This window comes from Jaculus jaculus, unplaced genomic scaffold, assembly GCF_020740685.1.
Source record: "Jaculus jaculus isolate mJacJac1 unplaced genomic scaffold, mJacJac1.mat.Y.cur mat_scaffold_42_1_1262500_arrow_ctg1, whole genome shotgun sequence".
Lineage (NCBI taxonomy): Eukaryota > Metazoa > Chordata > Mammalia > Rodentia > Dipodidae > Jaculus > Jaculus jaculus.
This window is the reverse complement of record NW_025423496.1, coordinates 492,188-564,276: the sequence shown is the minus strand read 5'-3', so window position 1 is coordinate 564,276 and position 72,089 is coordinate 492,188. Positions and strand designations below refer to the sequence as shown.

Genomic DNA, 72,089 nt, shown 5'->3' with positions numbered 1-72,089 from the left:
ATTTCTGCATAAATTTAGCAGAAATATTCTCATCCAATTTCTCCTGCAGGTTTCCCTTCAACCACCATTATAGCCATTTCTTTAGAGAGAAGAGGATACTATTTTGAGGTTGACTATATTCCTCATTGTCCTTCATAACAACATTATATAATTAATAAGTTACTGATCTCCAAAGGGGATAGTAAATAAAGCAGGGGCAAATGAGCTGTCAGTCAGGACTGAGCTCACAGTTGTGAAAAGGAAGACTTTGGGACTGGAGAAATCACAAAAAGCAAAATAAAAAAATGGATATCACTATATCAAACTCTCATAGGGCTACAAGTCACTCATACTACATTTTGAGATATTTTCACGGGGGGAGGGGATGTATCTTTTAGGTGTTTTTTCTTTGTTTTGGTTTTTGGTTTCTAAAAATAGGGTCTTGCTCTAGCCCAGGCTGACCTGAAATTCACTGTGTAGTCCTAGGCAGGCCTCAAACTCATGGTGATCCTCCTACCTCTGCCTCCCGAGTGCTGGGACTAAAAGCATGCACCCCACATTTTTTAGTTTTTGGTTTTGTTTTGTGGTTTCTTTTCTTTTCTATTTGTAGTAGGATCTCACTCTAGAAACTCACAATGATCCTCCCACCTCCTGATTCACTGAGACTGGCTATAAAAAGGAAGATTGTATATGGTGTAAATAATTGTGTTTACTTCTGAGTTTAAAAGGAAGGCTTGGGCTGGAGAGATGGCTTAGTGGTTAAGGTGCTTGCCTGTGAAGCCTCAGGACTCATGTTCAGTCCCTCTCCAGATCCCACATAAGCCAAACACACAAAGGTGATGCTATTTACTTATTTTCAAGGACAGTGAGAGAAAGAATGGGTATATGTGGTCCAACCATGCATTCACCACTTTGTGTGTTTGGCTTTGTGGGTCTTTGGGAATCAAACCTTGGTCCTTAACTTTTGTGGAAAAGTACCTTAAGCACTGAGCCATCTCTCCAGCCCCAAGTTCAAGTAGTTTAGAATAAGTACTATTTTACCCCAGTCTGGAAGAAGTGTTTATAAACACAGCACAGAGATTCAAACCACCATGACCTGATGGCTTGTGCACTGCACTTTGATGTCACACAATGGCACTCATTGACACACTGTGCCAACTTTCAAACTGTAGAGGCAGGTTGAGGTTTTCAATCCAAACATGGACAGAGAGCATGACAACCACAAAACAAAAATGTGCACTCACTTATCCTTGGAAGAAAATGTTTATTGGGGCTCAATCATTGGGGCTCAGCAGTTAAGGCACTTGACTGCAAAACCTAACAACCCAGGTTCAATTTCCCAGGACCCACGTAGAGCCAGATGCACAGGTGGCACATGTATCTGGCGTTTGTGTGCAGTGTCTGGAGGCCTTGACATGCCCACTCTCCCCCATCTCTCTCCCTGTCTCAAATAAATAAAGAAAAGTTATAAAAATTTTAAATTCTCCCTTTTCTGCCATCTCCCTCTTTCTGCCTTTCTCCTTCTCCCCTCCTCAGTATAATATAATGTAGACCTCACTTAAGCAAACCTCAAATGCTTATTCATCACACATAAAATCACTCTTTTCTTCCCTTTGAAACATACATAAAACCCTCAAAAACCCATTAAAGAATGCATTGATCATGAGATGAACTGATGGTTCAGCACTTAAGGCACTTGCATGCAAAGCCAAAGGACCCATGTTTGATTCCCCAGGACCCACATAAAGCCAAAAGCATGAGTTGGCGCATGCATCTGATGTTTGTTTGCAATGGCTGAAGGCCCTGGTACACTTATTCTTTATTTCTAAATAAATAAATAAAAATAATTTGGGGATCTGGAGAGATGACTTAGCAGTTAAGGCACTTGCTCATGAAGCCTAAGGACCCAGGGTCAACTTCCCAGAACCCACATATGTCAGATACATAAGGTCTGGAATTTCATTGCAGTGGCTAGCATATGTATGACATTTGTTTTGTTATGTGTATGTATGACATTTGTTTTTGGGCAGGGATTTTGTAAAATTTGTACCTTGTCTTTTAGAAAAGCAACTTTAGTTCATGAAAAGACATATGCAGTTATACCTGGGGCAATCCATTGTAAAGGCAGTCTTAGAAGCATGCCTAGAGATGCCTATGGATTTGCATCTCAGCCTGATTTATGAGAGGAAAATGGTACATAAATAAAATATGCAACAGCTAAGTTGCTACATTCTCATTCAATGAAATATTACACATTTTAATTTGATTTATTTGGCAGAAGGGCATTATGAAAATATTACTGGGAATATTGGGGGCTATTTCTTGTGAACAGAGAATGTGAAGGAGAACACATGCCAGCCTGCTTTGAGGGTTTGTTTCTTTACTATTTTCAGCATGTTAGCTGGAGAGATGGCTTGCCTGCAAAGCCAAAGGACCCAGGCTCAATTTACCAGGACATATGTAAGTCAGATGAACAAGGTGCCACATGCATCTGGAGTTCATTGACAGAGGCTGGACTGGAGGTCCTGGTGCACCCATTCCCTTTCTTACCTGCCTCTCTCTCCCTCTTTCTCTCTTTCAAATAAATAATTAATTAGTTTAAAAATTGTACTACACTGCATTGAGTATCTCTGTCATTGTTTTATTTTTATGTTTCTCCTTTGAAAGGGAAAGTATTGGGGTACCTTATATTGACACTTAACACAGGAGTCTACCTCAATCACATAACCACAAAATCATGGAGTATTGCAAGCCCAACACAAGGAGCCTTCTTCCCCCTTAGCACCTGTGGCGGTTTGGATGAATGTCCACCCAATAGACTCAGGAGTTTATTAACACTTGTCATTTATGGCTGGAGAGATGGGTAAGAGATCAAAGTGCTTGCATTCGAAGCTTAAGGACCCAGATTTGACTCCCCAGATCCTAAGTAAGCCATTGTGGCACATGCATCTGGAGTTTGTTTGCAGTGTGTAGAGGCTTTGGTGTACCCATAATCAATCAATCTCTCTCTTTCTTATCAGTCTGCTCAGGTAAATAAATAAATATTTACTTATTTATTTATTTAAAAAAGCTTGTAATTTAGCCAGGCATGGTGGTACATGCCTTTAATCCCAGCACTAGGGAGGCAGAGGTAGGAGGATCACCGTGAGTTTGAGGCCATCTTGAGACTACATAGAGAATTCCAGGTCATCCTGAGCTAAAGTGCGACCCTACCTTGAACACCCCCCGCAAAGCTTATAATTTAAATTTTCAGGTGCCATGCTGGTGGAGATGTTAGTGTAGGTAGATCCTGGGGTCTAGCTCTAAGGTATTAGTGGAGGAAGATCTGATTTACACCTTAAAGATATGCATAGTGCTTGAGTTCTGCCTGGGGTTCCCCATGTGTGCTTGCTTATGGTGCTGCTGATGGTATTTTTCTCTGTGTGGACTTGTGAAGGGGAGCCAGCTTCTTCTGCTATGATGGAACTGGATCTGTAAGCTTCAAATAAATCCTTTTCCCCCCATAACCTGTGTCTGGTCTGGAGGTTCATTCCATGAGTGTGAAGCTGACTAAAATAACCCCACTGAAGTGTTAGGTTGGCCAGCATGAAATCAGTGTTCAAATCCATCCTAAGACATCAGCCTGTGGGATATGTGAGATGCATGGTCAAGTCACTCTAGGCTTCTGTCCTTTTATCCCCCACATTCTCAATACGATGATTTTGGAGAGATGCAGCTCATGGGTGAATGATAGACATGTGTCATCACCTTTTGGTGAAAATTAGTCGTAACCATTCAGGAGGCACAGGTAGGAGGGTCATGGCCATGAGTTTGAGGCCAGCCTGAGTGAATTCCAGGTCAGCCTGGGCTACAGCCAGAACCTACCTCAAAGAAACAACCACAACAAAATAGCAGTGACAACACAGTAGATGTCAGATGCAACAGAGAGAAATTAACATGTTCTTGGGATCTATGGAAAAGAAATGGTATTACTTCCTGTTGCCATGAGAAAATAACTGACTTAAGCTCCTTAAGGAATGAGAAGATGGATCTTGGCTTACAGTTGTAGAGGAAGCAGTCTATTGTGGTGGGAAAGGCATGGTGGAAGGGGCAGGAAGTCAACAGGGAGGTGGGTTTAACTATCATAGGGATGATTCCAAGGGTATTTTGTTTGTTTTGGATTTGGCCTTTGGATTTTCAAGGCATGGTCTCGCTCCATACCAGACTGACCTGGAATTCACTGTGGAGTCTCAAGCTGGCTTCAAACTCATGGCCGTGATCTTCCTACCTCTGTCTCCCTAGTGTTAGGATTAAAGGTCTGCTCCAAGGGCATTTGGAAAACTGCAAGACATGATACAAGGAGTAGCAGTGATTATAACAGAGGGCCAGGTTGCATCTCTTATAGAAGATATTTTATCTAAGTCTGTGGCTATCTTTGTTTGTCATGACCTGAAAATAGCTACTGATGTGTAACTCATGGAGATTGCATCTTTTTTGTAAGCATCGTTCAGTGCTAAACACAGCATGGACCACATGGCTTATGGAGCCCCATCTTTCAGTACAGATGTTACCGAGAAAACTAGCAAGGGCTGGAGGGATGGATCAGCAATTAATGTACTTGCCTGCAAAGCCCAAGAACCCAATTTTGATTCTCCAGGACCCACTTAAAACCAGATGCTCAAAGTGACACGTTTCTGGAGTTCATTTGCAGAGCAGTGACTGGAGACCATGGTGTGCCCATTCCCTAGCTGCATCTCTCTTTTTCTAAATAAATAAATAAGCCAGCAAAATGTTAAATATTTCCAATCACTTTAATTGCTTATCCTAATGTGAGCTGGAGAGGGGATGTTGGGTTTCTGGGGAAGCTTGGAGTCTGGAGTTATTTTTGCCTCTTCTGACTAAGCATTGTGCACCTCTTGGAGAGCAGAACTCCGAGAACCTACCCAACCTCTCACAATGCACATGGCTGCCCTCACCATAAATAGTTATCTTGATCCTTAAATGTCATGAACATAGAGGTTGTAAAGTTCTATCCTGAAGTGATGACTTTATCTTAGATTATCGTTGTTGTTATTACTATTATTATTAGTTTTTCAAGGTAGGTTCTTGCTCTAGCCCAGACTGGCCTTGAACTCATGACCATGATCCTCCTACCTCAGCCTCCCCAGTGCTAGGTTAAGGACATGCACAACCACACCCAGAAGATCATTGTGTTTTTTTTTTTTACATAGGTATGTTATGCATGCACGTATGTATACATATGGGCACATGTATGAGTTTTGTATGTGTGGAGACCAGATGTCTACACTGGGTGATGTGTCAGTTAGTTTCTCATTGCTGTGACAAAAATGCCTGATGAAAGCAACTTAAAGAATAAAAATGTGGAAAAAAGTCTATAAATATTTCTTCTGGGGGCTGGAGAGATGATTCAAAGGTTAAGGTGCTTTCCTGGGATGCCTAAGGACCCAGGCTCAGTTACCCAGCACCCACATAGGCCAGATGCACGAGGTGGTGTGTGTGTCTGGAGTTTGTTTTCAGTGGCTGGAGGCTCTGGCCTTCCCTCTCCCTCTGTCTCTCCCTTTCTCTATGTCTCAAATAAATAAATGAAAAAAAAAATATTATTACAGTTTCCAACTCCAGCAGTCTCCAGACTTCAGTCTTTTGTTGAATGTCCAGTATTGCAAGTTTTATTTTATTTTTATTTGCTTTAAAATTTTTAGTTTAAGCATCTTATTTGTTTATTTATTTGACAGAAAGTGAAAGAGAAAAAGGCAGAGAGACAGAGAGAAAGAGAGAATTGGCATGCTAGGGCCTCAGCCATGGAAAACGAACCTAGGTGCTTTCGCCACCCAGGAGGCATGTGTGACTTTGCACTTGCCTCACCTTTGTGTATATGGCTTGGAGAGTGGAACATAGCTCCTTAGGCTTCACAGGCAAGTGCCTTAACCACTAAGCCATCTCTCCAGCACCCCCACACTTTTTTTTCAAGGTAGGGTTTCACTGTAGTCCAGGCTGACCTAGAATTCACTCTGTATCCTCAGGGTGGCCTCGAACTTATAGCGATCCTCCTAGCTCTGCCTCCTGAGTGCTGGGATTAAAGGCACCACCACTCCTGCCCCCTCCCCTTAACCTAATTTGACCATAATTTTTGGCTGAAGGAAAATATCAGGAGACATATTTTGCCCTTTTGTAATATAATTTGAAACCAAATAATGGCCCCCATAGAAGAATGGGTCACAAAGCCCCACAAATCTTTGTGGGCTGCTAAGAAAATTGATCAGTGCTCATTGAGACTGTTTTTGTGACACATTTCACATGTTCTTGAGTTTCAAGGGCCTCAGAATGAGGTCTTATTGGGGAGAACAGCTTGTAATTTTGTGTTGTTTTTTTTTTTTTTTCCAAAGGGCTTCTGGCCAAATGTAAAGAGGAGACAATGAGATGAGTGGTTACGTATTTCTTTCTTCTTCCATCCCACTGGAAAACAGATGATTTACTGTTTTAATATGTTTTTCATTCCCAATTAATGTCAACATTGCCAGCTTTATAAGAGGAGGCAGAAAGATGGTGCTACAATGATTCGGTAGGGTTATCTGAGTCACAATGAATGCTAATAGGATCAATGTTACAATTAAATCAGTTAAAAAATAGAGTCTTGTGATAGCACACACCTTTAATCCTAGCACGTAGGAGGCAGAGGTAGGATGATTGTGACCATGAGTTCAAGGCCATCCTGAGACTGCATAGTAAATTCCAGCTCAGCCCAGGCTAGAGTGAGACTCTACCTCAAAAAAAGAAGAAGAATTGCAAAGAAAAGCAAAGTTGGCTACCAAAACCATTCTGTCTTAGAGTCTCATTAGGTGTATTTTTTTTCTAGCCATAAACAAATAAAATACATCCAGGTATAGTAGCACAAGCCTTTAATCCCAGTGCTCTGGGAGACAGAGGTTGGAGGATCACTGTGAGTTTGAGGCCAGCCTGGGACTACATAGTGAATTCCAGGTCAGTCTGGGCTAGAATGAGACCCTACCTCAAAATAAATGAATAAATAAACAAATTAAACAAAATACTATAGTTCAGAGTCAAATGGGGTGGCTCATAACTTTATTCCCAGAATGGGGGAATCTGAGATGTAAGAATGGCTGTGAGTTCTAGGCTGGCCTGACCTACAGTGAGATCATGCCTTAAAAACAACAGGGCCGGGCATGGTGGTGCACTCCTTTAATCCCAACACTTGGGAGGCAGTGGTAGGAGGATTTCAAGTTCAAGGCCACCCTGAGACTACATAGTTAATTCCAGGTCAGCCTGGGTCAGAGTAAGACCCTACCTTGAAAAACAAAACAAAAAATCAGGGCTGGAAAGATTGCTCAGCAGTTATAGCACTTGCTTGCAAAGCCTAATGACCTAATTCAATTCCTCAGTACCCACATAAAGCCAAATGCACTAGGTGGTGCATGCATCTAGGGTTTCTTTGAAGTGGCTGGGGCCCTGATGAGCCCATTTGTGCTCTATTTATCTATCCTAACTCTTTCTCTCTGTTGCACTTTCTTTCTCATCTATCTGCGTCTCTCTCTCTCTCAAATTAATAAAAAAAAATCCACAAAAAAACCAATTTATTCTGTTTGATGACTTTTGTCTGATTCACAATAAGTACTTACATAATAAAGGCTTACATCATATAGATTTTGTGCATAATTAAAGATGTTAAACAATTTTGGAATGCCTGCATGGCATCATAATATATACTTGATATGGAAATATTCACTGGTGGTCAGATCCAAGATAGGAGAGAAGAGCTTTATTCTCCTAAGTAGTGTGGTATAAACAGCATACTGTTCATGCAACAAAATACCTGAGGGCTGGAGAGGTGATGCAGTTGTCTGCAAAGCATAGGAACCCAGCTTTGACTCCCCAGGACCCATATAAGGTCAGATGTGCAAGGTAGCACATGTGTCTGGCGTTTGTTTGGAGTAGTGCAAGACCCCGCTGCATCTCCTTTCTCTCCCTCCCCCCTCCCTCCCTCGATTTCCATCTCTCTCTGCTTGCAAATGAATAAAATATTTTTAAATAGGAAAATACTTGAGATGATTACTTATAATATGAATAGATCTTCCATGAAGGTATCTGTCCTACAGGTCCACTCTGCTTCCAAGGGCTCTAATGCATGGTATAGACTGTGACATCCTTATATTAAGCCACTTGCGGTTTTTTTTTGTTTGTTTGTTGCTATTGATGTTTTCCAAGATAGGGTCTTACTCTAGCCCAGTCTGACCTGTAATTCATTATGTAGTCTCAGGCTGGCTTCAAACAGATGGCCATGATCCTCCTACCTGTGCCTCCCAAGTGCTGGGATTAAAGGGACATGCCCACCACATGAGGTACCACTTGATGATTTTTTTTTTTATATGCATGTGGCATGAGTTAGGGATTGAGTTAACTTGTAAGCAATAGCTGAATCTGTATATTCTTTCCCATGGATGTGTGTGTATCATTGTCAAGGGCATGGATGTTGGAAGATGGTCCACACTTGGAGAATTTTATTTATGTGTTATTTTAGAGAGAGAAGGAAAGAGAGAGAATTGACATGCCAGAGTTTTAGACACTGCAACAAACTCCAGACGCTTGCACCACCTTGTGGTCATGTCTGACTTTGCATTGGACTCATCTTTGTGCATCTGGCTAATGTGGGATCTGGAGAGTCGAACATGGGTCCTTAGGCTTCCCAGCAAGCACTTTAACCACTAAGCAATCTTTCCAGCCCAGAAAATTTCATAATGTAAGCATACTAAAAGGTGGGACAACATTTAAGAGAAACTTCCACAGTCCTGTAGTAGCCAGATTACATGATACTTTGGTGAAAACAATAATCATCTTATATCTTCCTAAGTTATGTTTAATATTTTATTTATTTTAGAGAGACAGATAATGAGAGTGTGCCACCTTGTGCATCTGACTTATGTGGGTACTGGGGAAATCAAACCTGGGTCCTTTAGCTTTGCAGGCAAGTGCCTTAACCAATGAGTCATCTCTATAGACCCATACTTTTTGTTTTCTTTCCTTCCTTCCTTCCTTCCTTCCTTCCTTCCTTCCTTCCTTCCTTCCTTCCTCCCTTTCTTTCCCTTCCTTCTTTCTTTCCCTTCCTTCTTTCTTTCCCTTCCTTCTTTCTTTCCCTTCCTTCCTCCCTTCCTCCCTCCCTCCCTCCCTCCCTCCCTCCCTTCCTCCCTCCCTTCCTTCCTTCCTGAATTATACTATGAGAGGTCTGTTCTACCACCTGTTCCCAGTGTGAAGTGACAATTGAACAAAAGGCTCAAAGCTGGGAGCTTCATGCAAGGGTTGATATATGAAGTGTATTAAATTATGGTCAAAGAGCCAGGTGTGGTGGCTCATACCTCTAATCCCAGAACTGGGGAGGCAGAGACAACATAGTGAGTTCCAGCTCAGCCTGGGCTAGAGCAAGACCCTGCCTCAAAAGAAAATAGGGTCAATGGACGTATTGCTATAGGATTGTGCTGGCTTTACTTTATATTATTTGTGTGTGGAGGTCAGAGGTGCAGGTCCTCTCCTTCCACCTTCACTGAGATAGCATCTATCTTCTGTTTTTATATTTATTTATTATTTATGAGAGAGAGAGAGAGAGAGAGAGAGAGAGAGAGAGAGAGAGATTGGGAATTGGTGCACCATTGTAGCCAATGCAGATGATCTCCAGACATATGTGCCACCTTGTGAATCTGGCTTTACTTGGGTACTGGGGAATCGAATATGAGTCCGTAGCCTTCATAGACAAGCACCTTAATTGCTGAGCCATCTCTCCAACCCTATCTCTGTTTCTTTTTCATATTTATTTATTTGAGAGAGAATGAGAGAGAAAATAGGCACCCCAGGGCCTCTAATCACTGCAAACAACCTCCAGAAATATGTGCCACCTTGTCCAGCTGTCTTCATGTGAGTACTGGGGAATTGAACCTGGGTCCTTTGACTTTGCACGCAAGCTCCTTTACTGATAAGCCATCTCTCCAGTCTACTTCTGGTTTTTTATTACCCTATGGGGACCATGATCTTTGGAATTCTCCTGATCCCACCTCTCACTGCTCTTGTGAAAAACTGAGATCAGAAACAGAGGTGCAACTTAGTGTCTGTATATCCATGGAAGGTCAGGAATTGAACTCACAGCTGCCAAGTAAGTGCCTTTGTCCACAGGGCCACCTCTGCAGCCCTCGTGCAGTTTTTGTAAAGTATTATTTATGAGTGGTATAGCTGTTTTCTTTTCTTTCTATCTTTCTTTCTTCCTTTCTTTCTTTTTTTTGTATTCTGTGGTAGGGTGTCACTCTAGTCCATGCATGCTGACCTGGAATTCACTATGTAGTCTCAGGCTGGCCTCGAACTCATGGCCTTGATCCTCCTATCTCTGCTTCCCCAGTGCTGGGATTAAAAGCATGCACCATAATGCCCAGAAGGGTATTGTATTTTGTTAGGTTTCTTTCTGAGTTTGGCAGCTATTCACAGAAACATACACCCTTTTCCAAATGTATATCCCTTATCAAAAATTATATAAGTCCTAAAGTCTTTTGAATTTGGGGTATTTTTTTCAGATACAAGAGTATTTGTATATATTTATACAATGATATATCCTGGCAGTAGGACTGGAATCTAAAAATTTTAATTTGATTTTTATATGCATAACATGAAAATAGTTTTACAGGCATTTCAAATAATTTGTGCATCAAACCATGTTTCATTTTGTGGATATTTTTTTCTTAATGCCTCATGTTGCTTAAAGTGTTTTTGATTTTGGGTTGTTTTTTATTTTGGATGTTTGGGCTAGAGATAATCAATGTAGTATATACATTACAGTGAATTTGCGGCAAGCTGCAATATATAATTTGTATGATTGGACCTTTTCTGTTTCTTTGTTTCTGAAATTACTTTTAGTCTGAAGTCTGTCATTTCTATGAATGCTACCCTTTAATTCCTGTGGTGTTTTATATTTTATTATCTTTATATTTTGTGCTTTCTATATACATAGAATATGTATATACATATAATAAATATATACATACTCTTACATGCTTCATAGTTTTATTATGATGTTGTAGCTATACTTTCTTAATTAGACCTTTTTAAGAGTCACATGTTGGGTCATGATATGCAGAGACATTTATCGTACCAATAACTGTGGGCTAACTCCACAATGCACGACCCATTTACATCAACAAGAAGGGTCCATTGGGAGGGGGTAGATCATGGATGAGCCTAAACAATGGTACCAAAGTGTCTGTATTTGCTGAAAAGAAAACTAATAAATTAAATTAAAAAATATTTACCTACTTGAAAGATATATATATAGAGAGAGATAGAATGGGCATTGCAGATCCTCCATCTGCTGCAAAGGGACTCCAGACACATGTTACACCTTGTGAATCTGGTTTTACAATGGTACCGGGGAATTGAACCCCTTTAATTAGGCTTCAGAAGCAACAAATGCCTTAGCTACTGAGCCATCTCTCCAGCCCACTTAAATCTCTTTAACATTCTTTTTCTCTCCCCTTATGCATTAGTAAACTTGACATGTATTATTTTTCTCTAATGTTTCATATACTTTCTCTGACATCTTTCCCTCCTACTTTCATTCACTACTTTTTCCCTCTAAACTTTCAAGTTCACATGTCTAAACACAGAATTTTGAGGTATCACAAATCACTGCAATTATCCCAGAAGATGTGATAGGCTGGTTGACGGATGGATTTTGCTTTTCTAAACGCTGTTTTCATTTTTATTATTTAGTTGAGCGCAACAGAGAGAGAAAGAGTCAGAGAGAGAGAGAGAGAGAGAGAGAGAGAGAGAGAGAATGGGCACGCCAGGGCCTCCAGCCACTGCAAATGAACTCCAGACACATGCACCAACTTATGCATCTGTATAACATGGATACTAGGGAATCTAACCTGGGTCCTTTGGCTTCACATGCATGTGCTTAACTACTAAGCAATCTGTAAGCCCTGCTTTAAAAAAAAAAATTCCTACCGGGCATGGTGGTGCACGCCTTTAATCCCAGCACTTGGGAGGCAAAGGTAAGAGGATCTCCATGAGTTCAAGGCCACCCTGAGACTATGTAGTGAATTCCAGGTCGGCCTGAGCAACAGTGAGACCCTATCTCGAAAACCAAAAAAAAAAAAAAAAAATTCCTTAATTTGTGAGAAACATATCATGAGTGCTTTATTATCATCATCTTTATTATTATTATTATTGCAGCCATAATCATTATTGTTTTATCTTGACTAAATTCTCCATTTCTAATGTAAGCTCTTCCCAACCTCTTACTCTTTCATTACTGAAAAGTCATTTTTTTGTGTGGGTTTGTTTCTTTTTCGAAGGTAGGGTCTTGCTCTAGCCCATGCTGACCTGGAATTCATTATATAATCTCAGGCTAGCCTTGAACTCATGGTCATGATTCTCCTACCTCTGCTTCCTAAGTGCTAGGATGAAATGTCTGCACCACCATGGCCAGCAAAGCTGGGAAGCCTTTAAAATGTTGATTTTTGATCTGAGAACACTGTCGGGGGGGAAATGATTTTAGTGGTCTCAGTTGACAGTGGTCCCTTGTAAACTTCATTGTTCTACTCAGCCTGTAATTGACAGGCTTACTACTCAGTTCAGCACCTTTTATGTCTTCAGGCAACTTCACAATTGATTCTTCCCACTTCAGTTTTACCAACCATCTCAAGAGATGCCCAAAAATCCATGCAAAGAAACTAAATATACTTTAAATTTTTATTTGTTTATCTGAGGGAGAGAGAGAAAGAGAGGCACACAGAGAGAAAGAGACAGAGCAAATGGGCACACCAGGGCTTCCAGCCACTGCAAACAAACTCCAGATGCATAAGCCACCTTGTGCATCTGGCTTACATGGGTCCTGAGGAATGGAACCTGGGTCCTTTGGCTTATCAGGCAAGTACAATAATCACTGAACACTCCCTTCAGCCCTAAATATACTGTTATAAAATCCTGCTGTATTTGTCCCTAACTTCTTCTTTCATTAATCCTGGTTTATACATTAATGTTGAGAGTTTTTTTTTCTCTCATTTAACTATTATAATCATTGACACGGACTTCATTACTGTCTTTTATCTGTGGTGGGAAGAGTAGTAATGTTGGTAGGTACTGTATGCCCAATTGACTATTAAAAGGTTTCCTGTTGAATTGTTCTTTCTGGGTTCAGTGCAGGGAGAGGACTATTTGTCCCTTTATAACTTGTGATGGTTAATTTCCCTTTTTAATATATATGCCATTGATATATATATATGATAATTGGCATGAGCAGAGGTTGGACATCACCTGCTGGTTAACGTAAGGTGGACCATAGCAACAGGAGAGTGTGCCCAACACTGGCATGGGGAAACTGGCTATAACACCCATAAGCCTGCCCCCAACAATACACTGCCTCCAGGCAGTGTTAATTCCCAAATCTCCATCAGCTGGGAACCCAGCATTCGGAACACCTATGTTTATGGGGGACACCTGAATCAGACCACCACAGGTATTATAGCCGCTTTCCCCATGCCAGTGTTTGCACACTCTCCTGTTGCTATTGTCCACCTTATGTTGGCCAGGGGTGATGTCCACCCTCTACTCATGCCATCATTTTCCCCTGACATCGTAGAGCTTCCGCCTTGAGCTTGTAAGCCAAAATAAACCTCTTTTTTCCCCCACAAGCTTCTCATACCCTACCTGGTATTGTAGAGTATAAGAAATGCAAGAAATAGGGTCATTGAGTTTGTAACACGGTCTTGTGTTTTGGAAATGGCCATGGGCATGTGAAGCGGGTTTGCTGGATGCCTGCATGGAGACCACCTGGGTTGTGAGGATGAAGCGTGGCTTGCAGTGGAGACCTGGGTGGAGATGCTGGCCCCAGATGAAGTTTTCCAGGACCATGAGTAGCCTAGCTTGCGGGATGGAATTGGAACTCCAGAGAGTTGTTGTTGTTTAAAATTAGAGACTTATCACTGGCTAGAGTTGTTGGACTTGGAGCTACAGAGTTTGGTGTTTGTCCTGTTTGAATCATGTATTGCTTGAGTATTTCTTTGCAATGTTTAATGCCATGTTTTTGTTTTTTTTTTTTTTTTTTTTACTGTGAATGCTTATTCTGTGCCATTATGTGTTTTTTGAGGGTTTTTTACTTTTGGTATTATGGCTCAGTTAGAAGTTTTTGGACTATGGGGATGTATGAACATCATTGGAATTGATAAAAACTTGGGGACTTTTAAAGTTGTATGAATGCACTGCATTTTACATCATGCATGGTTATCAGTTTATGGGGGTCAAGGGAGGAATGTGGTGGTTTGAGTCAGGTTTACCCCATACACTTCAGTGTTCTGAATGCTAGGTTCCCAGCTGATGGATATTTGAGAATTAACATCTTCTGGAGGCAATGTACTGTTGGGGGCAGGCTTGTGGGTGTTATAGCCAGTTTCCCCATGCCAGTGTTTAGCACACTCTCCTGTTGCTATTACCCATCTTGTGTTGGCCAGGGGGTGATGTCCACCCTATGCTCATGCCATAGTTTTCCCTGCCATCATGGAGGTCCTTCTTTGAGCCTGTAAGCCAAAATAAACCCTTTTTCCCACAAGCTGTTCTTGGTTGGATGATTTCTACAAGAATTGCAAACCTGACTACAGCACCTTTGTTCTCAAGTGCTCAGATAAAAGGCATCCACCATCATCCCAGGAAAATAAGTATTTTTAATATTTTATTTATTTATTTACTTGAAGGGGAAGGGATATATATATATATATATATATATATATATATATATATAGAGAGAGAGAGAGAGAGAGGGAGGGAGGGAGAGGGAGAGGGAGACAGAGAGACAGAGAGAGAGAGAGAGAGAAAGAGAATGGGCATGCCAGGGCTTCAAGCCACTGCAAATGAACTCCATATGTATATGCCAACTTATGCATATGGCTTCATGTGGGTCCTGGGAAATAGATCCTGCGTCCTTTGACTATGCAGACAAGCACATTAACCGCTAAACCATTTCTCCAGCCCCCCCCCCCATTTTTAAAGACAAAGTTTTTTGCTGGGTGTAGTGGTATATGCCTGTAATCACCACTTGGGAGGTTGTAGCAGGTGAGTGTTCTGGCTGTCCCATGGGATGACCCTATTTTAACCTTTTAGTAGGTGCACAAGAGGATGCCAATACTTTTAATCCAGCCCTGGCTTTGGGAGGCTGAGACAGAAGGATCAGCACCATGATTTTGAGGCCAGACTGAGACCACAGATTGAATTCCAAGTCAGCCTAGGATAGAGTGAAACCCTACCTCAAATCCCTCTGCCCCGCAAAAAGAATAATGTTGAGACCACACAGCTATAGAAGCTTAGAGTAAGGAGCACATGTCAAAGTCCTGGGCAGAATTACAAGTGCCCCAACGAGAGAGTGACAGATTCCACAAGCTCTAGGCTTCCTGAAGAAAGATGGATTATGCTGTATATTTTTGTTTTTTCAAGGTAGGGTCTTGCTCTAGCCTGAGCTGTGCTGAAATCCACTATGCAGTCTCAGGCTTGCCTTGAACTCATGGCCACAATCTTCCTACCTGTGTTCCCGAGTGCTGGAATTAAAGGTGTGTGCCACTACCTCTAGTCTTGAAGGATGGATTCTGGTTGGAGCAAAATGACAAGTGATATTTGGAAAGGAATTTATATACCAGTCACAGTGTGGCCTGCAGAGGCCACTGTGAAGTCAAACAGGGCCTTTGAGAAGCCCCAAGCAATATGTGACATAAGCTGTCCTTGAACTTGCTATGTAGTACAGAATGACCTCAAACTTCCAATCCTCTTGCCTCTGCCACTCAAATACTAAGAGTGTTATCATACAAGGTATATGTACTATGTGTCTCTGTGTGAGCTAGGCATGCCCTTTTCTAACAGAGCTATAGCCCCAGCCCTCTAACAGAGTTCTATGGTCATGTAAAAATAAGAAAAGTAAACAGTGGGATAGAGAGATGGCTCAGCAGTTAAGACACTTGCCTGCAAAGCCTAAGAGCTCAGGTTCAGTTCCTCAGGACCCAAATAAGCCAGATGCACAAGATGGTGCATGTATCTGAAGTTCATTTGCAGTGGCTGGAGGTCCTGTATTACCCATTTTCATTCTCTCTCGCTCTCATATATAGATAAATAAAATTTAAAAAGTAAATAGCATGATCCAAGAAACAGCAAGGGAAATCTGTTGTATCCCTCAGATCACAGAGTGTAGGATTACCTGAGTTGATTCCTGTGTTAGCAGCCATAGTTGTGAAAAAGAGATAGGATCCAGTGTTGAGATAATCATTATATATAGGACAAGGAAAAAGAAAACAGGATGATTTCTGGATGCAAAGAAGCCACCACCCACCTTTTACAGCTCCATCAGTTTCTATTAACATGTGGGCCAACAAACCTGTAACATTCTTGGAATTTTTGCTTGCCTATAATTGTCATTGGCCTGAGAGACTAAGTGTGTGCTCCTGGCAAGATATTTATTTATCTTTGGTTCCCCACAAGCTTCCACAGATCCTTCCTTTGAGACATCAAAACAGAAATCTGAATGTGGGCTGTACTGATGGATCAGGGGTTAAAGTGCTTGCCTGCAAAGCCTAAGAACTCAGGTTTGATTCCCCAGGACCCACATAAAGCTAGATGCATGAGGTGGCACATGAGTCTGGAGTTCATTTGCAGTGGCTGGAGGCCCTGGTGCCTCTGTCTGTCTCTTTATCTCTCTCTTATCTCTTGCTCTCTATCTCCTTACAAAAATAAAACACACATGAATTCATCTTCCCCATTGTACTCATCCTTCTGCTTCATCATTTCTTTCCACTGCTCCTTGTTCTCTTTTTCTTCCTCCTACTTTTCATTTTCTTCGTATGCCTCTTTCAATTTCCCATTCACTCATTGGATGCCACTTATATGATAATCAAATCAGAAATAAATTTAAATATGTTTGAATATTCTAGAGTATTTAGTTTTCAAACCATAGTCTTTGGAATGTCAGTTTTTTTAAAGTATTTTTTAAATTATTTATTTATTTATTTGTTTGAGAGCAACAGACAGAGACAGAGAGAGAAAGAGGCAGATATAGAGAGAATGGGTATGCCATGGCCTCCAGCCACTGCAAATGAACTCCAGATGCCTGTGCCCTCTTGTGCATCTGGCTAACATGGGTCCTGGGGGATGCAGCCTTGAACCTGGGTCCTTAGGCTTCACAGGTAAGCGTTTAACTGCTAAGCCATCTCTCCAGCCCTGGAGTGTCAGTTTTTTAATTGCATCATTCAATATAATTGCTTTGTGTTTTTTAATTTATTTTTATTTTGGAGAAAGTAAAAGGGAGGACACACACGGAAAGAGAGAGAGAAATTGGCATGCCAGGGCCTTGAACTTCAGAGATTTATGCCACCCAGTGGGCATGTGAGACCCTGTGCTTGCCTCACCTTTGTCTGGCTAATGTGGGATCTGGAGAGTCACATATGGGTCCATAGGCCTCTCAAGCAAGTGCCTGAACCACTAAACCATCTCTCCAGCCCTGGCTCACAACTTTAAGCATTCATAAAGGCTGATTCAGAAGGAGTGCTGTGAGTTTGAATCCAAACTTTTTCTGTAGAGCAAATTCTGTTTCTACCTGGGCTACAGTGAGACCTTGCCTTCCTGTTTTCTGAAAAGAGCAAAAATAAGACAAAGGGTTAAACTTCTAGCTCCCCTCCCACCCAAGGGACACCTGTAGCCAGGAATGGTGATGCAGGCACTTGTATCCCTACAGTAGAGAGGCTGAAGCAGGAGGGCTGTGAATACAAGGCCAGCCTGGTGCACATTAACCAGAACATCTCTCAAACAAGAGAGAGGAGGAAAAAAAAATGCCTACAGGGTCCCTGAAGGTTCTTTGCCCTTGTTCTTGTTTGTTTATTTGTTTGTCAATGTAGGATCTCATTCTAGCCCATCCTGACTTGGCCGTCAATCTGCAGTCTCAGGCTGGTATGACTCTCCTACCTCTGCCTTCCCAGTGCTGGGATGAAAGGTGTGCACCACCACCATGTCCTCGTCAAAGTACATCAAACAACTGTGGGGATTTCCCTTCTTCTTTAGGGTATTGGTAGCTTTCTTCTCCCTTGGTGATCTGTTAGTATTTTCTCTGTAATTGCTTCTCTGAGAAGTACCTCTGACTCCCATGACTGCTGGAAATTCTCCTAGAAAAGAAGTCACACTTTCTTCATCTGGGAAGGAACAATGCCACAGTTTGAACTCAGTCCCCTGTTATTTAATTAAAGGCTTTCAACTCATTCCTTCACTTGGAAAAGCATCCATTAAAATCTTAGTCACCCACATGGCTTTTAGTATATGGTTCACTCAAATGCCAGGCCCATGCCTGACCTTTGAAATCCTGTTAATACTTAGAGGCAGGTACTTAGTTCACTTGAATATAAAATTTATAGTGAGGAGAGACTGGGAGGATTGCTCCATGGTTAATGGCACTTGCTTGTAAAGCCTGCCAGGCCTGGTTCAATTCCTTAGCACTCACATAAAACTACACACAAAAAGTAGTGCACATGGCTGGAATGGCACAAGGCTGTGCTGTTTTCTCTCAAATAAGTCAGAATAGTTTTTTATAAAATAATTGTTCAAGTCTTCCTTTTGGACGTTTTTGGTAAATTAGTGGTCATCATTGATGATAATTATAATGTTTGATAATCTTTAATAATAACAGTAATAATAATAATACATGCCTGTGTGGGGATGGTGGTTCAATGGATCATTCACTTGTCAAAGTATGAAGACCTGAGTTCAGGTACTCATTAACATGGGATACAATGTTAATATATCTTGCCACAGCACAGGAAAAAATGCTGAACACTTGGACAGTGAATGAAAAGTCAATCAAGGGCTGGAGAGATGGCTTAGCAGCTAAGCGCTTGCCTGTGAAGCCTAAGGACCCTGGTTCGAGGCTCGGTTCCCCAGGTCCCACGTTAGCCAGATGCACAAGGGGGCACACGCGTCTGGAGTTCATTTGCAGAGGCTGGAAGCCCTGGCGCGCCCATTCTCTCTCTCTCCCTCTATCTGTCTTTCTCTCTGTGTCTGTCGCTCTCAAATAAATAAATAAAAAATTAAGAAAAAAAAGAAAAGTCAATCAAAACATTCAATGTCGGGCTGGAGAGATGGCTTAGCGGTTAAGCGCTTGCCTGTGAAGCCTAAGGACCCCGGTTCGAGGCTCGGTTCCCCAGGTCCCATGTTAGCCAGATGCACAAGGGGGCACACGCGTCTGGAGTTCGTTTGCAGAGGCTGGAAGCCCTGGCGCACCCATTCTCTCTCTCTCCCTCTATCTGTCTTTCTCTCTGTGTCGGCTGCTCTCAAATAAATAAATAAAAACAAATTAAAAAAATTTAAAAAAAATTCAATGTCTAGAACATTCTAGAGTTATACAAACAACAGGAGCGGCAAATGTATTCAACTTTATTTAAAATAAAACTTTTTTATATAAAAGTGATAAATTAAGGTAATTTTTAAAAGGTATCTGACAATTACAAATGATCCCTAATATTATAAAAAGTGATTTCCATATATGTATATATGTGGAGAGTGAGAAAGAGCCAGAGAGAGAGTTAGAGACAGAGAATGGGTGTGCCAGGGCCGCCAGACACTGCAAATGAACTCTAGACACATGTACCACCTTGTGCATCTGGATTTACGTGGGTCCTAGAGAATTGAACCTGACATTTTTGAGCCTAGCACCTTAAGGAACAAATGACAAGTCGAGCAATAGGGGACAGATAGATGAGATGATTTTGGTGAAGGCGAGGGGCAATGAGGGGATGGGTTGTGTAGGTTGTGAGAGGAGCAGGTGAGAGGTGAGTGACCCTGTCATGGACAGAAAGATGGATGTGATGGTCAGTGTCTGGGCTGATGGCCGAGGTGGGAGAGAAAATTCAGAGACAGAATCACATTTGCAAGAGAACCTATGGAGTTGGAGGAGAAAAGCAGATGAGAAAGAAGGCAAAGCAAGCTTAGAAGGGACAGTGAAAGGAAGACAGGAACAGGAAGAGGGGAGGGAAAAAGAGCAGGAAAGGGGGAAGCAAAAGGAATAAGAAGAGGAAAAGCAAGAGGAGGATGGAAATGAAAACAAGGAGGAAGAGAAAGACAAGAAAGAGTAGGAGGAAGAAGATAAAAAAAAGGAGAAGTGAAGAAAATGGAGGAAGAGAGAGAGTAAGAGAAGGAGCAGAAAAAGAAGAAAAGGAAGAGATGATTAGGATCATGGGGGGAAAGGAGAAGGAGAAAGGAGAAAAAAAGAAGAGAAGAGAAAAATGAAGAAAAAAGAAGTGGAGGAGGAGGAAAAATGGAAGAGAAAGAGGAAGAAGAGTGGGATGTGGAAGAAGGAGGAGATGCAGAGGAAATGAAAAGAGAGGACAAAGAAGAGGAAGAATTGGAGAAAGACCAGTTTTAGGAAGAGAAGTAGGAAGTGGAAGAGAAGTGAAGGTAAAGAGGTGTAGGAATTGGAGAAGGACCAGTTTTAGGAAGATAATGAGAAAGTGAAAGAGAATCAGGGAGAAGATGGAGAGAATAAATGGAGTCACGGGAGTAGCAGGTGGGGGGCTGGAGGCCTGGCTTAGTGGTTGAGGCGTTTGTCTGCAAAGCCAAAAGATTCAATTCCCCAGTACCCACATAAACCAAGGTGGTGCGTGTGTCTGAGTTCGTTTAGAGAGGCTATAGGCTGTAGTGTGCCCATCCTCTCTCAACCTGCCTCTGTGTTATGTGTTTGTCTCTCTCTGATAAATAAATAAATAGATAAATAAATAAATAAAACAAAGAGGAGGAGGAATTGGAGAAAGACCAGTTTTAGGAAGAGAAGCAGGAAGTGGAAGAGGAGAAAGAAGAGGAAAAAAAATAAAGAAAGGATGAGGAGGAAGAGGAATTGTAGAATGAATTTAGGAAGAGAACCAAGAAGAGGAGGAGGAAGACAAATAGAAAAAGAAATGTAGGAGGAAAAAGAGGTGGAGAGAGAGGAGAGCAAGGATGAGGAGGAATAAGGAGGAAGGCGAAAAGCAGAAGAGGGGGAATAGAGGTCAGCAAAGGCAAGAAAGAATAGCAGAAATAAAAGGAGCAATATTGGAAAAGAGGGCTAAGGCATTTGCATGCAAAGTCAAAAGACACAGGTTCAATTCTCCAGCACCCACGTAAGCCAAAAGTAAAGGTGGTGAATGCATCTGGAGTTTGTTTACAGTGCTAGAAGCTGTGCCCATTCTGTCTCTGCTTGCAAATAATTTTTTAAAAAAGGACCAGAAAAATATGCATGAAAAGGAAGAGAAAGAGACCCATTTTAGCTTCTTTCTTTCTTTTGCATATGTGTGTGTGTTTCTATGCATTTGGGTTCATGTGTTTGTGTGTGTGTGTGTGTGTGTGTGTGTGTGTGCACGTGTGCATATGCACAGGGAGTCTTGAAGACAATATCAGCTATGTCCCTCATTTGTTCTCCACCTTAAATATTTTTTGTTTTGCTATTTTGAGGTAGGCTTTTGCTCTAGCCCTAGCCCAGGTTGGTCCTCCTACCTCTGCCTCACTAGTGCTGGAATTAAAGGCATGCTGCACCACACCTGACATTTATTTTGGAAACAGATTCTCTCACTCAGAGCTCACCAATTTTGGCTAGACTCTCTGGCGAGTCAAATTCCACGGATCTTTGTGTCTTTACCTTCCCACTGGTGGGATGATGTACATACCTCCACTATTTGATTAATGATTTTTCTTAGAAAAACTTCCCCTTTTTATTTTATTTATGAGAGAGAGAATGGATGCACCAGGGCTTCCAGCCACTGCAAACAAACTCCAGATACATGCATCAGGCTTACATGGGTATGGGTCCTGGGGAATCAAATCTGGGTCCTTATTTTCAAAGGCAAGTGTCTTAACTGCTAAGCCATGTCTCCAGCCTCTTCTCCTGTTTTATACTCCTCATTTTGTTTCTTCTATTCTCCCAAAGTTAAGGTGTGTTTTCCCATCCCCATTAAGCTAATCAATCTAAATTGCTTCCAGGATGAGATATTTGTTTCCATGGTGATTCTCCATCATGTCAGGTTGACAAGGGTAATAACCATTTCACAAGCTACCTCTCAAGCTTTCAAACTAGAAATTTTAGAACCAATGAATAAGATTTAAATTGGTTTAATCACACATGTTCAGAGTCATGGTGATAATTTCCTAAGCTTTATTAATAAATACATGTAATGAGCCGTTAAGTCACTTGCTTGCAAAGTCTCGGACCTTGGTTTGATTCCACAGGACCCATGTAAAGCCAGATGCCAAAGGTGGTGCACATGTCTGGAATTTGTTTGCATTGGCTGGAAGCCCTGACACACTCATTCTCTCGATATATCTGTCTGTCTATCTCTCTCTCTCATTCAAATAAGTAAATAAAATATTGAAAAAACGAATTAAAAAAAATAAAACGGTATACACTGAACATAAATTTCCTTTTCTCTCTTGCAAAAGAAATAGGTGTGAGGTATCCTGCTTTTCCTGGATACAGAATGACTTTTTCTTGTGCATAATAATAATTTCATGATTTTGCACTCAGGTTTGAATAGTTTATTTTTCCCTCATGCATTCAGCATTTCTTGAAATATGACTAGATGACCTTCACTGTGGTTCCTGTATCATTTTTCCACCTCCCTAAAATTACCTGATACTAAGTTATTAAAAGAAAATCTCTTACACAGGGTAAGAGATTTGTTTCAATGATAATTTACCAACTACCTCTCAAGCAGTGAAACACAACCATTATTCCCAAGTTATTATTGTGATTGTTATTATTTGTTTTATCTTTTTAAAATTTTATTAGATATGCACATATTTAGTATGTAAACAAAACATGTTGGCACCATCCTTTCCCTCCTCCCTGCCCCTTTTCTGAAGAGGCCTTTCTCATTGAGGATGCAGGTGAACTTCATGGGATTGTGGGTCATGCATTATGGGGGTGCAGGAAGAGGCAGGCTTCCACCCCCTCTTCCACAAAATTCCCTGAGCCATGCTGGGATCATTTAAATTCTACTTCAGCAATGGGAGCTTAGGAGCCTCTGTATCCGTGGTTTGGTAGGTATGAGTGTCTTCAGTGTCTATCTCCTTCACCCTTGTGCTGATATCAGATTCAAAGGAAAGCAACACTCTTGCTCATTTCCCCAGTTCCTCTGTGGCTTCAGCTGGGGCTGGGGTAGAGTGGACTGGGTCATTTATCTCCTCAGGTCCACTTCTCATCTTAAAAAGAGAAGCAGATTCTCCAACAGAAAGTAAAGTCAGCACAGGTTAAATGGATAACCATTATTAATTTAGAGAGAATTTAAAGTGGGTAGACCCTCTTATAGCCCAAGATTAGTAGAAACTTGACAATGGAAAGTAGAATCATTATCTGCATATGATTCTGACTTGTTTTCCAGTTCCAGATATGGTTTCCTTTCCACTGAGCAGATCTGTTAGCTAATCCAAGAGCAGATGCTTACTCACCATGGCAGTGGGCTAGTATTGCTCTTGTGTGAGTATCATGTCACATTATTTGTTTCTGAGTTGCTTAGATTTTGAGTTGCTTGGATAGATTTTAGCCACTTTCCCCCATAGCTCATGTAGCACCTTCTAGCACTAGATGGGATAAGTGTCTTGGAACTGGCTCTCTTCTAGATTCCAACCAGGTCTCTTGATGGTCTGTGCTGACAACATAGGGTGTCTTCAGCAGTAAGTCTAACCATTAATCTCTGATGGGGAAGCAAGTGCTCTGACAGAATTGTGTCTTATTTGTTTTTCAAGACCTAGTAAGTCTCTGTGATCAACAGCTCATTATGGATGTAAACCACATACTGGTACAGGGAATTACAGGCCAGCACCAAGGGAAAAGACAAAAATAGAAAGAGAGAGAAGAAAAAGAAACAAGGAAATTTAAGGTTAGGTTTTGTCTCACCCTTTCCAGGGCCCTTTGGTTCATGTGCTCCCCCTAAGATCCTCTTGATAGTTCCACCTTTTAGTCTGCCTTCCAGAACATACGATTCTATGGTAACAGTTCAAATTGTTTTCAGTTTTGTGTTCCCCTCCCGCCCTTCCCACAAGCCCTACTCTCCCTGTTGTCCAAGCCTCAAGATGCTATTCAGGTATGTCAGCCACTCAGGCTGATCAAGGTCAGGAACCACAGATGAATGAGATCATGAAATGATTCTTTCTGTGATCGTGTGAATTCACTTAGAATGATCTGTTCCAAGTTTGACCATTTTTCAACAGATTTCATTGTGTCAATTTTTTTTTCTTAATTCTGTGTAGAATTCAATCATGTAGATATACCACATCTTGGTTATCCATTCATCCAATGATGGGCAACTGGGTTGATTCCAATTTTTAGCTATTACGAACTAAGTAGCTATAAACTTGTTTGAGCAAATATATCTGAACTGAGATGTGGAGCTTTTAGAGTAAATGCCCAGTAAAGGAATAACAGAGTCTGTTGATAACTGTATATTCATCCTTTTCAGGAGTCTCCATATTGATTTCCACAGTGGTTGTACCAGTTTATATTCCCACCAACAGTGAATGAGTATTCCTATTTCTCCCCATCCTAGACAGCATTTGTTTTCATTTGATTTTGTTTTAAGTTTTCTATCCTTACTGGGGTAAGGTGGAATTTCATATCCGTTTTAATTTGCATTTCATTAGTGGTTAAGGATGTTGAACATTTTCTTAAGTGTGTGTTAGCCATTTGTAATTCTTCCTCTGAAACACCCTATTTAGTTCTCTGCCCCACTTTTGGAATGCGTTGTTTGATTTTTTATTGTTTAGGTTTTTTTTTTTTAATTCTTTGTAGATTCTAGATACTAGGTTTCTGTCAGTGGTGTAGCTGGAAAAGATTTTCTCCCATTCATTGGGTAACCTACTGGCTCTGCTCCTGGTGTGTCTGTGCAAAATCTTTTCAGCTTCATGAGATCCCATTGGTTGAGTGCTTGTTTAATTTCTTGGGCTACTGGGGTTTTCTTTAGATAGTCTTTTCCCAGTTCTATATCATAGAGTGCCTCCAATTTTTTTTTTCTTGCAGTAGTTGAGGAATTTCAAGACTTATATTAAGGTCTTTAATCCACTTGGACTTGATTTTTGTGTACGGCAAAGTGAGTGGGTCTAATTTCGTTTTTCTACCTATGGTCATACAATTTGTCCAACACCATTTGTTGAAAATGCTGTCTGTCTTTTCTCCAGTCTACATTATTGGAACCTTTGTCAAAGATCAAACAGCTGTAGTTACTTCACCCAAGGCCTAGGTCTTCAATTCTGTTCCATTGGTCTATGTTTCTATTTTTGTTCCACTACCATGCTGTTTTTGTCATTATGACTTTGCAATATAGCTATAGATCAGTTTTTTTTTATTTTTTTTATTTTGCTGAGGTTGTTTAGATATCTGAAGCCTTCTGCCATTCTATATGAATTTTGAGATCATTTTTTTAATCTCTGTGAAGAATGGTGCTGATATTTTTATTGGTATTGTGTTAAATATGTGTATTGCTTTTGGTAGAATTGCCATTTTCACAATATTAATTCTACTTATCCAGGAGCATTGGAGACTTTTCATCTTCTGATCTCCTCCTCTATTTATTTCTTGAATGTTTTTATGTTCTCATTATATAGGTCTTTAACATTCTTGGTTTATGTTTTTCCAAGGTATTTGATTTTTTGTTGATATTGAAAATGGGAAAGCCTCGCTGATTTCTTTCTGGTATATTTGTCCTTTGCACATAGAAAAGCTACTGATTTGCAGCAGTGGTACTATGCTGAAGAGCACTGGTGAGAGTGGGCTCCCATTTTTCCCATGTTTTGATCATGATCCCGTGTTTTTTGTCAAAGGTATTCTCTGCATCAATTGAAATGATCATGTGGTTCTTATGGTTATGTTTATTAAAGTGGTGTATTACATTGACCAATTTCCATATGTTAAACTATCCCTGAATCCCTGGGATGAAGCCTACTTGTTCAAGGTGGATAATGATGTGTTGTTAAATTCAGTTTGCAAGAATTTTATTTAGGATCTGTGTATTTAAGTTCATTAGAAATATAGACTTATGGTTTTCTTCTCTTGTTGCATCTGTCTCATTTGGTATTAGGGTGTTGCTAGCTTCATAAAAGGAGTCAAGGGAGAATTCCCTGGTCTCTGATTATGTGGAACAGTTTTAGAAAAATTGGTTTCAATTCTTCAGTGAAGGTTTGATAGAATTCAGCTGAGAAGCCATCTGGTCATGAACTTTTCTTTTTTGGGAGGTTTTTTAACACCGTTTCAGTCTCCATGGATATGTCAGTTTTGTTTAGGAGATTAATCTGCTCTGACGTTAGTCTTGGTAGGTGGTATGTGTCTAGGAATCCAACCATTTATTCTGTATTATTTAATATGGTGGAGTAGAGGTTTTGGAAGTATGCCCTGATGATTCTTCCAATTTCCTTGATGTCTGTTGTGATCTCTCCTTTTTCATTTCTGATTTTGTTAATTTGAGACTTTTCTTTTTTGTTTGACTAATTTGGCTATCTTTCTTAATGTGTTGAGATTTTTTTTTTCACCAATAGTTAATGGAGTCAAACCTATTCCAAGCCAGAAGCAAACACTATGACTCTATCTTCTTGCTCTCTAGAAAGTCAACAGGAGTGTGTTCCAGCACACAAGTGCTTTCATTGTTTGTCAGGGAGGCAAGAAGCATGTCCATTGTCCCCAAAGTTTCTAGCAGTTCTCTCTGGTAATCCATCTCTTTTTCTATATGTCCTTGAAGTACTAAAAACATTTTATCAACTACTTGTGACTGACCAATCACAGGCAGATATATATCAATAATTATTTCAGCAGCATTGATCAAACCAGGGGCAATCTTGGCTGAGACAGATTCCTTATCAAAAAATTAAGAACACGAGTAATTTCCTTTTCATCCTGACCTACCAGAGCATTTGCAAGGACTCCTCTTCGATTTAACTCCTTTATGATGGACACTGTAACCTCAGGTGTCTTTATTACACAGTTAGGCTCAAGGGCTCTGTCAAGAGCCTTTGAGATCCGAAAGTTTTCCAGATCCTTGTCATACCATTCTAGGTGCTTCTTTGTTGGCCTGTTGATAAAAATGTCATCCCAATGCTTCATATAATATTTTCCTTTAATAGAAGTTCGATATGCAGGCCTCCTTCTCCTTGGAAGAGAATCTTTCTTTGTTTCAAATTTCTGATGTTTAACATTCACTATCCCATTGGTCATCCAACAACAATTGGCTCATCTTCATGAGCAAGTGCAAGACTTAAACTTGAATCTGTGTAATCAATTGAAGCTGTGCACTACTTTGTAGGACACTGTGCTGTACACTTTGACTTTCCTATCCATTGAGCGAGAGAGCAACCTCTGTCCTGAGCTGCTCAAACATAAACATGTCACAGTCCCTGTGATGATTTTTCAAAGACACAAGCAACTACCCTCCTTTGAACACATGTCCCAGACTTTAACATAATGAACTCCTGAAGATACCAGAAACCCTCCAGAGGGGAAAAGCAGGACACTCTCCACAGCCTGCCCATGCTTGACACAGAAAACATTTTTACTTGTTCACACATCAAACATCTTCACAGTATGATCGTATTGCCCTGTTACAAAGAGATCAGTTTACTAGCACATCCACACCACACATAGTCAGAATGTTCTTTGAATGTCAGAATCTCTTTGGCATTTGGAATATCCCATAATTTAACTACATAATCATCAGCCCCAGAGACCACATTGTATTTGTCAAATGTAAAGTCTACTGTGTGAACTGCTTTTGTATGGTCTTCAAACTGCCTGAGGGGAGCCCTCTCATGTATATCAAGAAGCTGAACTCTACCATCTTCACTACCAGCTACAAGCAATTGGACATCATGTCGAAAAGTAGCACAGTATGCTGTGTCTTTAAAATGGGAAAAGATTTTTATAGGTTCTTGGGAGTATTGGCCATAAATATGAGTTCTTGAGGAAACTGTGACCGCATAGTTATATGGAGGCTGGGGAGAAAAGTCTACTTTTGACACTGCACCAAATTCCTTAATATGTTCAGGAGTCTTATAGTTGTTCCAGTACAAAGTATCTTGAGTGACCTTTTCATCAAGTACAGGATATGTTTGAGTAGCTACAGGTATATAACTAGCCATGATTTCATATAATTGCATTGCTGTCCAGTGGCCAATAATCTCCACGGGGCTGCAGGGGCATGCCAACTCCCAAGGACAATTTTCCGGTCTCGGCCAGCACTCTGTCCACCACACTGCTCTTGAAATCACTCCTCACTTGATTTTTTGAACTTAGCAAAGTTTTTTGCCCTCCCAATCAATTCCTTCTGTCTTATGTTCCAGATCAGAGGTTCTTTCTTTCACATGAGTAACTCTATTGGTAAGGGGTTCTAAAGAGGTTTTTATAATATCTATTTGGTTTTTGTCTTCTGTTGTGTTACTTTGCATCATGTCCATCTCTTTTTTGAGGTACAAGTTCGAGTTCTGATTTTCTTGGTGCTTCCTGGAGTTCATTCTTGCATTTGTTCAGTCTTCATTGAGCTTAATCAATTGGTTGTTGAGAGCTTCCATTTCTTGACTTACCTTCAATTAATTCATATCTCTTGGGAGCGTTCTAATGTTTTCTTCAATCAAGTTGAGCCTACTGTCAAAAGCTGAATGCTCCAGGAAATATTCTGTTCAATTTCATTGATACAACTGCTGGTTCCTTGATGGTTTGCTTCCAGTTCAGTTATTTTATTTATTTTTTTGATCAGGGTGTTGTTGGTTGTTGTGTTTTCATTTTGTGAATGATTTTTTTTTGTTGATTTCTTTAGGATTTAATTGGAGGCTTCCATTGTCACACTAGGCATTCTTGGTGGCGATCTGTCCTTTTTCTGACTTTTGTTGGCTTTTATGCATTGTTGTCTACCCATTTTAGGAAGACTTTTTATTTTATTGAGGAGGAAGCAAGTTTTTGTACTTTGACCCATGCACCTTCTGCATCAGGTTAACAGGGATGTTGGTACCCAGTGGCCAGTCAGGATACCAGAACAAAAGTCCTGATTTTACAGCTCACACAGGGACCAGGCCTGCCCAAGCAAGGTACAATGGGATCTACCAGGACCAGGGTACTGGGAGGAGCCAGGGAACAGGCATCTGGCCTAGTTATTCCATGCCATGCCCTCCAGCTCACAGACCATCACAGGGAACCCAGACCAGAGAGGTGAGAAGATCCCAGGAACAGGGGCCTGGCCTCCTCGCTGCACACTGCCATGCCCGCCCACACATTGACAGGCACAGGGAACCCAGATCAGGGAGGTGGGAGGAACCTGGCAACAGGGGTCTGGCCTACTCATTCTCATTCCAGACTGCTGTGTGTTCACCCTCCCACTGCACAGGGAACCAGACTGGGGAGGGTTTTGTTTTTATTTTTGTTTTTGTTTTTGAGGTAGGTTTGAGCTCCAGCCTAGGCTGACCCGGAATTTACCACCTAAGTTCTGGGATGAAAGGTGTGTAAAGGAATGACTGAGAGATGAAAATACAGTTTAGAAAATTGGGGTTCCTTCTTAGTTGCTAGAAGGTGATTGTCATACTGAGAGACAGGCATAAATTTTATGCCAAAAAAAAAAATGAGAGCGCCAGATGGCAGCTTCTGCTCAGGATCCATAGTGTATAGGATGGCTGAGCTGACCATATTGCCCATCCAACATGTCTTAGGAGAGGATCATGCACGATTTAGCCATTTTCTCCATCATCTGCTGTCACCCACCCATGTGCCACATGACTTGGATTTTACTGAGTTCCCACACTAAGAAAACAAAACAAACGAACAAACAAAAAAACATTTGGGGCTGGAGAGATGTCTTAGTGGTTAAGGTGCTTGCCTGTGAAGCCTAGGAACCAATGTTCAACTTCCCAGATTCCACATAAGTTAGACAAAGGTATGGCAAGTGTAAGGTTGCACATATCCACTAGGTGGTGCAAGTAGCTGGAATTCTTTTGCAGTGGCTGAGACCCTAGTGTGCCAATTCTCTCTCACTCTTACTTTATCTAAAACAAAAAAAATACATTTGATAGATCCTTTGGCTGACTTTGATTACTAAACTAATGAAGAAGAAAAACATGTTTTAAGTAAAATTCAGCTTTCATAGTAAAAAATTATCCCATTTTGTATGTGTGTGAATTAGGTACAAGGGTGTTTTTGTGTTCATGTGTGTGTGTAAATATCTGTGTATGGGACTATAAGTGTGGACCATGCTTCTGTGGTATATTGTGTGTGTCTGTGTGTACATGCATGTGTGTTGATATTTGTATGAGGGGTGCATGTATGGGTGTGTATCGATACATGTGTCAGTCTCTATTTGCCTATGTGTGGTATGTGCATACAAGTGCATGCATTTATATATATGTATACATTCATATGTAAGTCTGTGGTCTGTGGGCACTTATATGTGTATGTTGTTGTATGCATTCCATATATGTATATATAGTCAATGCATATACATGTATGTGGGTATGCATGCATATCTGTGTGTGTTTTACATATTCATGGGTGTTATACACATTCATGTGTGTTATACATGTTCATGTGGGTCATATATGTTCATGTGTGTTATACATATTTGTGTGTGTTATACATATTCATTTATGTCATACATGGTCATGTGTGTTATATGTATTCATGAGTGTGCTTGAATGTGTATGTGTGCCCCTGAAGAGGTATGGCTGTTTCCATATCATGTGTGCCTCTATGAATGGAATACTCAGTAGATATGGATTAATTTGTCTATTTGTTTATTTATTTATTTATTTATTATTTGTGTGTATATATAATAAGCTTTCTATAAAATTAAAGCTTTACCATACAATGGGGACTGATTTGGTTTTTTTTGTGGTTGTTAACTTGAAGGGACTTAAATTGCCATGCTCAAAATCCTTGAGTCATGCTTATGAGGGAATTTCTAAAATAGGTGGGAAGATTCAGCCTAACTATGGGTGGTACCATTCCATGGGATGGGACTCTGGACTGCATAAAAGGGAGAAAACATGCCTGGTGATATGGCTCATTGGTTAAGGTGCTTGCATGCAAAGCCTACTGACCTGGGTTCAATTCCCAGTACCTACATAAAGCCAGATGTTCAAAGTGGTGCATGTGTCTGGAATTTGTTTGCAGTGGTTAGAGGCCCTGGCATACTCATTCTCACTCTTTCTCTCTCTTTTTCTTTCTATTTTTCAGTGCTTGTAAATAAATGAGTAAATAAATAAATAAACCAGAAAAATTTAAGGGCCAGAGAAATGGTTCAGCAGTAAAAACACTTGCTTGCAAAGCCTAAGAACCCAGGTTCAATTCTTCAGCACCCAGGTAATCCAGATGTACTAGGTGGTGCATGCATCGGGAGTTTGTTTGCAGCAGCTAGAAGCCCTGGTGCCCCCATTATCTCTCAAAGAAGGGAAGAAAGGAAGGAAGGAAGGAAGGAAGGAAGGAAGGAAGGAAGGAAGGAAGGAAGGAAGGAAGGAAGGAAGGAGTTAAGGAAACTACTCTGGTTATCATGGGGATAACAAGATATCCTGACTGTAAGACTGAACCCACTGAAGGCTCAAGAGTTGAAAAATGTGAATTAGATCTGAAGGAACAGTGTTTGAAGATGGTCTCTCTGCTCCCCACTGTCAGCATACAGAACCCATAACAGCTATGTTCCATGAGGTGCCAGCTCTCATTCCAACCTTGCCACATTACTTGTGTGTTGCTGGGTTGGGGATCATGAAAGCTGACCTGGAATTCACTATATAGTCTCAGGGTGGCCTTGAGCTCATGATGATCCACCTACCTCTGCCTCCTGAGTGCTAAACTGTATGAATCTTTGAATGTAAACCCTAAGTTGCAATGTAGACCATGGAATGTTGGAGGTGTCAGGACCATAGAACATTTGCACACACCAAAGAATGAAGGTGGGCATGGTAGTGTATGCCTTTACCCCTAGCTCTCATGAGCCAGAGGTAGGAGGATCACTGTGTGTTCATGGCCTAAGGACCCATGTTTGACTCTCCAGATCCCTAGTAAGCCAGATGCACAAAGGTGAGGCAAGAGGAAGGTTGTACATGGCCACTAGGTGGCACAAGCATCTAGAGTTCAATTGCAATGGCTGAGGCCCTGGTGTGCCAATTCTCTCTCTCTTGTGCATGTGCTCTCTGTTTTTCTCTCCAAAATAAAAAAATAGAAAAAATAATAATAACTTTTCTTAGTCAGTTCTTGTATGTGACACCTTCTTTACTTTATTCATTTTTCTTTATTACTGCATATTAATTATTATTACTATGTATTAGTTATAGCTAATATACAATTAATTGTATATGATAGTTTCCTTGTGACTTTTAAAATTAAGATTTAATTTATTTATTTGAGAAAAGATGCAGTTACAGAGAATGGGCATGCCATGGCCTCCAGTCACTTTAAATGAACTCCAGATGCATGCCCCACCTTGTGCATTTGGCTTTGTATGTGTACCGGGGAATTGAACTTGGGTCCTTAGGCTTCACAGCAAAGTGACTTAACTGCTGAGCCATCACTCCAGCCCCCATTTGAAGTTATTTTTCCCAAGACACTTTCATCTTATTCCTTTTTATTCTTGGCTGTCATAAAATAAGGATGGGATCTATTCCATCGTTTCATAGGTATGGACTCTTGCATTTTAATTTTGTGCTTTTACCTATCATTCAACTTTCTGCCATATGTTTGCAATGGGTTTTAAAATGTATTTTATTTGTTTTATTGTTTTTATTTATTTTAGGCATAAGGTGCTATGCGATGTATTTGCATGGATGGATTCTGGGGATTTGAACTCAGGACCTCATACAGTAGTGGCTTACACTTTGCCAACTGAGCCATTTATGCAGAGTTTTTGATTTTATTTGTTTTCATCTTTATTTTTTAAATTATTTTATTTATTTGAGAGAGAGGAAAAGAGAAATAGGAGGAGAGAAAGAGTCAGGGTGGGCACACCAGGACCTTCGGCCTCTGCAAATGAACTCCAGATGCATGTGCCACCTTGTGCATCTGGTTTACATGGGTATTGTGGAATCAAACCTGGTCCTTCTGCTTTGCAGGCAAGTGCCTTAACAAATGAGTCATCAAACATCCCTAAGGACCCAGGTTTGCTTCCTCCGAACCCATGTAAAGGCAGATGTACAAGGTAGTGCATGTGTCTAGAGTTCATTTGCAGTGTCTGGACACCCTGGTGCACTCATTCTGTCTCTATCTGACTCCTTCTCTATCTCCTTGAAAATAATTTTTTTTTAAAAAAAAGAGGATTTACACTTCCCACCCAAGGGTCTATCCATTTCTGCCCACAAACATACTGTTTCCTTCATTTCTTTCTTGAAGAAGTGATCCGTCTACACCCGAAAACCTGGAGTAGCATCTATGGTCTCATAACTTTATGTTGTTGTATGTGACATGAACATCAAAAGACCTTCTCAGGGTGGCAGAGATGATTTAGCAGTTAAGGTGCTTGCCTGCAAAGCCAAAGAACAAAGGTTTGATTCCCCAGTACCCATGTAAAGCCAGATGCACGAAGTGGCACATGAGTTTGGAGTTCATTTGCAGCAGCTGTAGGCCTTGGTACACACATTTTATCTCTCTCCTTCTTCATCTATTTCATATTAATAAATAAGATATTAAAAGAGACCTTCTCAGAAACCCATTGCTACTATGTAGATGTCCTCTCTAGAACGTAGACTTTCCTCCTCCATCCCTAAGCCACTATTGACTGTCTCATTTTATTTTTATTTTACAAATTACTAGCTTTTCTACTTAGGGTCTCACTCTGGTAAGGCTGACCTGGAATTCATTATGTACTCTCAGGGTGGCCTCGAACTCACAGCCACAATCCTCCTACCTCTGCCTCCCCTGTGCTAGAATGAAAGGTCTGCGCCACCACACCTGGCTACCATATTGTTTTAACTTGTATATATCCAAACGTTCTTTCTGTCTCAGTGAACTTACCTATTTTACATTATCTATATAAATGAAATAAAACACTGCATGACATTTGGTGTTTGGCTTCATGCATTCAACACTCACCCATGATGTACATCAACCTGTTTTTTTAATTTCTGTTGAGGTGAGTGCATTGATGAACCACCTTTTCTTAGAGGACAAAGAATTGGCATGCCAGGGCCTCAGCCACTGCGATTGAACTCCACACACTTGCACCATATAGTGGGCATGTGCAATCTTGCGTTTGCCTCACCTGTGTACATCTGGCAAAGTGGTATCTAGGTTATTGAACATGGGTCCTTAGGCTCTTCAGGCAAGCACCTTAACTGCTAACCCATCTCTCCAGCCCAAACCAAGCCACCTTTTCTTTATCTGTTGACATACAATTTTCTTTCCATGTTCACTGGCTGTGACTGTTGCTACCACAAATACTCAGGTACATATTTTCCCTTAAAATACCAGTAATGTGCACAAAAAGTGTAAAACTACACATAAATATGTATCCCCTTTCACACAAACCACACACACACAAACAAACCTTCCCCCTAAAAACTGAGTGTTATACACCCATGTTACCTCAGTGGTTGGCTGAGATAGGAGAGTCAAGAGTTCAAGGCAAGTCTAGACTATATAGTGATCCTATCTCAAAATACAAGAGCAAACAGGAGAGGGGAGGGAGAAATAAAGGAGGGGAAGGAAAGTGGTGCTGTGGCCAATGACACAGGGTTCATGTTCTAGAAGTGGGACTGCAATGCATAGACAAAGAAACTCACAACACCCATTAGACATGCAGAAGAGGGCGAACCGATGGGCTCTCTGTCACAACTGGGATAAGAGGCAATGAATCTTAGCCTACCATGTTTTTAATCTTAGGTTTATGCATATATCACAAATAGCTTATGGATGCATCATGAATAATGACTTTGACATAATACAAATTGTCTTGAGAATACTTGACTTTTTGACATGTGGTTAAAAGATAACAGGTCTGTTTTCTAGGAAGATATCTGGCTATCGTAAACAGAGCATGGGAGACTGTGGTTAGGATTTCACTTATTTTTTGTATAATTTGAGTAGGAGCAGCTGCATTCCTCAAACTGCATTGGCACACACATTTACATTTATACAATTATGTTGTCAGTAACATGGAGAGAAGACAGTGGTCTCCAACAAAGAGGGAAGGAAGGAAGGGAGCAAAATAGGGGAACGAGGAGGAAAAGAAAGGCAAGCAGGAAAAAAGAGGGGAAAGGAAAGAGAATAATGGGAAGAAGAAATGAAGGCAGGGAGAAGAAGGGGGAAAGGATGAAGAATGGAATGAAGGAAAAAGAGGTGGGAAGGAAGGAGACTAGGAAGATGGAAGGAAAGAAAGGAAGAAGAAAGTATGAAAAGAAAGGAAGGAAAGGAGAAAAAAGAGGGGGAAGGGAGGAGAAGAATAGAAGAAAAGGAAAAAGAGTGGGAAAGAAAGGAGAAGAATGGAAATAAGGTAGAAAGGAAGGAGGGAGAGAAGGAGGGAAGGAAGGGATGAAACAAAAAGGGAAAACAATGGAATAAAGGAAAAAAGAAAGAAAGGAAGGAAGGAAGGAAGGAAGGGAGGGAGGGAGGGAGGGAGGGAGGGAGGGAGAAAAAAGATGAGGAAGGGTAGAATGGTAGGAAGGAAAGAAAGAAGGAAGATATGATGGTTTGATTCATATGTCCCCCATAGACCTAAGTGTTCTAAATGCTAGGTTCCCAGCTGATGGAGATTTGGGAACTAACACCTCTTAGATGCAGTGTATTGCTGGGCTTATGTGTATCATAGCCAGTTTCCCTTTGCCAGTGTTTGGTGCACTCTCTTGTTCCAGTTGTCCACCTGATTTGGCAAGGAAGTGATATCCACTCTCTGCTCATGCTATCCTTTCACCCTATCATCGTGGAGCTTCCTCTTGAGCCTGTAAGCCAAAATAATTTTTTTTTTCCTCCTCAAACTGCTCTTTGATGGGTGATTTCTGCCAGCAATGCAAACCTGACTGAAACAGAAGGGCAGGCAAGGAAAGCAGGTCAGGGCCTCAGAACACAGGCCTGAGTGCAGCCAATCCCTGTGGGTTGACCCGAGTGTTGTCAGTCACACACAGTGAACTTGTAACATCTTCTGGCCCGGAGTCACACTGTCCCAGGAGGCCTCCTCAGACTCTAGGAGTCTCTATATCTGCTCTCTGAGTAACAGGGTGCACAAGGTCTGTGAGCTACAAAGCCCCTGCTCCAATACAGCTGCATTCCAGGTAGCAGGAACCCCTGCATCTGCTCTCTGGGTGTGTGGTCAGGGGGCACACAAACTCCATGAACTACAGTGTTTCTGCTCCAAAGTACCAAAGTACTGCACCCTATTCCTTATGAAAGCACCCTCCCCTCCTGCAGAGTGGATGGCTCCAGCCTCCCCCACGCCACTAGCAGATGGAATGGCCTGTGACTGTGACATCACAGTGCTGTGGCTCAACCAAAGAGTGTGGGGAAATGTGTGGAGGTAGCAGCACGGTTCATTTTCCTGAGCCTCTATCCAGCAGGATGGCGAGCAGGCAGGTAGCCTTGGCTGTCCACGTGAGTGAAGCCACTCAGCAGCGGGTAGGAGGGCCCAAGGGGCAGTGCTGTGAGGACACCAGGTGACAGGCCCTGCTGAGGCCAACACCCAGCTCCAGCATCACCCAAGATTGTCAGCATCTCTCGGTATTTTCTTCATTGTCCTGTGGATGGGAGGAGAAGGTAAAAACCTACACTGTTAGGTACTAAATGCTAGAAGGAAAAAGCAGGAAGGACAGTAGATGAAGTCTTGGCTTTGCCTAGCCTCTGGCCATAACTCAGAATACTAAATGCTTTTAGGATGTGACAAATGGATATAGAGCATTACTAAGTGTGATTAACAAAAGTGGAAGTGTCCTGAGTTTAATAAACTGACTCTAATTTGAGAATAGTTGTCTGTCTAAGGTTCCCATGGTGATAGGCAGGTAGAGACTTTTTTAGAGACATCATTAGACCTGTGAAGAGATGAGGGGTTGGGAGGGGCAGGCAGGTGTGGGGAAAATCCTGACACTTCAGGAAAGGAAGAAGAGTTTAGTTACTGAATGGAAAGGAAGAACAGGGAATTACAGGCACAGAGGTGCCAAGTCTCTTGTTTGAATGATGTTTAGATTGATTGGTTAATGTGGTAGTTAGGGTGTCTATAGGAATTTAGATGAGAACATTAAGGAGACAAGTGATGTGATTCAAGTATCTTGTATGTGAATGAGCACATGATGCCACAGAGGACACGTGGAGGTCTGAGGACAACTTTGACTTTGCTTGACACAAGGTCTTCTGAGTCATCCCAAGGTCACTGCCATCTGAAAAGAGAAGGTTCTCCACCAAAAGTGAGAGTAGCATTAATATATGGTTATGGACTTTAAGAGAAGCAATTACTGGGCAGTTTGGTAAGCATAGTATAAACATTTAGCCAGACAGCAGCAGACGTTATACTCCTAGGGCTCATGGCTACCCCTATTGTAGGTTTTCAGCATCAGAGATGTATTCCCTCCCATGGAGCAGGCCTCCAGTCCAATTAGAGGGCAATTGGTATCCACCATGACAGACATGCCACCATTTTACCCATTGGCTAATTTGGCCTAGTTGGCCAAACATAAGGCTTGCAGTGTCCACTGCTAAGTATCTTCACTGGTGATTTCTCTCTCTCTCATTGAAGTGCATGCAGAATGGCTTCTTTCAGCTTTGTGTCAGCTGGTCTACATGGAGGAGTTTATCAGCTCAGCTCCAGCAGGATTTCTCAGTGGCCGTGCAGCCCAAGTATGTGGAGTCTTTGGCAATAGGGTCTTACCATCTATTCCTGGTGGGAAACCAGGGGCCTTGGGAATGGCCTGTAATCTTTTGGAGACATCAGGGATCTCCCTGGCCAAAAACTTACTGGAAGGTATCCCATACCTGGATTTGAAAAATTTCTAGTAACAATCTATGGCTGTTCCATTGTCCAAAACAGTAGGTTTCCATATGATTTATTTATATCCTTTTAGATTTTGATTAGCCCTCCCTCTACCTTCCATTACTCATTCTCTTACCCTGACCTCACTTTGGGCCTTTTCAACCCCATTAATCTATTCTTGACTTACATATATACAATACCATCCTATTAAGTACTCCCCTTCCTTTCTTTCTATTCCCTTTATATCTCCTTTCTTCCTTACTGGCCTCTGCTACTGAGATTTTTTCCTATTCACACAGAAGTCCAATCATCTATAGCTAGGATCCACATATGAGAGAGAACATTCGACATATAGCTTTCTGGGCCTGGGTTACCTCACAATATAATCCTCTCCAGGTCCATTCATTTTCCAGCAAATTTCATAACTTCATTTTTCTTTATCAGTGAGTAGAATGCCATTGCGTAAATTTGCCATATCTTCATTATCCACTCATCAGTTGAGAGATATCTAGGCTGCTTCCATTTCCCAGCTATTGTGAATAGAGCAGCAGAAAACATGGTTGAGCAAGTATCTGTAAGGAAATGAGATGAGTCCTTAGGATATATGCCTAGCAGTGCTATAGCTAGGTCATATGATAGATCTATTTTTAGCTGTCTAGGAACATCCACACTGATTTACACAATGGCTGGAACAGATTGCATCCCCAACAATGTAGAAGGGTTCCTCTTTTTCTGCATCCTTGTCAGCATTTATAGTTATTTGTTTACATGATGGTAACCAACCTGACAGGAGTGAGATGGAATCTCAATGTAGTATTAATCTGCATTTCCCTGATGACTAGGGATATAGAACATTTTTTAGATGTTTATATGTCATCTGTATTTCTTCTTTAGAGAACTCTCTATTTATTTCCACAGCCAATTTTTTAATTGGGTGATTTGATTTCTTATTATTTAATTTTTTGAGTTCTTTGCATATCCTAGATATTACTCTTCTATCAGATGTGTAGCTGGCAAAGGTTTTTTCCCATTAGTAGGCTGTCTCTTTGCTTTATTCACAGTGTCCTTTTGCCATACAAAATCTTTGTAATTTCATGAGGTCCCAGTGGTTAATCTGTGGTTTTATTGCATGAGCATGTGGTTTTATTGCATGAGCAATTGGGGTTATATTCAGAAAGTTTTTGCAAAGACCAATATGTTGAAGGGTTTCCCCTACTTTTTCCTCTAGCAGTTTCAGAGTTTCGGGTCTGATGTTGAGGTCTTTAATCCATTTGGGCTTAATTCTTGTGCATGGAGAGAGAGAAGAATCTATTTTCATCCTTCTACAGATAAATATACAGTTTTCCCAGCACTATTTGCTGAAGAGGCTGTCTTCTCTTCAATGAGTATTTTTGCCATTTTTATTGAATATCAGGTGGCTATAACTACCTGGACTTACATCTGTGTCCACTATTCTGTTCCATTGATCTACCTGTTTGCTTTTGTGCCAGTACTGTGTGGTTTTTGTTACTATGGTTCTGTAGAATAGGTTAAAATCAGGTTTGGTGATATCACCAGCCTTATTTTTGTTGCTGTATATTGTTTTGGATATTTGAGATATTTTGGGCTTCCAAATGATTTTTTCATTTTTTTTTCTATTTCTGTGAAGACTGCCATTCAAATTTTGATGGGGATTGCATTGAATGTGTTGATTGCTTTTGGCAACATTGCCATTTCCACATTATTGATTCTTCTGTTCAAAGAACAAGGGATGTCTTTCCATTTTCTAGTGTCTTCTGTGATTTCTTGCTTGAGTATTTTAAAGTTTCCATTGTAGAGATCCTTCATCTCTTTAGTTAGGTTTAGTCCAAGGTACTTTTTTTTTTATTTTGATGAAATTATGAATGGAAGTGCTTGTCTGATTTCACCATTTGTTTGTGTGTTTTAGCATATAGGAAGGCTACTGATTTCTGTGTGTTTATTTTATATCCTGCTACATGTATATAGGAGTTTATCAGCTCTAATAGTTTGCTGGTAGAGTCTTTAGGGTCCTTTATATATAGAATCATGTCATCTGCAAATAATGATAACATGATCGCTTCTTTTCCCATTTGTAACCCTTTTATGTGTGTCTCTTGTCTTATTGCTCTGTCTAAGACATCCAGTATTATATTAAATAAAAGTGGGGACAGTGGACACCTTTGGCTTGTTCCTGATTTTAGTGGAAAAGCTTCCATTTTTCCCCATTTAGTAATATGTTGGCTGTAGGCTTGTCATAAATAGCGCTTATTATATTGAGATAGTTTCCTTCTATTCCCACTCTCTGTAGGACTTTTATCATGAAGGGATGTTGGATTTTGTCAAATGCTTCTTCTGCATCTAATGAGATGATCATGCAATTTTTGTCCTTCAGTCCATTTATGTAATATATTGCATTTATCTCTTTTCTAGCTTACTGGCCTTTGCTACTGAGTTTTCTTTCTACTCACGCAGAATTCCAGTCATCTGTAGGTAGGATCCACATATAAGAGAGACCATGTGATGTTTGGTTTTCAGGGCCTGGGTTACCTTGCTTTGTATAATCCTTTCCAGATCCATCCATTTTCCTATAAATTTCATAAATTCTTTTTTCTTTACCGCTGAGTAGAACTCCATTGTATAAATGTGCCATATCTGCATTATCCACTTATCAGTTGAGGGACATCTAGGCTGGTTCCATTTCCCAGCTATTGTGAATTGAGCAGCAATAAACATGGTTGAGCAAGTATCTCTAAGGTAATGAAATGAGTCCTTAGGTTATCTGCCTAGGAGTGCTATAGCTGGGTCATATGGTAGATCTATTTTTAGCTGTCTTAGGAACCTCCACACTGATTTCCACAATGCCTGGACCAGATTGCATTCCCACCAACAGTGTAGAAGGATTCCTCTTTTTCCACTTCCTTACCAGCATTCATGGTCATTTGTTTTCATGATGGTAGCCAATCTGACAGGACTGAGATGGAATCTCAATATAGTTTTAATCTGCATTTCCCTGATCACTAGGGATGTAGAACATTTTTTAGATGCTTATATGCCATCCATATTTCTTCTTTTGAGGACTCTCCATTTAGTTCCATAGCCCATGTTTTAATTGGCTTGTTTAACTTCTTATTATTTAACTTTTTGAGTTCTTTGTATATCCTAGATATTAATCCTCTATCAGATGTATAGCTGGCAAAGATTTTTTTCCCATTCTGTAGGTTGCCTCTTTGCTTTATGGACAGTGTCCTTTGCTGTACAAAATCTTTGTAATTTCATGAGGTCTCAGCAATCAATGTGTGGTTTTATTGCCTGAACAACTGGGGTTATACTCAGCAAGTCTTTGCCAAGAGCAATTTGTTGAAGGGTTCCTCTACCTTTTCCTCCAGCAGTTTTAGGGTTTCAAGTCTTTAATCCATTTGGACTTAATTCTCTTTTCTTTTCTTTCTTTCTTTCTTTTTTTTTTTTTCTTTTTCGAGGTAGGGTCTCAATCTAGCTCAGGCTGATCTGGAAATCACTCTGTAGTCTCAGGGTGGCCTCAAACTCACAGCAATCCTCCTACCTCTGCCTCCTGAGTGCTGGGATTAAAGGCGTGCACCACCACACCTTGCATGGATTTACTTCTTGTGCATGGAGAGAGAAAAGAATCTATTATCATCCTTTTATAGATATATATCCAGTTTCCCCAGCACCATTTGTTGAAGAAGCTGTCTTTTCTCCAATGAGTATTTTTTGGCATTTTTGTCAAGTAACAGGTGGATATAGCTACCCAGACTTGGTATATATCTGGGTCTTCAAATCTGTTCCATTGATTTACATGTCTGCTTTTCTGCCAGCATCATGCTGTTTTTGTTACTATGGCTCTGCAGCATAGGTTAAAGTCAGGTATGGTGATACCAACAGCCTTATTTTTGTTGCTCAGTATTGCTTTAGCTATTCGAGTTTTTGTGTGATTCTAAATGAATTTTTGGATTTTTTTCTATTTCTGTGAAGAATCCTTTTGGAATTATGATGGGGATTGCATTAAATTTGTAGATTGCTTTTGGTAAGATTGCCATTTTCACAATATTGATTCTACTGATTCAAGAACAAGGGATGTCTTTGTATTTCCTAGTGTCTTCTGCAATTTCTTGCTTGAGTGTTTTAAAGTTTTCATTGTAGGGCTGGCGAGATGGCTTAGCAGTTAAGCGCTTGCCTGTGAAGCCTAAGAACCCTGGTTCAAGGCTGGATTCCCCAGGACCCACGTTAGCCAGATGCACAAGGGGGTGTACACATTTGGAGTTTGTTTGCAGTGGCTGGAGGCCCTGGCATGCCCACTCTCTTTCTTTCTCTGCCTCTTTCTCTCTCTCTCTCTCTCTCTCTCTGTCACTCTGAAATAAATAAATAAAAATGACCAAAAAAAGAAAGTTTTCATTGTAGAGATCATTCACTTCCTTGGTTAGGTTTATTCCAAGGTACTTTTTTTGATGCAATTGTGAATGGGAGTGATTCTCTGATTTCATCCTCTGTGTGTTTGTTGTTAGCAAATAGGAAGGATGATGATTTCTGTGTATTTATTTTGTATCCTGCTACATGGCTATAGGTTTTGATCAGCTCTAACAGTTTGCTGGTAGAGTCTTTATGGTCTTTTATGTGTAGAATCATGTCACCTGCAAATAATAACTTGATTTCTTCTTTTCCAATTTGTTACCCTTTTATGTGTATCTCTTGTCTTATTGCTATGGCTAACACTTCTAGTATTATATTAAATAAAAGTGGGGACAGTGGACACCTTTGACTTGTTCCTGATTTTAGTGGAAAAGCTTCCATTTTTCCCACATTTAGTATTTTGTTGGCTGTAGGCTTGTCATAAATAGCCTTTATTATGTCGAGATATGTTCCTTCTATTCCCATTCTCTGTAGGACTTTTACCGTGAAGGGACATTGGGTTTTGTCAAATGTTTTCTCTGTTTCTAATGAGATGATCACGTGATATTTGTCTTTCAGTCAATTATTGATTTGCATATGTTTAAACATCCCTGCATCTCTGGGATAAAGCCTACTTGGACGGGGTGAATGATCTTTCTGATATATTCCTGTATTCTGTTTGTCAATATTTTGTTGAGAATTTTTGCATCTCTGTTCATTAGGGAGATTGATTTGTAATTTTCTTTTCCTTTTTCTTTTTCTTTTTCTTTTTGTTCTATCTTTGCCTGGTTTTGGTATCGGGGTGATGCTAGCTACCTAGAAGGACTTTGGTAGGACTCCTTCTTTTTCTATTGTATGGAAAAGCTTAAGCATTGGTATTAATTCATTCCAGAAAGTCTGGGAAGATTCACCAGTGAATCCATCTGGGCTTAGACATTTTTTAGTTGGGATATTTTGATAACTGCTTGTATCTCTATACTTGTTATAGGTATATTTAAGTGATCAATCTTATCTTGATTTAATTTAGGTAGGTCATATAAATCAAGGAAATCATCTATTTCTTTCATATTTTCAAACTTAGTGGAGTATATGTTCTTATAGTATGTCCCTATGATTTTTTTAAATTTCTCTGGTATCTGTTGTGATGCTGTATTTTTCATCTCTAATTTTATTAATTTGTGTCTCTTCTGTGTTCCTTTTCATCAGATTTGTTAAGGGTCTGTCAATCTTGTTTATCCTTTCAAGGAACCTACTCTTTGTTTGATTGATTCTTTGGGTTATTTTTTTTTTTTTTGGTTTTTATTTCATTAATTTCTGCCCCAATCTTTATTATTTCTTCCCATCTACTGATTTTTGGTTTGCCTTGTTCTTCTTTTTCATGGCTTTAAGGTGAAGCATTAGATTGTTTACTTGAGACTTTTATAATTTCTTAATATAGACACTTAAAGCTATAATTTCCCTCTTAGGAGTACCTGCGTTGTGTCCCAAAGGTTTTGGTATGTTTGTTCTCATTATCATTGGACTCTATGAATTTCTTGATTTCCTTCTTGATTTCGTCATTGACCCGTTCATCATTTAGTAGTGCATTGTTCAGTTTCCATGATTTTGTGTATGCTCTATAGCTTTTTTTGCTATTGATTTGTAGTTTGATTCCATTGTGGTCAGACAGAATGCAAAGCATTACTTCAGTTTTCCTGTGTTTCTTAAGATTTGCTTTGTGTTCTTAATATATGGCCTATTTTAGAGAATTGTTCACCACAATTTATAAGTCCCAAGTTTTGCATTCTGTCCTATAATCAATAAAGAATAAATAAAGGCTGAATCAAGAAGGACAAATTATGAACTCTTAAGTTTATTTATGGGAGAAATCACAAATTATAGGATTTATTTAAGGGAGATCACAGTCTAGGAAAGGAGGCTAGAGCAGAATCATAGATATCTGGGAGGCAGGAAGCACACACTCATGTGGAAAACACAGTGTTGTCTATGACATTAATTTCAGAGAAATTGATTGTTTTAGGTAAAGGCTATAGTAGAGCTGCAAGTACATGGAAGGAAGTTCATGAAGTTGATTTCAGAGAAATTGAAGCTTTTGAAGAGAGGTTAAAGTAAAGCTGCAAGTGCATGGAAAGTAGATCTAGAAGCTTACGTAGGGAAATTTAGAAGGAACACCCATTATGTCCGCCCTGAGTTTCCACATGGAAGAAGATTAAAAGGACAAATGTTGGTGACTTAAGGAAGAATAGCAAAGAGAAAATATTCAGATGAGAAATGAATAGTGAAGAGTTTTACATCTTTGGCTACACCAAATTTAGAGTAATTACACAGGTAACGGGTCTAAAGTTAGAGAAAGCACCTCTGTGGTAAATGTAGAATGTAAGGAAAATACACACATTGTGCTTTTCTGTGACCTTCAGGTATGAGGAGACAGAAGGATTTCTGGAGCTCACTGGCTCGCCAACCTACTACTTGGTGAGTTGGTGAGCTCAAATGAAAATAAAGACCTAGTCTGAAAAAGAGGTGGATTGTGGATGACTTACACAGCACTCCTAAAGCCAACCTGTGAATGAGCATAGTGTCAGTTCTTGAGTTAAATAATCACATGATTCCATTTGATTTCACTTCTGTTAAGTCATGAAGTTCTGAAAAAAATCATGAGCAATTTCAGAATGAGAACCAGGTTAACATTTTTGTTTTCATACCCAAAATCTTTTTCTAAAAAAATTAACACACTTTTGTTCAACAATAATGAATAATCCCAGAAATGAAATATCACTCACCTATGAAGAAATACCAAACTAGGCTGGAGAGATGGCTTAGCGGTTAAGCCAAATGACCCAGGTTCAATTCCCCAAGACCCATGTAAGCCAAATGTACAAGGGGCACATGTGTCTAGTGTTTGTATGCGGTGGCTAGAGTCCTTGACATACCCATTCTCTCTCTCTCTCTCCTTGCAAAAAAATATATTTTTTTTCAAAAAAGGAAACACTATGTAGCCAAACAGGTAAATGAGTGGATACGAAGAAACACATGTAGCAAACAGGCTATGAAAAGGAAAAACATTGTAGGTATGTATTTCATGTCATAAAACAAAAAGTAGATTGAGTGATATCCATCACTCTTTGTAACATCACTCTTATGGCTCGATATATTTAAATGGAAAATAAGAAAGGGGAAAATTTTAAAGAGCTAATTGCTGAAAAGGAAAAGTTATAAAACGCAGGCAGAATAAATGCAAGGAAAGTAGAATTTGAAAGTAAAAACTAAATTAGTTTCAACACAATGGTAGAATGGAGAAATCTTACTCTAGTCTTTTACTATATGCAATTCACATGTTTAAAAATGTGCAAAAGATTCAGATATTCAACCAGATTTCTAACAAATATGCAATAGTTACTTTTTTTTCCTCCAGTCCACACAAGCTGCTTTTCAAGTTTTTCTTGGTCCTTCTCATTCACATTAGTATGGTATTTAGGTCTCCACAATACTTTGTTCTTGATTGTCCTGCACAGAATAGGGCAGCATTGGTAGCATCCTGACTTCTTACCAGGCACTACTCAGAGTCTCCCACAACAAGTTGTCACAACCACAAATGATGGTGGGCATTTCTACATGCCTCCAAGAGGCAGAGATGATAACAAAATACTTTTTACATCAAGTGACCATGTCAAGTTTATCTTCTTACACACAAATAACCAAAAGAGATAGAGTAAATGGGGCATGTTAGATCAAGCTGGTAAACCTATGACATAGGACCCTGGGCTATGAATATTCCTGCAGCTGTAAGGCTAGTCTAGCCAACACCATGAGTTACATGTCCACTTGGACTATAGAATAAGACCCTGCTTAAAACAGAGGCTGGGGAAATGAAATGCGCTTGCTTGTAAAACCTCTACTTAGGTTCAATTCTCCAGCACGCATGAATACCCGGGTGGAAACTGAAGCTCAACTTCAGCAGAAAGACAGGGAAGGGAGGCAAGGCCAGGCAAGGTGGAAGACTATCCCATGTAAGTGAAGACAAAGCCAGGAAGAAGGCAAGGGAAGAGGAATGCAGACCTAGAGGAAGACAAGACTAGGTGAAACATGAGGGATTAAGGTTAGGGAACAGCAGAGCCATGTAAGCAATGGCCATGCCTAGACAGGCCAAAGGAAGGCAGGGAGTAAAGCAAAACCAGTATAGGCAGTTTAAATAAAACAATAAGGATCAAACACCTCTAACGTGGCAAGTACAATTGATCTGCCATTCATGCAAGATCATTACAAATCAGTAGTAATTTTGAGACTTGCATAGACCAATATTCCCCAAAGGAATCTCCTCAATACTCTCAGAGAAGTAATCTGCAACCCACACAATTAACATCTACAAAGAACAACCACAAAAATGTAAGATAAATCCAAAAAATGAAGTGATGGGAAAGGGAATATGGCATTCAGGAAAGAAAACCTATGACCACCAAACAATCAACTGATTGACCTCAAAACATGCCCTCAAAAATGCAAAATGAAACACAAATATTCACCCTTACTAATGATTATAGGAATTCAAATTTCATGCTACTGAAGCTGATTCTTCTGCAGACCACTGGAAGACTTACATGGCCAAGAACTGACAACAGAACCTGAAAAGATTGTACTTAATGGTCTTAGTTTTACAAAAATTACCACTGGTCTTTGTCTTTACAAGAACAGACTCAGGACTCAGGAATTGACCTCCACAACCATTCCAACTGGACATGCTCTGTGGCTGGAGACCTGCTCCACAGATACTTTGTGGATGCTGGATACACAGGGGGAAGGTGCTAGAATACAGATTTCAAGGGTGGAGTGTGGCCTCACCAGCAGAGAGCACCATGTTAATCCAGATTACATACCTGTGAGAAGGAACTAAATTATCCTTAGGTCACATTCTCAAGTGTCATTGTCTTCTGCTAAGGAGTGAGGCTAGGCCTTGGACTATCTCAGTGTCCTTTTATAGGCAGCTGATCCCCACCCATATTGCCCAATGCCCCAGAAAACAAGTAGTGCTGAGGCTCCCTACCACTTGGGAACCACATGAGCTGCTGCTTCTGTTTCTGAAGACAGAAACCTCTGAAGTGTGGAGTGTGGGGTGCAGGGAGCCCCCTACTTTCTTCACTGTGTGCATATGATGTGTACCTTCCATCTCATGGAAGTACCCCTCATCCAACCCACTTTCTCTCCCAATCACTCCATCCACTTGCAGAGACAGCCTCTGAAATGTAAGGTGCAGAGGGCTTCACAGCTTTGAGTAGGAGTAGTAGCTCATGTCTTGGAAAGAAGGAAGTAATATCAGTCATTATCCAGAAAGCAGATCACACCTTTAAACCCAGTAGTATGCAGGCTGAGGCAGGAGAATCACTGTTTGATCCCAACCTGGGTGACAGAGTGAGTTATAGGACAGCCTGGGCTACATTGAAACCCTACCTTAAAAAAAAAAAAGAGCTAAGATAACTCCACCATGTATTGAGATACAAAATCATCAGACAGGAAGTAAGAAGGCAAGGTCATGAGAAAACAATCTTATAGTAAAGACAACTGCCAGGTAAAGCAAGAGTGAGAACTGGCCAAGGCCAGGGACAACAGACATGGATAAACAAAGCCAGACTAGGCAAGTAAGAAGGATGGACCAAGTCAGGCAAAAGGAAGGCAAAGGAGGGAGCAAAGGAACAGGCAAGGCCTGGCCCAGTAAGTGTGAAAACCATGCCAGGCCAGGACACAGGAAGGAAAGGAAAGGAAAGGGGAGGGGAGGGGAGAGGAGGGGAGGGCAGGGGAGGGGAGAGGAGAGGAAAGGAAAGGGGAAAGGAGAGGAAAGGGGAAAGGAGAGGAGAGGAGAGGAAAGGAAAGGGGAAAGGAAAAGAAAAAGGAAAGGAAAAGGGAAAGGAAAAGGGAAAGGAAAAAGGAAAGGAACGGAGAGACCAGGCAAGGTGGACAGCAAAGGATGTCAGGCAAGCTCCAGCGAGCAATGGCCACAAAGTATGGAGTGCAAGGCAAGGGTGAAAACAAGGTCACACTTGGACCTGAAAATGTGAGACCAGGACAGGTGAAATGCAACAAAAGGGGAGAAAGCAATGCTGGACATGGCAAGGGAAAAGATAAGGCCAAACAAGAACAGGCAAGGTGAAAGATAGGCAAGAAGCTAGACAAGGAAGGAGAAAATTAAAAAACAGACCAGAAAAGGCCAGGCCAAGGAGAAGGCAAGGGATTATCCAGGCCAGGACTGGGGGAACCAAGGCTAAGCCAAACCAGAAGGAAGGTGAGGGCAGGTGGAAGGAGGCCTGAGAAAGGCAGGAGGAAGGCATGGTCAGACAAGGGAGAAGGACGGGCAAGTGCAAAGATGAGGGGACAGGAGAACAGGCCAGACAAGGAAAGGAAAGGCAGAAGGCAAATCCATTCAGGAGAAGGCCAGGCCAGACAAGACCACACTTGAGGCAAAGCAGGGAAACAGAGGACCTGACACCATGTAATGAGGAAGGCCAAGAGAATGAAGTCCAGACAGAAGGCAGGCGTAAGGCAACATAGGCCTGAGGGAGAGTAAGAGAAGGCAGGCTAGGGCTGGGGAAGACAAGATGAGGCCAAGCAAGGGGAAGGCATGTCCAGGCAAGAAAGGGAGAAAAGCAAGGTCAGTCCAGGTGGAAAGCAAGGCCAGGTAGGCAAAAGGGAAGAAAAGCCAAGACAGGCCAGGCCAGGGGCCAATCAAGAGCAGGAGAAGGGTCTGGTTACACTAGGTCACCCAGGCAGTGGGAAAACAAGGCCATGTTGGGAGCAGGGGGCAGGGGTGGTTGAAAAGCTAGGACAAACAAACACAGGGCTGGAGAGATGGCTTAGTAGTTAAGCATTTGCCTGTGAAGCCTAGGGACCCTGGTTTGAGGCTCGATTCCCCAGAACCCACGTTAGCCAGATGCACAAGGGGGTGCAGGTGTCTGGAGTCCCTTTGCAGTGGCTGGAGGCCCTGGTGCACCCATTCTCCCTCCCTCCCTCCCTCCCTCTCTCTCTCTCTCTCTCTCTCTTTCTTTCTCTGTTTGTTGCTCTCAAATAAATAAATAAATAAAATTTAAAAATGGGATTTTTCATGATTGTGTTTGTCTTCATCTTCCTCAGCTACCAATAATTTAGATAAATTGTAGGGTTTAGAAGGTATTAGTTTCTGTGATGCTGGTAATAGTTTTAAAATGTGTTAATGCTACCTCTTGAGTGCTTCTGGTTTTCAGAAGTGGAATGGTAACAGGCCCAGTTTCATTACTAGTGATAATGTTATGATCAGGGATATAATTTTTCTTATTTATGTAAATGTCCCTGGCCTTGAATGTATAATGTGATTCAAATGGCTGGTAAGAGAAGGATTGAGGTGGTTTCTTGTGTCTGAAAATACTCCCCTGCTACTTATGTGGGGATGGACTTTGATATTTTTATTAGAATTGTGATAATTACTAACTTGTGCATTTCAAGGCCTGCTAATATAACTAAAGCATGATAACTAAGATGGTGATTAGGGACCCTTAGATTACTGTTATTAAAGTAGACATTACTCAAAAATTTTCTGTGTACAGGAAGGATACAAACCAACAGTTTCAGTGGATGGGCCTGTCAGCTTAATTATCTGATTCCACTTATAGCAGCCTTTGTAGTATAGACATATTTAAGAATAGGTTCAAATCCTAACATTCTAGTAATAAAAAGGCTTAATCCTCTGTGGTTTCTTCTATCAGAGTAACTCTGAATTTATTATTGAGGCAGACTCTCACTGTACCTCAGGCTGGCCTCAAACTCATGGTGACCAACCAGGTTAAACCTCCATAGTGCTGGTCCTAAAGGCATGTGCTTCTATGGCCTGATCAAAGTGACTCTTCTTTTTCAAACATATTTCTGCATATAAGGGGTATTATAAAATGTCACAATATGTAATAATACATATCATATTCAAAGAGTTAATGCTAGGGGTAGAAAAAATTTTTAAATATTTTATTCCTTAATTGATTATATTGGAACCTTGGGTATGATGCTTAAATTCATAAAAATAGAAATAACAAGATTAACGTTTTATTTATGAAATCTAAGATTAATCATTCTTGAATAAGGGAATTATAAAAGTACCTAAAAATATAGTAGTAGTTTGGACATTTATAAAGAATAATATTTACATGTTCATCAATAAAAATACTCTTTACAGGGGCTGGAGAGATGGCTTAGCGGTTAAGCGCTTGCCTGTGAAGCCTAAGGACCCCGGTTCGAGGCTTGGTTCCCCAGGTCCCACGTTAGCCAGATGCACAAGGGGGTGCACACGTCTGGAGTTCATTTGCAGAGGCTGGAAGCCCTGGCACGCCCATTCTCTCTCTCCCTCTATCTGCCTTTCTCTCTGTGTCTGTCACTCTCAAATAAAAAAAAAAATACTCTTTACAGGTCTGAAGTTTATTCTACATCAAAACCAGACACTACTTTAGATTTCCCTCAGATCAGGGAGGGCATGGTTGGTTTCTGTCAATGACATTATAGCTAAATGCCGGTTCATTAAAACCAGTCATGTTTATTCTCATGTATGAGTTAGTGAGGACAGATGCCTTTGGGATGCCCTAATCCAGCCTTGAGGTCGTAAACCCTATTGCTGGAGTCTATAATGGGCTAGTGCTCTTATCATGGGGTTACTTGGTTTGATCAATTTTATTGGGTCAATTTATAACAGTAATAGGTCTGTTAAATTCATTCAGAGGAGTTTTTGTTCTCCTAAGCTACTTCAACCAAAATTATTAATTCTGTTTTTTATTGATTAGTCTATGAGGATAAAGTTTTGATAGGGAATTAAAAAGTTTTAGATCCAGAAGATATTCTCAACTATTAAATTATTCCAGACTCTTCACTGGCAGGTCAATTACACTGGTTGGAAGTAAGAGATAATTATCCTCCATTTAGTCATTCATACAAGTCCCCAATTAAAGGAAAAATGATTATGTTACCTACTGCAGTTCTTTAAGATGTGTCAACAAACAGGTAATGCCTCTAATAATATTAATGCTAGAGGTAGTTTGTTTGTTTGTTTTTTTCTTAGAAAGGGCATTGGCCTTACAGGTGAATCATTATTTGTCATGGGCAAGTTTTCAGTGGTTTGATTTCTGATTCATTGGGCACATCTTTATTAAGATTTTTTGCTCACTTACAGGAAGTTCATTCAGTTGTAGGTACATTCATGCAGAGCTTACTATGTGTGTACATTTCTCTATTTGTTTTCTAGATAGGGACTCATTCTAACAGAATCTGATGTGGAACTTACTCTCTAGTCTAGGGCTGGCCTTGAATTCCAGGGATCCTTGAACCTTTGCCTTCCTATTTCTGTGATTAAAGGTGTTGATTTTTTTAAATTATTTATCTATTTGCAAGCAGGGAGACAGAAGAGAGACAGACACACAGAGAGAATGGGCACACCAGGACCTCTAGCCACTGCACACGAACACCAGATATGTGTGTCCCTTTTGCATCTGGCTTACATGGTTCCTGGGGAATCGAACCTGGGTCCTTTGGCTTCGCAGGCAAGAGCCTTAACCATTAAGCAATCTCTCCAGCATGTAACTAGATTTCTGACCTCATTAATTTTCTTGTACATTAAGGATTATTTATTACTTTATGTGTGTTTTTATTGATTATTTATATGTGTAGGAGAAGTATGAGTGCAGAAGTTCTCTTTGCTGCTGTAAACGAATGTGAGAATTTATTTTGTCAGTGTTTTCATCTGCTTACATATGCATGATTTGAGAACTGAACATGGTTTGTAGCCAAGCAACTTTAGTGGCTGTGCCATCTTCTCAATCCCTTTATTTGTACCTTTTCAAAATACTTTTATTGACAGTTTCCATGCCGGTCCATAGTGTACTTTGATCATAATTCTCTTCTCTTTTCATCTTTAATTCTTTCTTTTGTATTGTCCTTCCACTGAAGTACTTCTTATCAAGCTTGTCCCTCTTCTATTTTGATGTCCTTTTGACCTCCTTCATCATTCACCTGGAAATGTTGATGTGTCCAATATCATGGCAGTCTTGTGCAAGTGATGACGCCTGCTGTGAAGTCATGAATAAAAAGTATGCTCATGAATGCAGAGTGCAAGGTGTCCAGAAGATAGCTTTCCAAAGCCCTTTTAGCACTTCTTCTGTGTTGTTCCTGAGCTTTGCATTAGGTGCCATTGATGTCTAATTTAGTGTTGAGAACTCAGCAGTCACTTTTTATTTTTAAAATATATTTATGTATTTATTATTTATTTATTTATGACAGATAAAGAAATAGAGAGAGAACAAGAGAGAGAGAGAATGGGCACACCTGTGCCTCCAGCTGCTGCAAGCAAATTCCAGATGCAAACACTACCTTGTACATCTGGCTTATATGAGTTCTAGGGACTTGAACCTTTGTCTTTTGGTTTACAGGCAAGCCCCTTAACCGCTAAGCCGTCTCTCCATCACAGCAGTCACTTTTTCTCAGAACTCTGATGACTTTAGTGCCTCCTCAATAGTCACCAAGAGAGAAATTTGGTAGGTATAACATATTCATTTAGTCACATCACCCTAATAGCTTCCTTCAGGGACTATGTCTTTCCAACCATAAACTTTTCAAATGCTTAATTTAGTTATTTGAAAAAGAGAAAGGCAGACGGATAAACAGAGATAGATGGGGTGGGGGGAAGCCTGTAGCCACTGCAAAAAAATACTCCTAAAGCAGGAACCACCTAGTGAATCTGGCTTACATTGGTATGGGGAATCAAACCTGAATCCCCAGGCTTCACATGCAAGTGCCTTAACTTCTAACCCTTCTCTCCAGCCCCAAATCATAGATTACTTGAATCGGGTTTTATTATCAGGCATAGATTCACTTTCATGTAGTAAACCTCAAATGGAGTCAGAGAGCAGTCAGTCACAACTCTCTCCAGACCACAAGTCATTTTAATTTGCATTTCCCTGATGGCTAAAATGTATAATACTTTTTTGAAATATTTATTGGCCATCTGTACGTCTTCTTTTGAGAACCCTCTGTTCAATTCCATATACCATTTATATCCCTTGTTTGATTTTGTATTGCTGTGTTTTGAGTTCTTTATATATCATGTTCAAATTTTTAATAGGTGGGCATTTTCATCCATTATGCATATTCCCTATATTTATTGCATTTAAAAATTTTTATTGACAATTTCCATACAAGTAGACAATATGGTCACAGCTTCCTCTCACAACCCTTTCTTTTCACGTTTCCAAATATCCTGTCTACTGAATTTCTTTTACTTTCCTACAACTCTCTTCTATTTTAATGCAGTAATTTTTTCCTCTTATTTTTCAGGTCTTACGTAGGCAGCATCAACCACTGTGAGGCCATGAATATTATGACCACTTTCATTCCAGAAGACAGCATAGTAGGCAGTTGGCTCTTAAATTCTTTCTGCCATATTTTCTGCAGTGGTCCCTCAGCCTTGGAGGGTATAGTAGATATGTTCCATTTAGTACTGAACACTCCACTGTCAATTCTTCTCAACATGGTGGCAATATCTGAATCATCCCAGTGGTCTTGAAAAGAAAAGTGTCTCTAACCAAATGTGAGAGTAGCACTAATATGTTGTCATAAAGGTATATATCTAGAGGGCATATTGGTGGGTAAAATATATCCATTTAACCTGATAACAGTAGTAATTTTCCCTCAAGGGTTTGTGTCCTGCCTAGCAATAGATTTTTATTAAGTTTTCAGTACTAGCCATCAATACTTTCCCTTGGAACAATCTTCAAATCCAATCAGAGAGCACTTCGTTCACCCATAACAGGCATGCCACCCTTGCACCAGTTGTACATTTGGCCTGGCTGGCCAGCCATCAAGCTTGCAGAGTACATTGTTGGTTAATAACATCAATGACTTCTCACCAAACAAGGTGCATAGCTCTTTTCAGCATCTAGACAGCTAGTCAACATAGAAAAGGCTTTCAGATCACCTGCAGCTACATTTCTCAATTACCTTCAGCACAGGCAGTAGGATCTTGCCATCTAATTCTGGTGGGCAACCAAAGACCTTGGCCATAGTCTGCAGTGTTTGTGGGGGCATCAGGGGCCTCCTTAGTGAAAACCTCACTAGAAATTATCCAACCCTTGGTACTGAAAGTTTTCTAATAATAACCTTTGGCTTTTAAGCACATCATTTGTCTACCTTCACAGGAAACTTCTACCACATCCAAATTACTCATATTCTCTCTCTCTCTTCATATATTTATATGCTAGTGGGGAAGTAGGTTTCTACATGGCTTACTCAAAAACTTTTTAAATTTGTTGAGAGAGAAAGGTGAAAGATAGGCAGGAGAATGGGTGTGTCAGGCATTCATTCACTGTGAACAAGTTCCAGACACGTGCACCCCCTTGTGGGCATGTGCAGCATTGCACACTTGAGCAACTGCATCTGCCTATGTGGCACGTGGAGATTCAAACATGAGTTCTTTGGCTTCACAGGCAAATACTTTCACCAATAAGCAATTTCTCCAGCCCTCAAAACATCTAAAAATTTTAATTAAGCCTTCTCCCACCCCTCCTCTCTTCCATCCCATTCCCTGCTCTCTTTTCATATTTTTAATTGAGCTCTTTAATATAAAAATATATTGTGGTGGCCTTGTCCTCCCTCTTTTTCTCCCGTGCACGGATGCCATTCCGTCGGCCTGGGCCCGCGGTGCTGACCCCTAACGCCATGCCTTCAATTAAGTTGCAAAGTTCCGATGGAGAGATATTTGAAGTTGATGTAGAAATTGCCAAGCAGTCTGTGACCATCAAAACCACGTTGGAAGATTTAGGAATGGATGATGGAGATGATGACCCAGTTCCCCTACCAAATGTTAATGCAGCAATACTAAAAAAGGTCAGTCAGTGGTGCACCCACCAAAGAGAAGCGGACTGATGATATCCCTGGGTGGGACCAAAAATTCCTGAAAGTTGACCAAGGAACACTTTTTGAACTTATTCTGGCTGCAAACTACTTAGACATCAAGGGTTTGCTGGATGTTACATGCAAGACTGCTGCCAATATGATTAAGGGGAAGACTCCTGAGGAGATCCGCAAAACCTTCAATATCAAAAATGACTTTACCAAAGAGGAAGAGGTCCAAGTGTGCAAAGAGAACCAGTGGTGTGAAGAGAAATAAAAGGTTGTGCCTGACACTGTAACACTATAAGGATTGTTCCAAATACTACTTGCATTCCTCTGTTTATGATGTTAGTATTAGACACACAGTAGGGAAATGCAGCAGCAAATCAATTGTATTAGCATAATAGTGTCCTCCTTGCATGTGAAGTCTGAGTACAGATTCCAAGTTAAAGGCAGAGTTCCTTCAAGTGTGAGCAAAAGTTGTCTTTCTTTACTCTCGATAAAACTGAGCTATGGTTTCTCTGGAGAGAGTGGCATCTTGGGCTTCTTCTGTTTTTTGTAAAGCGATTTCTGCCTGGTTTATTGTCCAGTTAACTTCAGTGAACTTTTCAGAGTTGCCTTTGTAAATAAAACGACTTATAAGAGGGGTTTTATAATAGAAAAACTAGGATCTTTATTCAAGAATTGGAAACTGGAAGCAGGTAACCTGAAGTTAATGCTCTGACTGGAGTTGTTAGGATGTCTCCAGCCTCCTGAGACAAGCAGAACACTGCTCTTGATTAGCTCGTGTGTAGCTGGGTTCTCTTCATTGAACCTGAGGACTGGGGTTTGGTTTTTCTTTCATTATTATTTTTTGGGGAGTGGATTTTTTTTTAATTTTTAATTACAGCTTTGAATATGTTGCCTGGAGACTTAGTTATTACCCAGTCTGTGGTTTTGTGGGGAAATGTAACTAGACAATTTGCTAGGTTTCAATAAAAAAAAAACACTTAATTCATGTGGTATATCATCCTTTTTATAATCAGTGTTCCCACATGGGGAAAACACAGTACTTGCACATAAGCAGTAATTTAATTTTTAACATTAATGTGTGGCAAAACAGAAAACAGCTAGCATGAGCACAAGATGGCTTTTCAATAAAAAAATAAGTTTTACAGTAAAAAAATCAAATAAAAAAACATATTGCAAAGTGCTTATTTCCCATGAATTATATAATTATGTTCCCTGCACAGTCCCATTTCACTGAGGTCCCTGCTCAGTGAGATTATCAGACATTATTTTGGGGTCATTAATGCACCATTTAGTTTCTGTAGTGAGGAGGCACAATGCCTCAAAAAAAAAAAAAAAAAAAAAAAAAAAACTTTTCCCACCCTGTGGCTCTTACATTCCTTCTGTCCCCTCTTCTGCAATGTTACCTGAGCCATGGAGGGATTGATACAATTCTCCTTTACTGTTAAACTCACAGCAGCCCCTGATTTCCTGTGTTGATGAGTTTTGAGAATCCTCACCATATACACCCATATCCCTGTAGGAGGTTCTGGGCTAGCAGTGAGAACAGCACTCATACTTCATCTACCACTTCCTCTGTAATGTTTCCTGGGCCCTATCAGATGTGATAGAGATGACTCATCTTGTGCTAAGTAATTGGCTTTTTTTTTCTTGTCACAATAATAATTCCTGGGTTTCCCTTTTATTTGCTGCCATCTGTAAAAAGGTAAGTTTGAGGTCAGAATGGATCATAGTATATAAGTGTAGGCATTTTGGAGAATTTTGATGGGCATCACCTCTTCTTCTAGCCAAAGTACAGTGGGATCTTCCCTCTAGGGTCTCTGACTTTCCAAGCTATAGGCTCTGACTTGACTCTCAATTCAAATATGAATTTCCTTCCACTGATCTTCCCTCATATCCAGTCAGAGAGCAGTTGATTACCCCCATAGCCTGTGTGCCAATGTTACACTAGTGTAGACACATTACCTTAGCCAGATGATTTTGTAGTTTATAGGATTCATTACTCGTTCACACTATTTAGTGACTTTTATCCGTTCATTTCAAGTAACTGTAGCCTATGGTATCTTAAGCAATAGGCCTTTCTGGTGGGTAACCCAAGTGCTTTGTCAATGGTCTGTATTAATTTTGTGGCCTCATGGGCCTCTCTGACTTTTGTTCTTTGTGTTGAGTATTCCCATTTTGGCATTGGTATTTACCAGCAAGAGCCTGTGGTTTTAGGTACTTGTGCCCAACTATCCTTCTCTTTTTTAAAATAACATTCTTTTACTTATCTGAGGAAGGTTTCATCATTAGTTTTGTGGATTTCTCCTCCTTCCCTCCTTTACCCATTCACCTCCATGTTCACCCAACACTTTTATTCTTTCCCATTAATTGCCTCCCTAGTAATACCATCCTCTGTTCCCTCCCTGCTTTTTCTCTTTAGAAACTTCATTCTAGCTTCCTTACCAGTATTACTGAAGCTTACTAGAAGTTCTAAATAAACCAAACTTCCATGTTGGGATCTGCATATAAGCAAGAACATGGGGCATATTTCTTTCTAAGCCTATATAACCTCACTTAGTAGAACTTTTTCAAGATCCTTGTATTTTATTGCCAATATCATAATTTATTTTTTCTTACCACTGAGTAAAACTCTATGGTGTATATATACCACATCTTCATTTTCTAATCATCAGCTGATTGGCATCTGGGTTGATTCTATTTCCTAAATGTTATGTCTAGAGTAGCAAATAACGTGGTTAAACAGGTGTCTCTATGGGAAAGACTATAGTATTTTGGCTATGTGTCCATAAGTTATATAACTAGGTCAAACAGTAGATATATTTTGATTTTTAGAAATGTCCATACTGATTTTCCTAGTTTGTGAAGAATTTTGCACTCCTACCAACAGTGGATGAGGGTTCCTCATTTCCTCCACCATATCCAGCATTTACTGATATTTGGAAGCCTTTAAGATATGTTATTTCTTCCTTTTTTCTTCCTCCCTCCCTCCCTTCATTCCTTCCTTTCTTCCTTCTTTTTTTCCTCCCTGCCTTCCTTTCTCTCTCTCTTTCCCTCCCTTTTCCTTCCTTCTTTTCTTCCTTCCTTCCTTCCTTCCTTCTTTCTCCCTCCCCCCTCTCTCTCTCTCTTTTTATGTAGAGTCTTGAATTATCCCAGGCTATCTGTAATTAAATATGTAATCTCAGGTGGCCCCAAACTCCTGGCAGTCCTCCTACCTCTGCCTTTTGAGTTCTGGGTTTAAATGTGTGAGCCACCATACTCAGCTTCATTCTAAATTTTTCCTTCAATATATCAATTTCTTTATTAACTCCATTTTCATTTCTTGGTTTGACTTTCATCATTTTACTTCAAATTCATTCCTGCATGTGATCATGTCCTATGTGAGTTCATTTTTTTTATTCCCATTCATTGGTACTCATTCTTCTTATTCAGTCTTTTATTCAGGTCTTCTTGATCGTGTTCCATTTTACTCAGCTGTCTGTTGAGGTGTATTTGCTGTTCCTCTTTCATTTCATTCATCCATTTGTTCATGGCTTCAGTAAACTTGTTAAGTATGCTTTTGGTAAATGCCCTTTTGTATACTTTGGAGTTTTTTCTAAGTAGTTATTGAATTTTTTGTTTTACTTTTTTATTTGATTGGGGGTGGGGTGGAGAGATGGGCATACCAGAGCCTCCTGCCACTGGAAACATACTCTACAGGTATACACCACTTTGTCCATGTGGTGCATATGGGTCCTAGTGAATTGAAGCTGGGTCCTTAGGTTTCACAGACAACTGCTTTAACTGCTAAGCCACTTTGCCAGCTCATCTAACTAGGTTTTACTGGAGTATTCCACTGTGGGACTAGGCATTCTTGTTGGATATATCTTGCCTTGGTTTCTTGTGTCATTTGTTTTGCATTGGGGATTGCCCATCTACAGATAGTTCTTTGTCTTGCTGACAATGCAGCAACAACTCCTCTTGCAGAGCTCATGTTGCATGGCTTGGTGTATCTTGATTCAGGTGATTGTGGGCTGGTGGTCAGTCCACATATCTGAGCTGGCTAACTGGAATGTGTATTCACCTGGAATATGTAGTCTTCATGCAGATCTAGACTGGGGAAAGTGGCTGGCTTTGGATTCCCAACACAGGGCAAAGCTCTTGTGCAGGCCAGAGCATGAAGTCAGTGCCTCATGGGCCTGAGTCCCTGTCTCCGTGTGCACAGGTTGAGGTTGTACACATGAGACTGAGTGTGTGCATAAGGGGTGTGGTGCACTTACCTGGAGGCTGGGTCACCTTGTCAGTGCCAGGGGCTGGTATGCAGTCAGCTCCATCGTCCCTACTAAGAGTGGCACAGGATTGCTGGCATGGAGTGAGATCAGTGCCAAATTTGACTGATTGCAAATCTGAGTGTATGTGGGCCAGTGTTTTATCCCAGGGACTAAATGCACACAGGCAGGGAGCGGGGGAGCACTCGCCTGGTCTCTGAGTGGCCTCCTTAGCTTTATGTTTGTTTGTTCGGTTTAGATAGTGAGTCAATGTATCCCAAGCTGTCCTGTAACTCACTCTGTCTGCTAGGCTGGGCTCAAACAGTGATTCTTCTGCCTCAGCCTGCATACTACTGGGTTTAAAGGTGTGAGCCTGATGCCTGGCTAATAACTGATCTTACCTCCTTCTTTCCAGGACATGAGTTACTTTCCCTGCTTAAAACTGTGGAGCACTTCACACCTGACATTTCAGAGGCTGTCTCTGCAAGCAGATGGAGTGATTGGGAGCAGAGAGTGGATTGGCTGAGGGGCATTTCCACAAGAGGTAAGGCGCACATATCATATGCACACAGTGAAGAAAGCAGGGGTCCCTGTGAACCCCACACTCCACACTTCAGAGGTTTCTGTCTTCAGAAACAAAAGCAGGAGCCCATGTGCTTACCAACTGTCAGGGACCTTCAGCACCACTTGTTTCCCTAGAGAGGGAGACTGAGAGTCTGAGGCCTAGCCTCACCCCCAAGCAGAAGACAGAATGACACTTGAGAATGTGACCTAAGGACAATTTAATTGTTCCTCACAGGTAAGTACTCTGGATGAACATGGTGCCCAGTGCTGGTGAGGCCACACTCCACCCTTGCCATCTATCTTCCAGAACCTTCCCCCTGTGTGTCCAGCACAAAGTTTTTCTGTGGAGCAGGTCTCTAGCAACAGAACATTTCCAGTTGGAATTGTTGTAGAGGTCACCTGAGTCCTGATGATCTGGACTGTTCTTGCATAGACTAAGACCAGTGGTAAATTTTGTAAACCTAAGACCACTAAGTATAAGCTTTTCAGGTCCTGTTGATCCATATCTTTGTGAGTCCTTGGCCATGTAAGTCTCCCAGAGCTCTGCAGAGGAATCAGCTTCAGTAGAATACAATTTGAATTCATATAATCATTAATAATGGTCAACATCTTTGTTTCATTTTGCATTTTTGAGGGTGTGTTTTGAGGTTAATTATGTGATTGTTTAGTGATCATAGGTTCTCTTTCCCTGAGTGCCATTGGCCCTTTCCCATCATTTGCATTTCCTGGATTGTTTTGATTTTTTTGTGGTTGTTCTTTGTAGATGTTAAGTCTGTGAGTTGCAGATAACTTCTCCAAGAGAGTTTGGGAGATTCCTTTGGGGAATATTGGTCTATGCATGTCCCAAAATTGCTATAGCTTTGTAATTATGTTGGGTGAATGGGAGATCAATTCTACTTGCCACTTTGGAGGTGTTTTATCCTTGTTTTTTTTTTTTTTTAAACTGCCTACCGTGCTTCTGCTTTACACCCTGCCTTCCTTTGGCCTGGCGAGGCATGGCCTTATCCACTGCTTACATGGCCGTGCTGTTCCCTAACCTTGATCCCCTCATGTTTCACCTGGCCTTGTCTTCCTCTAGGTCTGCATTTCCAACCCTCTTGCCTTCTTCCTGGCTTTGTCTTCACTTACATGGGGTAGCCTTCCACCTTTCTTGACCTTGCCTCCCCCTTTTTGTCTTTCTGAGGAAGCTGAAGTTCAGATTGCATCCAGGTATTCATCAGTGCTGGAGAATTGAACCTAGGCAGCAGATTTTGCAAGCAAGTGCATTTCATTTCCCCAGCCTCTGTTTGTTTTAAGCAGGGTCTTATTCTGTAAGCCAAGTTGACATGTAACTCATGGTGTAGGCTAGGCTACTCTCACAGCTGCAGGAATATTCACAGCCCAGGCTCCGGTGTCATGGATTTACAAGCTTGATCTATCATGCCCCGTTACTCTATTTCTTTTGGTCCTTTGTGTGTAAGAAGATAATCTTGACATTGTCACTTGATGTAAAAATTATTTTGTTATCTTCTCTGCCTCTTGGAGGCATGTAGAAATGCCCACCATCATTTTTGGTTGTGACAACTTGCTGGGTGAGTCTCTAGGTTGTGCCCTGTAAGAAGTCAGGATGCCCCAATTCTACTGTATTCTGTGCAGGTCAGTGAAGAACATAGTATTGTGGAAACTTACATGCCATTACTAATGTGACTGAGAAGGGCCAATAGAAACTTGAAAAGCAACTTGTGTGGGTTAGAGGGAAAAAAAATAACTATTGGAAATTTGTTAGAAATTTGGTTGAATATCTGAATATTTGCACATTTTTAAACATGTTAGTTGCATGTAGTAAAAGACTCAGAGTAAGATTTCTCCATTCTACCATTTTGTTGAAACTAATCTCCTTTTTACTTTTTAATTCTACTTTCCTTGCATAGATTCTGTCTGCATTTCATAACTTTTCCTTTTGAACAATTAGCTCCTTAAAATTTCCCCCTTACTCATTTTCCATTTAAGTACCTAGAGCCATAAGAGTGAAGTTACAAAGAGTGATGGATATCACTCAATCTACTTTTTGTTTTCTGACATGAAACACATTCCTACAATGTTTTTCTTTTCATAGCCTGTTTGCCAAGTGCCTGAATGGGTGCAATAGTGGCATGTCGGCTCTGCAGGAAACCAACTGCTCTCTTATTGGACTAGAGACCCACTCTATGGGAGGGAATATGTGCCTGGTACTGAAAACCTAATCAAAAGCCTGTGCCAGGGGAGGTCATGAGGCTTAGGGGTATAAAGCCTGCTTTAGTCTGGCTAAGTGCATGTATTATTTGCACCAAACTGTCCTGAAAGCACTACACGTAATGTTCACATTCATATATTAATGCTGCTCTCACTTCTACTTAGAGAAGCTTCACTTTTCAGATGGCACTGACTGCAGGGATGACCCAAAAGGCAACATAGTACTGAGCAGAAGTGACAGAGGAGTGTCCACCACTGAAACATCTCTTTCACAAACTCCAAGGCTCAGGATCCACTGCAGAAAAGGTGGTGGAAAGAATGTAAAAGCCAAAGGAAAGACACCACTCCTTACAAAACAACTGTTCAGACAGAAATTGGCCTCGATATCTATGACCTCACTGTGCCTAGCAATACTTTCACAAGACCATCACAGTAGGAGAAAAATGTGATGACATCAAAATAAAAGGGAGACTAATGGAGAGAGGCAGGGGATATGATGGAGAGTGGAGTTGTGAAGGGGGAAAGTGGGAGAGGGGAGAGAATAAATATCGTTTATTGTCTTTAAGTATAGAAGTTGTCAATGAAAAATAGATTGAAGGCAGGTATATTGGTGCACACCTGTAATCCCAGCACTTGGGAGGCAGAGTTCGAGACCACTCTGAGACTACATAGTGAATTCCAGGTCAGTCTGAGCTAGAGTGAAACTTGACCTCAAAAAAAAAAAAAAAGAAAGAAAGAAAAAAAACATTGAAAAGTTGAAGGAATTATGCTAATAAAGATATTGACATTTAAACTAAAAAATCAAAACAATAAAGCAAAACACATTTATATACAAAATAAGATGGCAAAATTACAGTAGACCATAATTTCACTAAGCTTCCTTTTGCTCTTTCTGCAATTACACACCTGTGGCCCCTTATGAGCCACTTCCTTGTGCAGAGTGGCCACTCTCTGAGGCAGAGTCTCACTCTCAAGCTCTGACCTGGAATTCATTGCAATCATCATGCTGCAAGTTTCCAAACACTGAGATTGAACATGTGATCTACTATACCTGGCTATTAACTGTTAATCACAGTTTATTTCTGTAATTTTGTGACTTTTAATTAGTTGTTGTTACTTTTTGACTGTGTTAATTAAGTGAATCCTACATATAGATTCTGTTGTAAAATGAGTATATATTGTTAGGTATTATCCATGGCTTCATGCATCTCTAGAACATAATCTTCTGAAGCCCCAGGTATACTAGCATGTCTTATAGCTTCCTATTCTTAGGAATTATATCTAAAAAACAGTGTTCTCTGTGGTGTCAGAATGAAACAGGGTCTTGTGCATATCAAATGCTCTGTTGCAGATCTGCTCCCCATGCCCAACTCACTGACAAACAAAGAAGGAGAAACTTAGCCAGGTGTGGTGGTGCACGCCTTTAGTCCCAGCACTAGGGAGGCAGAAGTAGGATGATCACTATGAGCTGGGGGCCAGCCTGAGACTACATGGTGAATCAAAGTCAGCCTGGGCTAGAGTGAAACCCTACCTTGAAAAAACCAAAAAAAAAAAAAAAAAGGAGAAACTTTTAAATATACATGGATGTCCAATGTGTAGGAAACTGACATCCAGAAAGGAGGGTTTTTTGTTTGTTTGTTTGTTTTCCATGTGCTGTGGTGGATAACAAACAAGGAATGAAGGAATGAAACTGATATTCCTCATTTTCAATTCAGGATATTCCCACACATCTCATTGCCTTGTGATCAGAAAACTGACTGCAGTTCTATCAGATCCATCTTCTGGCTGATTTTCAGCTTATGGTTTCTTAGCTCTGGTACTGCCTAAGCTTTCTTATTGCTCTGGCAGGATGTTTTCTTCTCATCAGGTTCCACCTCTCTCTGGGGTCCTAGGGACACTCTCCCTATAGTTCTCACAAGTGCTTTATCCACTGAGACATCTCTCCAGCCCTTGAGAAAGGATCTTTCTGTGGTTGTGAATCCACCAAATAGGCTAGACTGACTGGCCAGCAAGACCCACAGATGCATCTGTGTGCCTATTGTAAGTGTATGCTTCAAATGTGTATTATGTTCTTAAATCCTCTTTGCCATGAAATAATTTTTGAGACTTTTAGAGACGTTTTGCAAATCAATAGTGAATTACACATAGAAAGTATAAAGTAGATATATAAGAAATACTAGGTGATTGGGCTGGAAATGCAGCTCAGAATGCAAGGCCCTGGATTTAATCCACAGCAGAAAGAAAGGGAAAAAATAAGGGTGGAAGAAGAAAAGAGAGAAATAAACATGAAGGCCACCATGAGACTACATAGTGAATTCTAGGTTAGTCTGGATTAGAGCAAGTCCCTACCTCAAAAAACAAAGAAGAAGAAGATAAAAAGAGAGAAAGAAAAAAAAAGTTTCATCTTTCTCTGCAGTTTTTGGGAAATTCCTTCACGGTCTACTCCTGCCCTCCACCCTGCTTTTTAAGGAGTCCCTTCTCCAACCTCTCTGAACCATGTCATTCTCCTAGCTATCCCATGAAGGGCTCCCTCATCTTCTCAATATGACCATGGGAAAGTAACACGTACCTGAGAGCATGAATGTGGGCTACTCTGAGTAACAATGATTAAAAGACACTTTTAACAAATATTTTAAGCATGGGAAAGAAGAAATCATGATTCAAACAATAAAGATAGGCATGGGCTTTTCATTAGAGTCACAGTTAAGTATCTTCACATGCATACATAGCACTTTGGTGGCTTTCAATTACCTCTCAAAGAGTTTCTAAATAACTTTTTCTCCTCTTTTGTCTTTTGGAGGCGTGTGATTAAAGACTGGCTCCAGCAGTGCTGTGGTACTTTGAATATATGTCTGAAAATAGACAGATGTTTTACTGTCTCCAGTGGCCTGGTTGAAGAAGGTGTCACTGGGGTGGAGACTTTGCAATCAAGCACCTTTGATCCATCTTCCCATCTATGGAAATGGAACTTTTGGAAACATTTTCCTTATTTATGAATTTCTTATCGCTAGGGAGATGGCTCAAAGATTAAAGGTACTCGGTACAAGGCTGTCATCCTGAGTTCAATTCTTCAGCTCCAGCATCAGTACTGGTAGCAAAGTGGCATGTGAATCTGTAAACCCAATGTTCCCATGGCAGTGGGACCAGATCGAGGAGAATTCAGAAGCTCAGGCACCAGCTAGACTGGCTTATCCAGTAGTAAACATAACAAGGGATGCCCTGGCTCAGAACAGAGATGTCTCACAGCCATCACATGAATTGCATAGCAAAAACATTGCAATCTTTTCTCTCCCGCAAACAACCACACATACAGGGACAGAGACACAAAAGTTAAATTTTTAAAAAAGCCTCTTGCAGAGACAATTGAAATGTTTTCAGTATAGTCCCACAGGTAAAGAATGAACATGGGAGAGGGCTACTTGAGAGATGGCTTAGCGACCAAAGGGCTTGCCTGCAATGCCAAAGGACCCAGGCTCAATTCCCTAGGATACACATAAGCCAGAAGCACAAGATGGCACATGCCTCTGGAGTTGTTTGCAGTGGCTACAACCCCTGGTGAGCCCATTTCCTATCCCCCGTCTTTCTCTCTGCTTCTGTCTCTCTCTTTCTCAAATAAATAAATAAAATATTTTAAAAAAATGAATATGGGGGACTTGGGTGTATGATACTTAGTAAAAACATATATGTTTGAGAAAAACATAAGGTGTAGGCTCCCTCATTTGTTATCAAATAATGAATGCTCTCAGCAAGTAGTCTAAGCGACAATTTAGTGCACAAACCCACACTGCATATATAAGTGTGATGAAGGGGTATGAACCTTCCCTTGATGCAATTCATGAGTTTTCATCAAGCTCACTTCTTTTGTTCTCACTCTTGTTCAGACACTTTACTTTGTCATTGGGAATTAAGATTCTACCTCTGAATTCAAGGGTGCAGGTTTTCTTGGGCATTGAACACTCCAAATTTTATTCACTGTAATATGAAATAAACACAAAGGAACAAAGGAACTAAGTCTACCTACAGCCTCACCATTCCAATGCTTCCTACTTTACATTTTCTTCTTTCTTTCTTTCTTTCTTCCTTTCTTTCTTTCTTTCTTTTTCTTTCTTTATTTTTTGAGATGGGGTTTCACTCTAGCTCAGGCTCTCCTGGAATTAACTATGTAATGACAGGGTGGGCTCAAACTCACAGCGATTCTCCTACCTCTGCCTCCCGAGTGCTAGGATTAAAGGCGTGCGCCACCACGCCCAGCTCTACTTCATCATTTTCTGTACATCTATGATGGCAGTTAGAGCTCTGTTGTTTTCAGCAAGCTGTTTTTTCCCTCTTTGAGACATTCCAACTGTAGACCACGATAGCTGTGAATTTCATCCAACACAAAAAACTTAAATTTACTTAAAATATTACCAATATACTTTTTGTTTATTTTTATTTATTTATCTGAGAGAGAGAAAGACAGGCAGGCAGAGAGAGAGAGAGAGAATGGGCGCGCCAGGGCTTCCAGCCACTGCAAACAAACTCCAGACGTGTGCGCCCCTTTGTGCATCTGGCTAACATGGGTCCTGGGGAATTGAGTCTTGAACCAGGATTCACAGGCTTCACCGGCAAGCGCTTAACCCCTAAGCCATCTCTCCAGCCCACCAATATTTTTATGTGATTTTTGCAGTACTAAATTCTGCAGCTCTGAAGTGTGACTATCAAAAGGTTCACTAACATACTAGTTATGTCATTTATTTATACACCCGGCAACAATTTGTAGTATGTGCCAATTGCTAAGGAATTAGAGCTAAACAATTACATTCATGCTTTTCACAGCTGTGAAGATTATGTACATAATCATTCCTGTGAAATTGCTGAGTGCATCGGGTGCGCATGTATCATGGTGTGTTTGTGGAAATTAGAGGACAATTTTCCCTGGCAGTTCTTGCCTTTGATCTTGTCTGTATCAGGGCCTCATTGTTCTCCGCTGTGTTCTTGAGGCTAGCTTATTTATGAACTTCCAGAGGATTCTCATGTCTCTGTGACCCTTTTCCAGTAGGCACTCTGAGATGGTAGAGGATCACTAATGCTATCTATGGGATCGCTGTCCACTCATCCATCACACCAGCTTCCGGACTTGGCTTTGTGTGTGTGTGTGTGTGTGTGTGTGTGTGTGTGTGTGTGTGTGTTTAGTTAAATCCATATTGAATGTGTTTTTTTCTATTTTCATCTATCTAGAAACTTTAGCCCCAAACATAACATATAATATGCTTATGGTATGAAAGCATAAAGTTAAATCTAAATATATCAAAAGAATAAATGTGTATGTGTGTTATGTAAGGGAATTATTCTAGTGTAATATTAAGTTCAGAGATTTCAGCCAAGGGAAAACTGAAAAAGAATCAGACAGGGCTGAGAATGTGGTTCAGTCAACAGGGGGTTTGCCTAACATGCATGACCCTGAGTTCAATATCCACTAATCACATAAACAGAAATAAGGAGATGATTACAGGAACATCAAAATTTCAAGTCTGTCCTTGCCTACATAGTATGTTTTATACAGACTGAGCTACTTGATATTGTCTCAAAAAATAACAATAAAAACAAAGAACAACTCTGAAAGACTTAATTAGTCATTGTACTTGCTCTTTGAAAGCAAATGCATCATTTCTCTAAATGGCATATGGGTCTCAACCTCAGTGTGTGATTGGTAAAGGGGATTAGAAGCAGGGACAGGGGGCAGTGATAAAGAGGCCCAACTCTTTCAAGGAGCTACACGATGAAGAACTGCAGCCATAATGAAGGCAGAAGCTGAGGACTGGGGAGAAAGGATCTAAGACAATGACAGTTACTGAGATGGTCTAAGGATGTTCTCTGGAAATTTCTAGAAGGACTTTTCATAGAGACCTTTTATTGAGACAAGAGAAAGAATGAAATGATAGAAATCATTCAAAATAGGTTCATTGAATTGGGTGTAAAGTGATGGTAATTCAAGCTGACAGTTTAAAATGAAAGATAAGAAAAAATGTGAGTAAGGGCCTGCGTGGCACAGCTTACAAAAGAAAAAAAAAAGTAGCATGGACTGCTGTCCTCCATACATAGCAGAACCACTGTCTGTTGAACTATCAGTGACTGTGGCCTGTAACTTTCCACCAAGGAGGAGAGCCTGGTTCCAAAGCTCTCCACCTCTTTAAGGACTCATAGATCGTTATTGTTACTAGAAGAGAGGCCTCACAAAGCCCCAACAAGAATTTACACACAGTTTAAAGCTGAGAAATGAAAATTTATGTGCGTTTTCTCTACAAACATGAGGATATAGTAGGCCCTACAACAGGTCAAGTTTGAGTTTCCGGATCCCACATAAACAGCTGAGAATGTCCATAAAATTTGATGACCTTAGTCCTACAAAGGGGAGAACAGCTCATGGAATTTCCCTAGGCTTACTAAAAAGCTCCTGTATTTCAAGAGAATCCAATTCAAAATGAGAATGGGTGGAAGAACTATAAAGTGGGACACCCTACTTTCAGCTCTGGCCAACAGAGAAGAGTAGAAATTATAGCAGAGAAGAACATAATGCCCTGTAAGGGAAAATGCACACACACTCATACACACATACACACACACACATATTCAACACAGAACACTCACATATACACACAAAGGGTTATTTAAGAAAGAGATATTTTCTTCTGAGATGTATCTGCCCATCAGTTGTTTGTGCCCCTGTTAATTACCCCTCTCTCATGCTCCTAAATAAACATCCCTAACTTAAATCACTGTTGCAACAAGCTCCACTTCTATGGAAGGTTTACTTTCTTCCTGTGATTTATAACCCTATATGAAGTGAGTAGATGTTTATTTAAGCCTTCTCAGAAAAATCTCACAAAACAAACACGTAAGGTGTGAATGTTGTTGCATGGTGAACCTGCTGATAGCCACTCCTGGGTTCAGACTATTGGGATCCACACATCCAGGTACAAATTGAAGGAAAGGTACAGAACAGGACAGGAACATGACCAAGGTTCTTGTCCAATCTCCAGAGCAGGCTCCTGACTCCCAAAATGCTCCCTTGGTGTGATGATTCTTCCTTGGTTATGAACTTGGCAACATTTAGAATCACCATGGAAACAAATCTCTTGTTGTGTATGTAAGATATACAGATACAGTCTTCAGGACTCCTTGTGTCTATTCATTAGAAAAGGACACAATAAAATAGAAAAAAATCTTAGGCATTGTGGTGCATGCCTTTAATACTAGCACTTGGAAAGCTAAGGTAGGAGAAGCACTGTGATTTGAGGCTGGCTTGGGATTGCATATTGAATTCTATGTCAGCCTGGGCTACAATGAGACCCTACCTTGAAAAACCAAACTAAATAAGTAAATAAATAAAGCGAAAGATATTGCTTAGTGATTAAGTTCCTTGCCTGTGAATCTAAAGGATCCAGGCTTGATTAATTAGTACCCATGTAAGCTGATGCACAAGGTAGCAAATGTGTCTGGAGTTTGTTTGCAGTGGATAGAGGCCCTTAAAGTCTTATTCTCTCTCTCTCTATCCCTCCTTCTATCTCTCATAAACAAATAAATAAGTATATAAATAAATAAAATATTTTAAAAATAAAAGTAAATAAATAAATGAAGTGCTAGAAAGGGTGTGGAGAAATTGTAGAGTTCCTTTTGGGAATCTAAAAAAGGTATGACAATAGATGGGTGTGATGCTTAAATATTTGAAGCCACACAAGTTTCTACTTAACATTCTTTAAAGGATAATTTTGACATTATGTTTACATTACCACAATAACATAAACTATAGTACATATTAACTTCTATAATCCTCACATTAAATGACTGACCACCATCATGTGTAGGAGAGAGCTGAGCATTGTGGTGCACACTTGTAAATCCAATAGAGGAGACTGAGGTAGGAGCATCCTGAGGCTGATACATAGTGAGACCTAATCTAAAAGTGAAAATAAAAACAGCTGATGATGTAGCTTGGTGCAAAAGTTCTTGCTCAGTATATAAGAGACCATGGGTTTGTGAAGAGCCAACCTGACTCCATTTTAACAGCAAGATCTATTGTTATGTAATGATTAAGTTTCTGTTTCTTTGTCTGAGCTGGGGCCACAAATTCCTCCCTGGTTACTGTTCCCAAGATTGTGTATTCATAGTATTCTGGGAAAGTAGTTTAACTGTAACTACTAGTCTGCTTCTGTCGCCATGCTTGCTTGACACTGAAAACCCCTACCATGTGATTTCTATGGTTTTGCACTATAAAAGGATTAAGAAGCTGACTCTGGGCTGCTTTTTACACACCTGCCTTAGGATGTTTGAGGCTCTGGATTTGTGAACAAGATTCCAGAAAGAAAAAGCCATGTCTGTGTTAAACATCCTACATAGCTGATTGAATGATTGGAAAGACTGTGGTGTGGAAAGCTCATATGCTGGAGGTTTGTAACCAAATTTTGTTAGGTAACCTTCAGTCCCATAAGTAGGTATTCACAGCCCACCTTCCTGCTTGATCTAACATTCTCAGGTAAAATGTTTATTGGAATGTTCAAACAACCATCTTATTTTCCACCAACCTGTAGACCAAGGATGGCATCCAAAAACATCTGAGGCCTATAGCAGAGAGTTCTCGGCTTTGAACTACTTGATGTTTCCATGTATATACTTTAAATGCCTAGATTTAAAAGTTTCTTGTTCTTCACTATAAAACTTCCATTATCTAGGTAAAGTGATCCAGATTTTCTGCTTTGTTTTGGTTTTCCAAGATATGGTCTTGCTCTAGCCCAGGCTAACCTGGAATTCACTATGTAAATCCCAGGATGGCATTGAACTCATGGTGATCCTTGCACCTCTGTCTCCTGAGTGCTGGGATTAAAGATCACAAAAAATCACAATACCTCATTGTGATTTCACTATGATGTTACAATACCCCATTCACACATCACAATGCCATACAGTGACATCACCATGAAAAACTATGGCATCCCAATGCCAAACTGTCCAATTATAATGACCAAAACTATGGGCTCACAAAACCTCATTGTCATATCACAATACCCTTCTTTGACAACACAAAGACCACTGTGACATCACATTGGCCCACTGTAATTTCACACAGTCCAAATGTGACTTCACAATGCCCCAATGTGATATCACAATGATCTGAAGAAACATCACAGTACCCACTATCTCATCACAGTTCCACACTATGACATGATAGTAACCAACTGTCACATGACAATGTCAAACTGTGACATCACAATACTTCATTGGCACTTCACAATGCCCAAGTGTGATATACCAATGTCCCATTCTCTCTTCACATTGCCCACTGTGACATTACTATGATTAATTATAACATCACAATGTTGCTCTCTCACAATATGCCACTGTAAGATCAAAATGTCCCACTGTGAAATCATTATACCATACCGTCACATCACAATGCCCAAATGTGACATAGGAATGCCCCACAGTGATATCACAATACCTTCAATACCTTTCTGTGACATCAAAATACCCCACGGTTATATAAAACAATACCCAACTATGGCCAACTGTTTCACAACACTGTGACATCACAATGCCCAATTATGATATCATAATGCTCCACTGTGACATGGTAATCCCCTTATCAGTTCACAATGCCAAGCTGTGGCATCACAACACCCCACTGCCGTGTCCCATCACAATGCACCGCTGTGACATCACAATATCAATATGACATCATAGTACTCCACTGTTTTTTCACAATATCCCTTTGTGAAATCACTGTACTCTCTCTGACATCACAATGCCCAAGTGTCACATAACAATGCCCATCTGTGATATCACCATATGCAACAATGCCAAAGTGTTGCATCACAATACCTACTGTGACATC

At 40.5% G+C, this 72,089-nt stretch overlaps 2 pseudogenes; one reads left to right on the top strand and one right to left on the bottom strand.

The window, feature by feature from the left end:
• Positions 1–26,573: 26,573 nt before the first annotated feature.
• On the bottom strand, positions 26,574–28,128 carry LOC123457382 (annotated as a pseudogene).
• A 26,888-nt stretch (positions 28,129–55,016) lies between these two features.
• On the top strand, positions 55,017–55,509 carry LOC123457397 (annotated as a pseudogene).
• The last annotated feature ends 16,580 nt before the right edge of the window (positions 55,510–72,089 follow it).